Genomic DNA, 72,089 nt, shown 5'->3' with positions numbered 1-72,089 from the left:
TATCAATGTTTCTTTAATATGTATCTCAAATTTTACAAACAATAAATTGTTTATACTGAAAATCTACAAAATTAAAATATTCGTAGTGGCATCTGCCAGAATAAATAGAGATATTTTCTGCGTAAACTTGTGTGTTTACTTTTTTTTGCTCGGAATAATTCAAAAATGGTGGGCCTATTAAATCATTTTCTTAAAAAGAAATAATTTTTTTATGTTCGACCTTCTCCGGTCATCAACCGTCACCAGTTTCCAAAGACCTTCTTCTATATTGATCGATTATTGTCAACTATATTCCTGATAAAACCGCGCGTTTATTTATTCCCCCCAAACAATGTTGAAAATAGTTAAATGGAATATCTTTATATCATTAAAAATGTTCCCCGCAGGAAACCATTTTACTTGTATATATATGAGCCGTGACATGACATTTCCAACATAGTGGTCAAATGAAGTAATCGTAGAAAAGTTATATCAAAGTTGACGCCAAGTCTTTTTCTGTACGAAATCTGCTGTGGTCACAGTATTTTTTTCTGACGAAAATCTGCCCTTGTTGGGTACATACACGTATTATTTTACAATAGGTTTATCTCTTAGATTTGGTCGCTAAATTGCTAATCATTGGTCATGCAACTACATAGTTAGGTGAAGAAGCAGGCGCTTGCTTTGGTTGAAGTCTATTATGTTGATTGTTGAGGGCAGGTTGAGTTGTCATACACAAATTTACAATTCTATATCGCATTTATTTTTTTCCAATGATTGTTATTATCTTAAAATGCTTCTGGGATTGTTGTTTTATCAATTCATTTCGTAAATAAGATTGTTATATGTCTATTAAACGGACCATTAATTTTTAAGAACACGAAATTAGTTCACCACCTTACATGTGTATTTGGATAACCGTGATGAGTTATAAGCCAATTAAAACACGTCCAATTATTATTTATACTCAGGCAGAGAAAAAAGTGTGAACAAGAGTAAATCGATAACTCTTTATTTTGTTAGCCAGCAAACTTTGAATTGCAAGTATTTTTTCATATTCTTTTCCGCAGCAGAATAAAAAGTTATTCGAGGAAATTCGCTATCGTAAAAATGGCTGCCACTCTCTCTCTCGCTCGCTCTCCGCCACCCACCGCGATCTTAGCGCGGGAAATTTTAATATAAGCTAACCTCGGCGCGCCTTACCTTTGTAATAGAATTACCAAACTGTTGTCTTCTCGGTTTTTTTATCAATATTAACCCAATAATGAGTTAATATGAATAATATCTCATACTCAAATTTTTGCTATGATTAACAAGAAACACCAAGATAAACACGGTTTTAACTTCTGTAATTTTATTTTGTGATTCTGCTTCAAAGCCAGATCATTGACCGTGCAACTTTTTCTTTCATATTTTGATTTCCTTGAAATCCATTTTTTCTTCATCTTGAAGGCATGCCACTTTAAATGTGATACATTTAATTACATTCCATGAAATTGTTTAAAGATATAACAATATCTCAATGACCTGTTTGTTCCTTTTTACCATTAACAACAAAAGTAGTATGCAATCGTAACCTATATCTACATACTGAATGTATGTAACTATTTTTCTTGTTACAATAGGTTATCCTCTAGATTTTGGGTTTCGCTAAATTGCTATTCATGTCATGCAACTCACAACTAGTTACTAGTAGGTGACAGAAGGTAGGCTTGTTTTGTAGGTCAATATTATGTTTTGGCTTTTATGCGGGTGAAGTTGTTCATTATCACAAATTTACAATTTATATGCATTATTTTCCACTGAATTGTTATTATCTTAAATGCTTCTGGATTGTTGTTTATTTCAATTCATTTGTAAATCAAGATGTTATATGTCTATTAACGGAATAATTTTACATGAACACAAATTAGTTCACACCAACATGTGATATACGGTAACGTGATGTTTAAGCAATGAAAACACGTCAATATTTATTTACTCAGGCAGAGATAAAAGTGTTGCAAAGTAGTAGAATCGATAATCTTTTATGTGCCAGCCAAATCTGTTGATATCTGGCAAGATTTTTTCATATCTTTTCGGCAGACCAAAAGCTTTTCGAGGATCGTATGGTACAAATGGCTGCCCATTTTTACTCAGTAGTCAAGTGTATCCAAGATGCTCACCGCGACTTTAGCGCTGGGGAATTTTAATATAGCTATACCTCGGCGCGTATTGACCTTTCATATCTTATTGTAATAATATTTACATAACTGTGTCTGCGTTTTTTTATCAATTATATAACCAATAATTGAGGTTAATTATTGATTAGAATAATCATCATACTCAAACATCTATTGGACTATGATTTACAAATGAAAATTCTACCTTAAGTGTATTAATATAAAGGTTTTTAATTGTTCCTGTAATTTTTTATTTTGTGATCATTGCTTCAAAGAATGTTCAATTGACTCCGTGAATTTTCTTTTTCATATTTACTGATTATTAGAATCATATTCTTTTCTCATCTGAAAAGGCATTGCCAACCTTTATATATTTTGGGTGTACATTAATTACATTCCATGAAAAATGTTTTAAAATATAAAATTTCATGACTGTTTGTTCATTTTACATTACACCTTTAATTCAGCAAACATAAAGTCTTCACAAAAAGTAGTATGCAATCGTACCTATATTACATACGAATGTATGTAATATTTTTCTTGTTATTAAACGACGCGCGCTTTTATAATCAGAACTGAGCAGTTTTCAAACAGTGCGCAATGTATCAGTTGTTTGAAGCAAAACAATGTTCGTTTACTACAACTTATTTTATGATTAAATGCTATTTCACCACAATGATGATAAGTTTTTCTGCAGATGTTAAAGATTATGCGGTGTAGATAATTAAATCTTAACAAGAATTCTGACAAAACACTCGCTCAATCGTGATCTTAAGTATACCAAAGAAAAAAAATCGAGGAAAATGAGTTGAAATCTAATGCCATCTTTTCAAACGACATTTGACATATTGTCCTTGCATCTGAAAACACTTGCAGGGCTTACTTACTTAAAACAATTAAACAATAATTACATGACTGTATTCTTTTGCCAGTGTCAAGATGTTTTCTAAGTATTTTGCTTTGTTGTAACATGCCGTGGCTAATATGTAAAAGGAAGTATATACATGTATATTATAACGGACACTCAAAACAAGAGTACATGTATATAATTAAGAGACATTTGTTAAGTGAAGTGGATGTGTGCGTAAGTCGCTTGAAGTTGTTGAAATTCCGCCCTGCTTTATATAAAATTAAGGAAAAAAAATTTCCTTGAAATAACATCATTAAATGACCAAATTACCAAAGTGATGTTTGCATTAGCCGCGCAGTAGACATATGGTGATATCTCAATGGCCTAGTCAGACCTGTTTTGGCCGAGGTAAATTAGGGGGGTCCGGAGACATACTCTCCCGGATTTTTTTTACCTAGAATGTCTCTGATGTGTTTTGAAATCCTCGGAGACAAACTTTTTGTCATTCTAAATCTAATCATTATTATAACATTTTTAGTAAAATGTACATTTGAGCCGCGTCACGACAAAACCAACATAGTGTGTGTGCGACCAGCATGGATCCAGACCAGCCTGCGCATCCGCGCAGTCTGATCAGGAGCCATGCTGTTCGCTATCAGTTTCTCTACTTGTAATCGGGTTGGTTAGCGAACAGCATGGATCCTGATCAGACTGCGCGGATCTGGATCCATATGCTGGTTGCAAACGCACTAAGTTGGTTTTGTCGTGACGCGGCTCATTAATATGACAATTTTATATGTTCTTTATAAGATATGAAATATAAGGCAGTTCTTCCGGTTCCAGGCGAATCCCATTACTTTAAAATCTCATTATAGTCAAGTGACATTTGTTTATGAGTATCAAAGCTAGACCATTTAATCTAACACCCTTCATAGATGATCGAGTCCATTCTACTTAACTTATATTGGAGACTTTTTTTCAAGACCATTTTTTCTACCTAATATATTTATTTATTAACTTCTCAAATTTTAACCGAGACAACAATACTGCCTCCGTTTGCCTCAAGGTGGCAACGGCACTTTAATTGTCTAAAAATAATAAATTCGCCATAAATGATTCGAAAAAGAGATTATGTAATTGATAACTTTATCTTCAAATTTACCTATGTGTGGAATTGTTCAATATGTGCGACCTAACTATTGTATAGAGTTATTGTATATGGAATATTGGAAAAATGTTCTGATCATCGTGTTACAATGTGATCTACTTTGCATCCTTCTAAAAAGAGACATATTTTTAAATGCAAGAGTGGATGAGCTAAAGAAGAAGGAGGAAAAACATACCTTAGTGCGGTATATTTTAAGCTATTCTTCCCTAATTTAGAAAATATTCCTTTTTTTAAGCTAAAAGTCAATTTAACAAGTTTAAGTAAACGGTTCCTCCAGAATATGTTGGAATTAGACTACTTTTCGTGTGAAGAAAGGACTGTCGATCAAAGTAGTCGATTTACTGACACAGAAGGCTAGCGTTAGCAGCGTATTTCAATTATGCGGCTACAGCATAAGATATGGAACGCCAAAGCTGTTTTATATACACACTTCTATAGTGTTGGTGTCAATTTGATAAATGGTGCTGTGATTTGGATAAATGGGGCTATGGTTTCCATAAACGGTGATGTCGCTTTGACAGATAGTGATGTGGTTTCGATAATTGTCGTATATATGAAAAACACAATTCTACATATCACAATAATATCACCATTTACCAAAACGACATAACCATCTATCAAAATCACAACAAAGTTTATCAAAACGACATCACCATCTATCAAAATCACAACAACGTGTATAAAAAGAACATCACCATCTATCAAAATCACATCCGCATCTATTAAAACGATATCACCATCTATCAAAACCACAGCATCATTTATCAAAATAACAACGCCATCTATCAGAACGACATCAGCATTTATCACATATATATAGACAGCACCATCAGGGGCTTTCAAATAGAATGGTCTGGAGTCGGACCAATTTTACGAAAAAAGGATGTCTCGGTTGAGTCACGTGATTGGGTTATCTACTGGTCGTGATCTGGCATAGTACATAATCATTCAAAAATCAAATTATAAGATAATGTTTTGTCAAATCAATAAAAAAATTACTAAAATCTAACCTTGACTACATTATATTATCAGTTTTTACTATACATAGTAGCAATTTTAAAGATTTGCAATGAAATTAGGAATTTTTCATCCCCGGTGTCAAGGTAAAAATCTACTGCTCATTTTTGAAAATAGGTCCGAGTTTCATGAGTTTTTTTACATTCATGCATTGTTCAATGACAAAAATCCGAAATGATTTTACCAGAAAAAATAAATGTTACTTAATCCGCGATCATGTCTGTAAACATCATCTATAATATTTCACGATGTTATTTACAAATCATTTGATGTTTTATTTGGTGCATTTTTCAATTAATGGCGACGTTTAGCGGCAAATTTTCTGAATAAGCAATTTATTTTTTCAACAAATAGGTGTTTGAATAACATAATTTTTCTGAAATGTTTATCATTTTTTCACAAGCTTAAGTGGTTTTTTAGAATACATCATATCCGTGTTAATAAAAATTTTCATTTTTGCCTCTGTTAGTTCTAATTTTATCCGCCTTCAAATGTACACACTTACATAATTTGCGTATGGCAAACTATACGAGTCATATACCGAAGACATAGTTTATAAATTGTGTAGCGGTTTCCCAGGACCATTCTATTTGAAAGAACCCTGGCACGCAATGTATCATAACCAGCAACCATCACTAATAAATATCAAAATCACTATGACACCATAATTCATCAAAACAGCATTCATATTTCCTAAATAACTCAATCCAATCTTCCCTCAATAGAGACTGATCACAACTAAATACACAAAACTTCTTTCCATTCTTATCATATTGACGATCACCATTAACTTTTATTATGAGAACGTACACTCTACTATATATAATCATAAGCTACAGAAGGCGTCTGAATTTGTTTGCACAGGTCTCAGAATGTACGAAAGGTGAAGTTTGTGAGATTTATTAAACCAATTTGTTTTGTATTAGTGCCACCCTCTTCCAGTAAATTTGCTATAAGACTATTGCCAAACACTGATATTTTAATTCAATGTTTTATTTGATTAAAAAAAGTGTGATTAAATAAAAATATAGATATTACTACATATGGAGATATAATTTCCAAACCCTCGATTCTTAAGCGAGCGCAAAACCTCACAAACCCTATAATAATGTTGTACTCGAGTTGTTTATTTTAAGGGTAGTTTTTATCAATTCTTAACTTATTATAAGCCTGATTTTGATCAGATAAGGCACAGAGTACCCGTAATCATATAAGCTACCCACGGTTAATCAAAATTCTGAAAACCCCTGAATGGTTTTTGAGAACATTCGAGAGTAGATTATTTTCATAGCCGGGGTCGTGGGGAACGATACACACTCATTTATCGCAACAAGCCATTTCTAGAAAGTCGTCTGCTTGTTACGTAAAAAAAAAGAATGCTAATAAGTCCAATATATCTAGTGAATGCAGTGATGTTTAGCATATTTTCATACAGTTAAATGGTACGGAACACACTAATTTTAAAGGATATGGTACACGCAAATTTTCTGTCATTTTAAATAAATTCTGGAAAAAATGATATGAAAATTTGCTTTTACATGTACAATGTTTTTTTTTCTTTATTTGTTTATTGATTTATAGGAGAAAACTTGGGTCTGTTTTTTTTCTCACTGTTTTATAGATAAATATATGATTTTTTATGATTTACTCTTGCTGATGTTTACATCAATGCAGTGCTGTTTTAACAAATACTTTAAGGAGGGATACGGAGCACATTCTAACTAGTAAAACTGGAAAGTCGCCATATGACTATGACAGTTTTTGTAAGACGTGAAACCTAACAAACATTGACCTACATTACCTGAATTAAAAGTTATTGATGTTTTAAAAGCTTCATGTCGTTAAACAATATTTCAGTACCACGGTCATGTTTAATTGAAAATAAAGTTGCCGTTCTTGGAATCATTAATGTTTTTCTAGTTTTACTAATGCCCCTTTGGGTACACTAACGGGCACCCACAGTTTCAAGGGAGCAATGCCTGCCTAGCACACACGTGGAAATAATTACGCAACCATGAAATATTAAATATGCTGTAATAAATACTTATTAATAAGTTATAACTTTTAAAATGTAATTAATAAATATTATTTATTATTAATGAGTAATAAATGTTACTCCCAGGCTTCCATACTCTTTGCCTTGGTGTAAACATTACTTTTACTTGACTTTAGATTAAGGCAAAATAAATATACAATCACCAAACCCAAAGGAGCACATCCGACGATAGTGGTGTTGACACTAGCCTCATTTTTGCATTAGAATTATTGCATTCATATGTTTGTATAATAGTTGTTCTTTTTCACGTGAAGAATCACAACATTAAATTTAAAATCAAAAGAGATAAGAAATACACAGAGATAAGCATTCTTTTTTCAAAAATAGCACATATGCCTTACTTAAAAAACAGCTAAGAATAAACACTGCCATCAATAAAAGCTTCAAGTATTAACGTCACAGAAGACATGAAAACATGCAATATTTCTACAAAACAATACATTTTTGATACGTTACTGACGAAAAACTAAATCAAAGGACAGAAGACGCTGAATTTGTTTTGGTCTCAGAATGTCAGAAAGAGTTGTGAGATTATAAACCAATTTGTTTTTGTATAGTGCCACCAATGCTTTCCAGTGTTTTAACAGTAGTAAATTGGCTATAAGACTAATTGCTACACTGATATTCAATTCAATGTTTATTTGACTTGAAAATTAAAAAAAAATGAGTTGCCTCAACTGGGATTTGAACTCCAGACCTCTCGATTCCTAAGCGAGGGTGCGAACCCCTCAGGCACGGTGAAGTTATATGTTTACGGCATGATGAAAACTATATTATTCTAAATTAGGGTTTGTAACTCTTATTATTTCGACGTTAAACCTGTTGTTTAACACAGATGTAAATAATCATGGTGCTTACTATAAGCATGTATATCTATAAAGAATAAAACAATATTAGAAATCTTCGACCATTAAGAACAAAGGAAAAGTTCCAAACCATGCGATAAGTGCTGTGTGTGTTCTTTTGAGGATATTCTGTCTAACATATCAAGTTCTGTTAACAAAGAATGATTGCGAACTTTTGATTTACAGACGTGTCTGTTTCGTTCTAAAACATTTTTTCATATACATGTACAAATAAAAACCTTTATGTCTCATTTTTCCTACCAAGGCCATCGCGTGTTTTTATTTGAGTATATTTCATTTTTGAATAAGATCTGGAACATACGATACGTACATCCCAGATAAGATCTATAAAAAAGAATAGCAACATCTACATGCACGGATTTATATGTAATTAAGATCAAACAGTTGCAATCAGTTAGCTCCCACTTAGATTATCATCTGCACAATCTCGTGTATATTTCTATGGAACGCTAATTGGACATAATTTCCAGCTCATTTATCTTGTATCACCTAACAAACAGTACGGATGTCAAATACACTATATTATATTAAAGCGCAACAGATCATGAAAATGTATATAATAAAACGGCCTCGTCTTCTGTAATAAATAAATAAATAAATAAATAAATAAATAAATTTTAAATTCTTTCAGTTTTACAAGGTTTGAGTGCAAATGTGGCAGCATATTGATTGACTGTTAAAATGGTGACTGACCAACAGTTAATATAGTAAATTTTCTATGATTAAATAGAAAACTGCATAGACTGCCCGACTCTTTTTGTAAGTTGAATTCCGATGGATATTTACAGAAATTTCCTTGAGCAGCGTTTACGCGGTCGAAAGGAATTATGGCAAAAATGAAACCTTATTTTGACTTTCACTGTTCACTCACTTTATACCATCGTGGGGGAAATAAAATCACGTTTACCGAAAAATTGGAGTCGGTGACCCCCTATTTCTTCTAATCATTTAGACTGAATATGCATTTTAAAGGATGTTTAAAATAAAATTATTTCAGGAATTTTTAATAAGCGGCTTTAAAGCCGAAAAAATGTGGCTAAACTGAACGTCAAACTTTACACAAAATTGACAGTTTTCTTTCCATTTTCAAACATTTTCCGGCGTGAAATGATAAATTTTATATCAGCATAAAGACGTCAATTATATACCAATAGGATATCATCGGCATTATTGTTGAAAACTGTAGAATTTATGATATTTTGTCCACTTATGGCGTTGTGATACCCGTAAAAGTTGCCAAGGATACGCAGCGACGTCATGTTCAAAAAACGGGCTTTGGTGGTCGGTTTGACGTCATGTGTACAGAATATGGAACCGCCTCCGTGGTCGAGGGGTTAGAGTCGATGACTTCTAATCCAGTTACCTCTCTGGCGTGGGTTCGATCCCCGGGAGATGCTTTGGTAGTTTAGCGCGGAGGAAGGTAGTCTTGTACTGGTTTAACTCTCCAGGAACGATGGTTAGGAAACTACCCGCCTATATGACTGAAATACTGTTGGAAAAAGGCGTAAAATGAAACAAAAAAACAAACAAACCCTACTGTTATTCAAATACGCATTGCTGTTCCCTGGTACATCTTATAAGAATAAAAATTGCTTTTTATAGATTAATATGTTTAATTAAACTATTAAGTTATTATATTCTTGTCTTTGAAACAATGAAATATTAATGATAAACAGAAAAATACCTACATTATAATTGAGCTTATCTTCCTCACAGATTTATAATACAGTTGTTTTACTTCCCTAGCTGTTGCTTGTTTGTTTATTTATTTATTTTTGACAAAGTATTTATAACCTTTAAAGTACTTTAAATAAGCAAAAATGGATCTCTGATCGTTTAGAAAAGTAGCCAAAGATTACTAGATATTTAATTTTTCCTTAGCCCTTGTTTGTACCATTATTCGTGTATCTGAAATTAAAGTTTATCCGATATCCCATAGTGATTCAATGCAGTACTAGAGATATTTGTATGAATTTTATACTTTAATTATTGAAATAATTTTCTATTTTTTTAACTACAATGTGAGCGAGTTAATAAAAAGTTATGGATGTCTTAATATCTTTTGAACTAATGAGATGAATGAACATATACCTGTACATCGGAGAAATGGTTTTAAACAACAATTATAGAACACGTTTTTTTGACCAAATAACCATTATCCCAAATGAGTCCTGCGCCATTTGGAAAATTCAAGTGGTCTAACGGACCAGTTGCCTGTAAAATTAGGTGGTCCTTGCCAAAATCAGGTGGTCTCAGACCAATGGACCACCGCTAATGTAGAAGTCTGAATATGATAAACTTTTCACATGCCAATTTTCAAGAGACGCTACTTGAAAGTTCGCAAAGAATCGCGTTCTACCTTAAGTCAACATTTAGAGCCAACACTTCTTCTCGGAGCAGGTGAACAGTTTTCTGAGTTATTTAGAGTTCTGCTTAATACTAAGAAATACCTTTTCTTTTTATCTTAGCTATTCTTTGTTGATGCCATCATTTTTTTCTTTAATTGTAAACTCTGCCGCGGCTGCGATGGATCCACCACCGTCTCTGCGAAAGCTATGACCAGTGTAATGTATTAGAGTATATTTGGACATAGATCTTTGATAAGTACTGTGATTTCCGCATTTTAAGTTTGTTAATATATAGCAGTAAATATATTTCATTCTGAAGTTTAAATTAGTTTACCTCTCATTACATAGAAATTATTATATCTTCCTACACAATCGAATTAAAATAAATTCAGTATAGACCAACTCCCTCTATAACACCGAAACCTTGTCCAAACAATCTAAACTGTATTTTTATCATGTAAAATGCTTTTAGATATTTACAATTGTATACATGATTGTGAGAAGATTTTCTTTCATTTACAAAAAATGAACAAAAATGATCAAAAAACCAAGATACATTTATACATGTATTTAGTACATTTTTTATTATTTTAAATGAAATGAAAAAATATTATCATATGGACTTGTAACATTCATATACAAACATGTCATCAAGATACATATAATTGTGTCGGATATTCCCCTCCATTCCTTTCAGCATCAGAACAATGATATATCAATGTGACCGATTTTTTTATTGTATCAAAAATTTGATCCTATAGTTATGATGCTGGTTTAATTTCTCTTGAGTTTTTTTTTTTGTCTCGGTGTTATTGCTGCTTAAAATTGCTCTAAATTACTGCATATTGTGGTTTGTGTAATATTATTTTGCCAAGCATTTTGTCAAGTCATAATCTTCAGCCCTTTTCTTTGGATTAACCACGCCATTGTGTTGTATATTATTTATACCATTCATTTTATTAACAGTGTTATTGTTGTTCTCAATTCTTTTTTCGTCCCCGGCCGGAGTAAGTGTAATAATTATATAGAATATATGTAATATAGATTAATTATTTGAAGTCAATAATTCCATTATGCACGTTTTATAATTATTATCTAACTAATCCATATTTTAGTCCGTCTGAGCTTGTGATTATATCTTTGTTTTTTGGTATTTTTTTGTATTTCAAATGAAATGTTTTAGAACTGAATATATGAGCCGCGCCATGACAAAACCATCATAGTGCGTTTGCGACCAGCATGGATCCAGACCACCCTGCACATCCGCGCAGTCTGATCAGGATCCATGCTGTTCGCTATCAGTTTCTCTACTTGTTATAGGATTTCTAAGAGAACTGCATGGATCCTGATCAGACTGCGCGGATCAGATCAGATCCATGCTGGTCGCAAACGCATAACGTTGGTTTTGTAATGGCGCGGCTCATATTTTAATTTTTAGAATACATGAAGACAGATATTTGTCCAGTCAGTTAGAATAATATACTAGTAAATTAATTTCATGTAATACGGAGACACGTATAATGAAATTATAAAGGGGGCGTCCGAGCCCAAATGGTTAACGTTGTTGACTTCAAACCACTTTCCCCTCATTGCAGTGGGCCCGAATCTCACAAAAGGCTTTGGAATCTTTCATGTGAGGAAACTATCTCGCTAGCTTGAGGAACGTCGATGGTTCTACTCACTACTCGGGTGCCTGCTCGTATCTGAAATAATTAATACATGGAGGTGCAGCTGAAGTAGTACTCTGCCAGTAAAGCTAGAAAGGCGCCATTAGACATTTACTGTGTTGATGCGACTTAAAGCACAACTGAAACAATTAAAAAAGGAATTTTAGCGATATTTCCATTGTGAGATAATGACTTTCAAAAAATACAGGACATCGTATAAAATATTCAATATAGTCCAAGTAACAATTTCATTTTTAAAGACGGAAGAAAATCGATGTTTGATCAATTTGAAACCTATAAGTCTATATTTAAAGACGTGTTTTACATGTTTTACTTTTATTTATTTTTAAATGTTGTTGTTTTTTTTTTTTTCAATAAATTATTGAATTGACCGTCTAAATTTCCTTTTATTCAAGATAACATAGGGATCATACGATGCGCGCGCATCGTTTAAGTTCTGATCGCGCGAACACGCAAATGTCCATTAAAACAATTTCAGACGACTGGACGTTAATTCATTGTAGAATCTATTTCAAAAATACATTTACATTCTTTTTTCTTTCTCATCTGTACGAAAAATGTCTTAAAACGCACTATTAACAGAAAAAAATGCGAAACTGCGTACACACTAAAATAATCAAGATACTGCGTACACACAGAAACGTCTTGTTTCATTGATACTGCATGCGTACACTTTCTCCGAAGCAGTCTGTGGTCCATTATGGGATAAAGTTGGTATGACAAGCAAAACAAATGTGGAAAAAAATCTTTAAAATGTACATCCTATATTTAAAATGTAACTCCTAGAGAAAGGTAGGAGTTAAATAAGTTTCATACAATTTAATTGTTTATACATTTGTGTAACATCTGCGTGGTGATTTACTGTTTATGCTGATTGATGAACGTTTGACAGTCAAATTTCTATCTCATTTTCTTGTCGATTTTTGTGGCGAATTCCGCGCCCAGACATCATGAAGGACAACATCGGCAAGATGGTCCTTACAAATGTGACCTATGTAGTAAAGTGGACCACGTACACGTTAATTAAATAATGTAAATCAGTGGTTGAGGATCACTGACGTCCAAAACACTGGGTCGTGTATCTTTAAAAGCTGGGACGTTTATAAATACTATTAAGTATAGATACCTTCTGTCCCTGTAAAGTAAAGACAGACATCTGTGAAATATCAGATTATAAAATTGGTCTATCTTGCAGTCGAAATATTGAGACTAGTATCAGACTTGCAGGCCTATAACTTATATAAGTAATGATGTAAATCTACAGGTATATACGGTGGCATAGAGGTGACATTTGCAGTTTTATTTTATCTCGTGGCCACGACTTATTATCTTGAGGCCTCAAGATATTATCTCGTGGCCACGACTTATTATCTTGTGGCCTCAAGATATTATCTCGTGGCCACGAGTTATTATCTTGTGGCCACGATTAGTTATCTCGTGGCCACGACTTATTATCTTTGTGGCCTCAATATATTATCTCGTGGCCACGAGTTTATTATCTTGTGGCCACGACTTATTATCTCGTGGCCTCAAGATATTATCTCGTGGCACGAGTTATTATCTCGTGGCCACGAGTTATTATCTTGTGGCCTCAAGATATTATCTTGTGGCCTCAAGATATTATCTCGTGGCCACGAGTTATTATCTTGTGGCCACGACTTATCATCTCGTGGCACGACTTATTAATATTGAGGCACGACTTATTATCTCGTGGCCCGAGTTATTATCTTGTGGCCACGACTTATTTCAGCCAATGAAATAGGTCGTTTCATCTCGAACAAAAAGTTAATAAAAATAAGACTTATATCACACTGGCCACAGCTTTCACAAGAGCGGCGGGTCAAACGCTGCGGCGGTGAAGAAGGGAACGTTTTATAATTATTCTTCTTCTTTTTTTATGGTCAGGTGTTTCTTTCATTCTTTTTTTAAGATATACTTTGCTTAAATTTAATATTAGAAATATTGATAATTGTTACATAGTCCCTTTGTAATTAAACATAAAATAAACATGTTATGACTTCACAGATAGTAGATATGTTATGTTTAAAATTCTACACGTATAGGTGTTCACCATAAATATATATGGTGTCAGTTTTTTTAAGTAAAGATTACTTGACCTGTTATAGGGAACGCAGCTTCCTGTACATAGTTTATTGATTTCTTTATTCAAGTTAGACGCATTAAGTTGGAATATTATAGATTAAAAAAAAATGATGTGATTTTAATTTTCAAGGATGAGCACGGTATATCTAATTTAATTGAGATTTAATTAAGAAATATATGCGTTTGATGTATACTTTTAAGGTCGTTCATTGAAATAACTTGCCCACTTTCCCTGTGGATTCGAATCCCATTAAAGACTTGTATCTAGATAGTTATTATTGAAAAGATATACTACAATGTCACAATGATCAAATGACTAACTTTTGACGGGTTATCTGAATCTTTTTCTTTTTTTTCATTATAACAACTGACAATATACAAGTTTCAAAAAGACATATATATCAATTCTTTTAAGATCTCTCTTTGATTGCTACTGCTACTGCTGTGCTATTGCTGACTGACATTTTCACGTTTTATAATTTTGCTACTGCTACTTCTGTGCTACTTGCATATTTTATAATTTTGTTACTGCTACTACTCAATGCTAACTGCTAACTTCCTACCGGTGATGACCACTTATAAAAGTGAGTGTATTTTATGAAAACTGCATCTACAGAACTTGATCCTTAAACGTTAGGACCTTAAGATAAGAATACAGAGGGCCAATTAGTGATGACAAGACCTCTACTCAGTGGACGTGTTAATGTGGTCGATACAGTTTATAGTGATATACTAGCTGATTAGCCCTTACTGAAATTCAGCACGTCTCTGTAAAAATGCGTGAACTTAAGTGAATATATGGTGGTGATTGACACGCCCCTCCTGTGACTGCTATTGCCAGTGTGATATTAAATTTGTTCAAGATGAAACGACCATTTTCATTGGCTAAAATAAGTCGTGGCCACAAGATAATAACTCGTGGCCACGAGAAAATAAGTCATTGCCACAAGATAATAACTCGTGGCCACGAGATAATAAGTCGTGGCCTCAATATAATAAGTCGTGGCCACGAGATGATAAGTCGTGGCCACAAGATAATAACTCGTGGCCACGAGATAATATCTTGAGGCCACAAGATAATAACTCGTGGCCACGAGATAATAACTCGTGGCCACGAGATAATATCTTGAGGCCACGAGATAATAAGTCGTGGCCACAAGATAATAACTCGTGGCCACGAGATAATATATTGAGGCCACAAGATAATAAGTCGTGGCCACGAGATAATAAGTCGTGGCCACAAGATAATAACTCGTGGCCACGAGATAATATCTTGAGGCCACAAGATAATAAGTCGTGGCCACGAGATAATATCTTGAGGCCTCAAGATAATAAGTCGTGGCCACGAGATAAAATAAAACTGCAAATGTCACCTCTATGCCACCGTAGGTATATTCTAATAAATGCCTTAATGCTAATATGTTAAGCTAGTTGTAATCAAATCAGATACAATTTGTGGGTGTTTGCCTACTAACTGAAAACAAACTATATATACTTATGTTCAAGGTCTTTCAAATATTTGAAATACCCTGGTATGTTTCATAAAGACTCAAAAATATAACTCTGAATGGAATTTCAATTAAACAAAAGTTATACACTCATCAAATGTTAAGATAAAAATACAGTCTAACAAAATTACTGTAAGAAAGAAAAAGAAATATTTTTACCACAGATATATAAATAATATTAAGCACAAAGCTTATATTTAGCTCCATGTCTTTACTCATTTCAGGCTTACACTATTTAGTGTCTGGATACCTTCGTTCATCAAATCTCATAGTGTAAAAAAAAACACGCTGTCACCGTCAAGCGTCTGCAACAGAAGAATTTTTTAGGGTTTGGTGTTTTATGTTGCTAAACTATTTGTATGAACGATACTAGTTATTAAATTTTAATGTTAAATGTCTACAATGGCAAACAGAAATCCAGAGGATAGTTTTACTACGCCGAAAGCAAAAATACCAGGACTTCCCGATTATGGATGGCGTGTCAATCTCGATCACCAGTTTACAGAAAAATGCAAGCCTTTTCAGTCGCCGAGATTAAGTCAAATTCCGTCTTTAGTCGGCCTAGGGTTAAGGTTTGTTGTTTCAGATGTTATCTGTCATTCCACATTTCATCCAGTGTTTTGCTACTGGGGCCTGGGCTAGTTTTAGTAGTAACTAGATCTATTAAATTTATCTATACGGTAAACTTGGCTTTCAGGTTTTTTTTCCCCAAGGATTTTGGGAACATGACCTATACCCGTGAAATTGAGAACTTCAGTGACGTTTTGTTAAAATTTTGGGAAAATGCATGACTTAAATTTTGCAGTGATTAAATGAATGCAAAGAATCACAGGATGGCATCTTCAAACATTATTTAGCACCATCACAGTGATGAAGCACTTTATTTTCAAAGTTTTTACTATTTTAGACTTTGTTATTCAATATTCTTATTTTGTAACAGTATTGTCATTTGGGAATTTTTTCCTGTGGATTTGGAAAATAATATACTATTTTCAATGGGGAATATGACCGCGTATTAGAGGTGCAACGATACCTTTCGATGCATCGAAAACCAGTTTTATGAGGGCCGATTCGATTCCCGATACCAAGGCTTACAGACACTTCACCCCCCAGACACTTCACCCTAGGCCCTTTTTTGCAGACACTTCACCCCTCAGACAGTTCACCCCTCATTTTAAGAAATTTGATTGAGACACTTCACCCCTCATTTTTTTTTATTTTGTGTTTAACAATTATTTATGTAGATTATGTTAAATACATTCAATAGTGATTGAGTATGTTTATTGTTTTAACCCATTGTCTAATAAATTTTGAGTTGATTCAATTCTTGAAGTTTTGGTACTTAAGTTTGTTTTCAGTTTGATCTTTACCATATAATAATCATTGAGTTACACTCATTTGGTGATGGTTTGTGCTTTAACCTTGTGCTTAATTTACATAACTGGTGCTATTTATTTGTTTAATAAATGACATTATGAATGATCTTTGTATGAAATGCAGGATAATTGTGTCTGATAATGATGATAAATAATTTATATTTACTATATTTTATAAAGCAACCGATTCATTCATTCATATTCATTTATATCATTTTATTTATTAAGAATTTATTTATTAAGAATAAATTTAATTTTCATACAATTATACCATTTTAATTCAATTATCTAATCAATTGTGAGATAACCGTTGAATAAACAACTAATCAACATGTTGAATAAACAAGGTGACATGCAATAAACACTTAATGGATGAAAGTGCTGTGATATATCATTTGGCAATACAACCAATTAACCTAAATCAGCTTTAAACTTAGTAAAAATAAAGGTAATAAGCAAAATTTTTAATCAAATAATACTAAAAATAATAAATATAAACATATATAAGCATTTTGTTGTTGACCAACTTGTTTTATTTACTTTATAGAAAAAAATTGGATGAGGGGTGAAGTGTCTTACTGATTTTGGGGGGTGAAGTGTCTTAACCCATTACTTCATATACACGCCTTTTAACGCCTTTTTCACCCCCCCCCCCCTTTTTGTTGTCTCAAATGGTGAAAAAAATGCCTTATTTAGGCCCCCAACACTTGTTTTTGTTTGAGAAATGTTGTTAAAAAAAATGACCAGTTTTTCGGCGCGGCCCCCCAACCAAAAGATACATCAGGGGGTTGCCAGAAGGGGGATGTGCCCCCATTCTGTTTGGGGGGTTTGAAGGGGGGCGGAGTCCCCCTCATCGCCAAGAAAATTTTGGACTTGTGAGAGGCTATAAATGACCTAAGATTGATCATAAGGTAAGGTGTAACCAACGCTGAAAAGCATTTGACTCTATCTCAATCCATTGAGAAGTTGCAGCACTTTGAAATCAATTATGATGGAAAAAATCAACGCAAAATAGTGATTTTTGGCAATTTTGAGATGTCCCCTCGTTGCCATGGTAACAGAAAATTTAAGCCTGAGCATGTTGTTGCAAGGGCAATGGTCCAGTCAACATTTGTGCCAAGTTTGATTAGTGTTGAAGCAGTTTTTATAGTATTATAGCAATTTGAACTTGTAACGGGAGACTTTTCAATGAAAACAGCCATTTTTCACAAAATGCTCATGAAGTAATGGGTTAAGGGATGAAGTGTCTTCAAAATTTGAGGGGTGAAGTGTCTGGGGGGTGAGGTGTCTTGCTACCGATACCAACTGTAACATTTTCGATTCGATTCCCCACCCAAAAATAAACATGGAAAAAGTGAGAGTTTTAGTCTTTCCCTTCGCGCTTTATCACATTACATACGATTGGCCAGTTAAAACTCGGTCATCCAATCAGTGGGCGCGTAATGTTTTATTTTTTGGCAAACAAGTCAAAATGGCTACCAACATCAATGTTGATAACATGAAATTTAAAAATCGTCCTAAAAAATTAAAATCAAAGGTTTGGGAACACTTTGGGTTTCGGGAAGGCCAGGACATGGATAAAGCTACTTGCAAAATATGCTTTACGGACGTGTCATATCCAAAGTCCGGCAGTATGTCTAATTCAATGCAACATATGAAACAAAACATGATGTGGACTTGTTTGGTAAGCATGACATGCCTAGTTTAAGTTCAGCAAAAAGGTCTGTTTGTAACTTAGTTACTAGACTAAAAAGTATTGTTTGACAACACTGACATTAGGATTGAATATTCATTTTACATATTATGGGAATTATAAACAAAATATCTGAATATCAGTTCTGCAACCTTGTGAAACTTTGTTCATTATTTATATTATTTACTTTACAATTTACATACTTTGTTAAATTCCTAGTCAGCAGAAGGTATCTGTGATAGTCATATTACTGAGATTAATGATTATTTGTCTGATTAGAATTATTGTCCAAATAGACAAGAGATTTTTATTCTCATAAACACAATTATTAAGTCAAATAAGTTAATATAATAGTTATATTACAACAGAAAAGCAAAGCACTAGGTTGAAGGCCACTCACTTTTGAAGCAGACAAGCAGAATTATATACCAAAGATAAATTAGTAATCAGAAATGTATCGAATCGAAAAAAATCGAATCGGAGTGTCTAAAATCGAAATCGAATCGAACATTTGGTGTATCGTTGCAGCCCTACCGCGTATCGGCTATAAATTAAGGCAAAAAATCCATTGTTACAGGTTTGTAAACATCATTTTAGCAAGTAGTCAAAGTGTAAACGATATTGTTCATAAACTCATACAAAATAAGACATAAAAAAAAGCTTTCAAGGCTTTTAAAAGTTTCAGTTAGTAGTTTTCTAATGCACACATAATCATTACTCTAAAATCACAGTGTAGAAACCATAACTATATTGTTGCACATGGGTATTGCATCAGACGCATCACAGCAAATATTTAGTGTTCTCATTTTTGAAGGGGGCAGCTTAGCCTCTCACTATTACTAGCTCTAAATTAATAAACAGGTCAATCTGGCTAAAAACTACAGCCAGTAGAGCAGAGGAGAAACAAACAAAAAAGACTTAGCATTTCATCTTGACCTTTTTTCAGGTACACTCATCATACATTAAAATGTTACATGAAAGGGCGTCGTCCTCACATGGACTTTGTGAATCCTGTATTGCATAAACCAATATATGGTAAGAAAGTTAACATTATTTATTTTGTTTATCTTAAATTAACCAATTGATGAGTGATTGTACATAGTTCATTGTATTTTTTTCAAATCTTTGTTTAGATTTTGATTTTTTTTATGTTTCATAAATATACATAATATGAACATTGAATGGTTAATATGAAAGTACAAAGAAAACAACAAATTTTTTACCTTTACAGGATCACCTCTTGGTGGAATAGGATCTGGAACAATTGGACGTGGATATCGTGGGGAATTTTGTAGGTTTCATATGGTACCAGGAATATATGATTATCATACAGTCCAAGCTGATGCTGTAAGTCAGGAATTCATATAAAAACAACAAGTTGTAATTGTTCCATGTTTGAACTATTTCCTTTAGATATTCAGGAATGATTATAATGTAACTATAGCTGTATTGAAGTTGTATATAAAGACCAGATTTGAATTATCAAAATGCTAATTTCCAAAAGGATAATTTAAGTAATAATACTATATAATTTTGAAGAGTGACCTGGTTCTAACGGTAGAATATGGCCGGCTGTTATTGCAAATAATGCTTCTTTTTATTTTGTTAAGTATTGTTTCATTTCAAATAAAAAAAGATTGTTTAAAATTGGAGTTTTCAGTCATTAGTATCAAATGTGCTTATGTAACATGATCAGACTGAAGAATACATATCCAGCTTTATAATTGCACAGTCTAAGATTATTGATGCCAAAATAATGATTGTGTTTAAAAGTACAGTTACTCAACTTACTGCTGGACTGAAACAAATGTTTATCAATTAATTAAGAACTCTAATGATGATTGCATCCAAAAAGATTTTAGCAGAGTAAAAGTGCCAATATTTTTAACTTGTAATCTGGGAACAAGAAATTAAGATATTTATCTGGTAAAATTTAGCTACTTTCTGTTTCATGTAAATGTTAATTTATATACCCATGCACTGCATTTGTGAAATTTGATGTAATTTTATTACAACAGAGAGAGAGAGAGAGATCAAACCATTCGATGTAGGTTTTTAGCTTTATGCTAATGTTTTAACTAACAAATAAAAATTATTGAATGATAACTACAAAATTTTGTTACCACTAATATATTGAAGACAGTTTCAATTATTTCTTGTTTTGCAGTTTATTTTGTGTATACGTAAAAATGGAGAGACTGTTTACCAGAAGGTATTGACTGGTCACAGAGTTAGTAAATCATTGAAGTCTTGGCAGTGGGAATTTCCTCAAGGTCTAGGTCGAGCCACCTACCAGACACTGTACCCTCGTGCATGGACTGTGTATAATATTCCAGAATTTAAACTTAGATTGATCTGCAGACAGATTTCACCAATAATCCCTCATGATTACAAGGTAACATTTTTTTATCACATATTTAATACATTTGTTTTACCTTTCCAAACAGCAGCTTTATCAAAAATGTCCTATGTCATCAATAATACAATGCCAAACAAACATGTAAAGCAGTAAAGCAACTGTCCACAATTTATGTTGATTTCTTATGAATATTGAAAAAAAATAATATTAATCTGATTTTTATGCCCCCACAATGTGGGAGCATATAGCGTTGCACTTGTCCGTCTGTCCGTCAATACGTCAGTCCGTCCGTCAGTCCGTCCGTACGTCCCGAAATCTTGTGAACGCAACTCCTCTTAAACCGGATGGCAGATTTTGCTTAAACTTACAGGGATGAACAACCTTAATGTGTAGATGGTAGTAAAGGAAGGAATTTTTGCTGCGACCAAATTTAACAGAATTATGGCCCTTTGTTGATTTTTTCACTAGATACTATGTAGAATTTTTGTGAACGCAACTCCTCTTAAACTGGATGGCAGAATTTGCTTAAACTTACAGGGATGAACAACCTTTATGTGTAGATGGTAGTAAAGGAAGGATTTTTTGCTGCGACCAATTTTAACAGAATTATGGCCCTTTGTTGATTTTTTCACAATATACTATGTAGAAATTTTGTGAACGCAACTCCTCTTAAACCGGATGGCAGATTTTGCTTAAACTTACAGGGATGAACAACCTTCAGGTGTAGATGGTAGTAAAGGAAGAAATTTTCGCTGCGACCAAATTTTACAGATTTATGGCCCTTTGTTGATTTTTTCACTATATACTATGTAGAAATTTTGTGAATGCAACTCCTCTTAAACCGGATAGCAGATTTTGCTTAAATGTCCATGAATGAACAACCTTAATGTGTAGATGGTAATAAAGAAAGGAATTTTTGCTGCAACCAAATTTAACAGAATTATGGCCCTTTTTTGATTTTTTCATTATATACTATGTTGAAATTTTGTGAATGCAACTCCTCTTAAACCGGATGGCAGATTTTGCTTAAACTTCCAGGGATGAACAACCTTAATGTGTAGATGGTAGTAAAGGAAGGAATTTTTTGCTGCGACCAAATTTAACAGAATTATGGCCCTTTGTTGATTTTTAGTTTTCAACTTGTGGCACATGTAGTCCAAAAAATATTTGACCTAGAGTCATAAGATTGACAGAACAGTGGCGTGTGGGGGCATCCGTGTCCTATGGACACATTTCTAGTTTGAACTTATATCCAATCAACAAAAATTAAGATATAGGCTTGTTGCAGAAAATTACTAACCATGACAGTTATCTTTTTTTCAATGAAAACAAGGGTCAGTTGAAAATTGTTGAACTGGTATATTTTCTTTAACATTGTGCTACTTGTACTTTAATACAATTAAGGATTACCTCCCTTACAGGACTCCTCTTTTCCTATGACTGCATTTATATGGGAGGTAGAGAATCAGGGGACAGAAAGTTTAGATGTTAGCATCACATTCTCATTTAAGGTAAGACCTTTAGATTTTGAAGTTATGTAGTGGTTAGTTTGATATCAGATTTAACTATGCTTTACATGTAGTTAATGTGATTTATACAGTTTATAAGAACAACACCACCAACAGTTAAAACAATCTGCAATAAAATAAGATTCAGGATCGTACAAAATAACTCAGGACAACTCCAACTACGAAAAAAATCTAAGAAACAGACAAATACGGATGACAGCGAAACAATCAACATTGATGACATTACTACAAACATTCAAGCGCCTATCTCACCTCTACCATCGACACCTGTAAAAACACGTTCACCAGATGCAGTAGCCAGTACATCTTCAACATCTACAGTATGCCTGGATGAAACATTAATGTTTAGTGACACTAATGAACAAATTATTTCCGTATCATCCATCTATGGAACATTCCAAAAATAAGAAAACACGTAACTCAGAAAAACTTTGGTATCTTTATTATTTTGATTATTATATACTATATATACACAATTAACAACTTTCTGGCACTTAGCCAACTCTCATTCTATTTTTAGAAATTTTTGATAATATTTTTGGTAAGTCATGTGACTTACCATCCTATACATTTTCAATACTTCAGACCCAAAATTCTGTTAATTTTTTATCCTGATGAAGACCTCACGGTAGGTCGAAACTGGTAGATAATTAAATAATATAAACATTCCTGGTGTTGACGTGTAATTTTCTTCCTACTTTACCTTATCTTGATAGTTTATAATAAGGTCAAAAGTTGAGGTCAGATTTTGCATGCCCTGATGTATCTTATATGAACATAAAGTTGTGAACAGGTGTTGAACATTGTATGTCTGTTATCTTTTCACATTTATTGAATTATTTCCTTATTACCACACATTTTAATCATAGAATTTGTCAGATTACTTCCATTAGGGAAAATATAATGAGTTTACAATATTGATTTTAACAGCAAACATTTTTAAAATGTTATAAATAAAGATTACACAATTTGAAATTCATAGCAGGGAAAAAATCTGACATGTTTTCACTTTCAAAGTTTTAGATATATTTGTAATTTACAGTAAGATAGTCTGCTTTATTAGTTACTTAATAATTTTACTTTAAAATAAACTTTGATGTGTATGTAGAACTGAACTAGATAAAATTCTAAGTTTAATATTTTTTTGTGTGCCCTCTATTGTCCTCTATTGTAATGCTATAAAGCACAACTTAAATTAATAAGACATTATAATTATTAACCTCCTGAATTTTTCAAATGTACATGTCCATCTTTCATTTATAGTAATTATTATAATTAATTTTAAAGGCATGAAAATTTGAAGATGGTCAGCCAACAGTACAGAGCCTGTTCAGAACGACGTGCAGGTTGACCTGGCTCTATACTGTTGGCAAAGGTTTATGACAGGGTGGTCGAGTGGTAAATGCATCAGACTCCTAATCTCCGGATTGGCATGGGCTCAAAACCCATCAGGGGCAAGCCATTGCTTTCTTGAGCTAGAAGTTTTACACTCATTGATAAGTACTGGTATGTTCCAAGAACGGATAAGATGGTGTTTCAATAAGCTTTTAGCTTACAACACAATCAAACTAAAATAAATTGGTAAAAATTTAAGGCTTATCACTTTAGGTTTCAGCAGGGTAAAAGTTAATAATCTATATACAATGTAGTATACATATAGAACATTTAGATACAACATTTATTCACAGAATGGAACAGGTGGAAAAAGGGATCATGCAGGTGGATGTTGGACAGAATCATTTGAGAACAAAGAAGATGAAAGCACTACCTCAGGTGTAATGATCCATCAAACTATGTATGATATGTCATGTACATATGCTATAGCTGCAGTCAAAAAGGTAAGTCATTGTGCATATCCTCCTCCTTGATGATCTCATTCATTGTTGACATATAATGAGCATCTCTCAAAATAAATTTTGTTTTATATAAAAAAAGAAGCAAAAAAAGAACCCTACATATTTTTCAAAAATAGCGTGGTATGAAACAGTTGTACTAACCGGACAACCACCAAACCCCAAAAAAGCTTAATTTGTTCATTGGTTGAAAATCTATCAATCACTTTTTTAACAGCAATAAATGAATGTTTCTTCTATCAAAAATTTCAAGAATGCCGACTTTGAAAGTTTGGGCGTTAAGAGTGCAATACCTGACCTGATATACATGTACCATCATTTGCAGAGTAAACAATAGAATATCCAAACTTAAGCATTTACTGCTGAAATATTGTATATAATGTTAAAAATGAAAAATTAAAATACCCAAGCATTTAACTGAATTAAATCATATCATGTACATATCTGTCCGGACACATGGTACTGTAGTGTACTCAATTTAGGTAGTTTTGATACCCTCTTTGACAAGCCTTAGATATAAGTGTCAATATAGTCAGAAATAAACAAGCTAGTGTGTTAGTTAGGTGAAGAACCTAACTGTACTGTGTCAAATTTTCAGGCCTCTAGATTTGAAATTATGAAATCTGTATGAAAAAATGTTCAAAAAGTGTCCGATTCATGGTCCCCAACCAGTATGTTTTCTTATAAAATAGGTAAAAAGAATATGATAGTTTTCTCAGAAGTGAAGGTTTCTCTACTTCTCCTGGAATATTTGATGTGAGATAAGATGTAAACCATACTAATGAAAAACCTTGGCAGCCCCCTTCCTCTTTATCATTATAATGTCAAAACAAAAACAAAACAATTTTATTACTCTTTGTATTAAATAAAAATTCACTGAAAGTAAATTTCATATTTTCATATTAACAGGATGGTGTAGACGTGAGTCATTGTCTGAACTTTGACCCCCATGGTGCAGGCACTGAAGTATGGAATGAACTAAACTCTCATGGAAAACTGGATTCCAAAGAAGGTTTCACAAGTTGATTACATCTTTAAAATATTTAACCCTTCGATAATGATATAAGGTGTTTACTGTTGAAGAGTCTTGAATTTTTTGTTAAATTCCAATTAATTTCTGCTTTCTGTTTTATTGGATGCACATGTGCCAATGTTGAACTAATGAAACACAATTGCAAAATGACAGATAAGTCTGAAATATTCATTCGTACATGCTCCATTGTCATCTCTGAATCTCTTTGTTTTTAAATATTTATGTACAAGTCCAATTCTAAAAATTGAGTCTGAGATAATCTTTTCCAAGCTAAAACATATTCTATTCATAACTTATATTCTATGTATAACATCTGCGAGGTTGGTCCACCAAACTCACTGTCCTAGATAAGTAATCAGTAACTACTGATTTCTCTACAAGTGACTGACTTCATCAGTGAGAGACAAATGATCATTAGACTAAATGTCTGAGATAAGTTATCATGGGGAAAATCTCTCTCCCTTATCAAGTTAACATTTCATTTGTTTTCAAATTTTTGATGTTGAGACTTTTAATTACTATGTTCAATAACAAAGAAATTATTTGTAATCTTTGATACGTATTTCATGCATATTCACATTTTAATAGTAGAAGTCAAATTTTAGACAGTTCCTTGAGTGGTCTCTCAATACAATGTTGACTGTATTCAAATAGTGTCTTTCAAACCTTTGATTAACGTTTTTGCAAACAGCTATTTCATGAACATTTTTATATGAAAAGCATTTAGTAGACAAGAAAATATACATTTTGTTATTTTAGGAACAAGTGAGAAGACAAGGAAAGGTAAAGAGATTGGAGCAGCAGTATCATCAATGTGTACAGTAGCTGGGGGTTCAACAAACACTCTTGAATTTAGTCTCGTCTGGGACATGCCAGTTGTTATATTCAGGTCAAAGGAAGTGCAATATACAAGGTATAAATAACATTGTCATGTGCTTTTTTGTGTAGCCCTGGCAGTTATTACTTGTTTATTTCTATCTGTGTAGGTCGTTGACTTTAAACCACTTGCCCTCACCACTGTGGGTTCAAATCCTGACAGGGACTTTGAATTCTTTCATGTGAGGAAAGCTATCCAGCTAGCTTACGGAACATTGGTGGTTCTATTCAGGTTCCGATTCGTGCTTGAAGTAATGTACGGAAGACCTGAGGTCTTCCTCCACCAGTAAAGCTGGAACATTGCCATATGACCTATACTGTGTCGGTGTGATATAAAACCCAATCAAACAAACATTCAAATCTCTCTGTGTAGAGCTTAACCAGTCTGCATATTTAATCAGTCTGATCAGATTCTAGTGCACTGTTGGCTTTTCAAATTTGTTAACTTTTATATTTGAAAACACAATACTTGCAATACCCAGTTCCATTTCAAAGTAAGAACTCATTAAACAATATAAACAGGTGAACATTAAGTTGATTTCTATTTCAGTTGTTTTATATTACATCAAACAGGCATGTATTTATTTATATTGTGATATGTTTCAGGCGTTATGCACGTTGGTTTGGGAAGTCAAGAGACAAGACTCCACAAATGTCAAGCTACTGTCTACAAAATTACAAAATGTGGGAGGAGAAGATTGAAGCCTGGCAAAATCCCATATTAAATTGCAGGTATAATGATGTGGGAGTATTTTTTAGCTCAACTTTTTGAAATAGGGAGACCTTATGAACTGTACAGGTGCGTAGTTGCTGTCACAATTTGGTTAAATTTTTGCAAAGAAGATGGTATTTCCAAAATTATTTTTAGGGAATGAGTTGAAAGCATGATATGAGGCCACTGTCTAAGGCTCATAATTATAGCATGAGTTTTGACATAATTATGGTCCTTTTTAAAATCTACATTACTCAGACTCTAATTTGACTATCAAGCACTGAAAAATGTCAAACATGCTTTCCTACTGACAGCTCTGGTGAATTTCTAATTGTGTGTCCCAAATATTGAAAATTATGATTTGTGGATTTTTAAGTTTTATTATCAAGATTGTCACTGTTATGCATTGATGTCACAGTAGAATGTTGCACAAATCACATCTCATTGAGATTTCCCTTGAAATGTGAGATAACTTTTGTTTGCTTAAATTTTAGCCAATAAGATATTGAATTTAAGTCACAAATATTTTCTCATCTCAAAATAATAGTTCACATAGGGGCTCTTGAGATCTTTCTATACCAGTGAAGCTAGAAAGTCATTACAATTTTTACAGTATTTTTGTGACTTAAAACCTAAATAATATGAGCCGCGTCATGACAAAACCAACATAATGCGTTGGCCACCAGCATGGATCCAGACCAGCCAGCGCATCCGCGCAGTCTGATCAGGATCCATGCTGTTCGCTTACCGACTCTATTACAAGTAGAGAAACTGACAGCGAACAGCATGGGTCCTGATCAGACTGCACTGATGCGCAGGCTGGTCTGGATCCATGCTGGTCGCAAACCCACTATGTTGGTTTTGTCGTGATGCGGCTCATATTATCTGTATTATAGATATATTAAGTGAAATGGTAAAGACATAACAATTCATACATTTTTCTGTACAGTGAAATACCCAACTGGTACAAGTCATTTTTATTCAATGAGTTATATTATGTGGCTGATGGTGGCACTGTTTGGCTTGATGCAATGTTCGATGATGGTGAGGGGGAAGTAGAAGACAAGTCTGAAGTACATTCCATTGTGCAGGAGTTTGGAAAATTTGCCTATCTTGAAGGTTTTTGTGTTTTTCACATTGGCACACTTATTTTTCTCTCTCTTACAATGAAGATTAATGTTATGTATCTTTTATTAAGTTAACAATATAATATGTAATGATGATATTGCCATTGCAAAAGCTCTTATCCCTCCTCACTTTTGTGGAATGGGAACTAAGCAGCTTGTAACAGACAGTAATGCATAGATGAAAAGATCTAAGGCTTCATTATAACAGATCAAAGAAAGAATAAAAAGTGTTAATTTGATTCAGAGAAATGTCATTAAACAGGTCCCTTTTGTAATCATTAATGTGAATATTTGTATACATGTATTGTGTCAACTTCCATAAACAAATTGTGCTGATTTGAAAAGAAAAATTAGTTTATATTTGTGCATATCTCACATTAGATTAATTAAAAAGAGGCAAAAATATAAATATCTGAAAAAAGATGCTTATAAAAATATGTTCTTATATTCTACATGTAATTGGTACCATAAAATGAGAAAACTAAACTTTATTGTACTGATGACTTTATATTCTATATTTGTACATTTATAGGTCATGAATACCGCATGTATAACACCTATGATGTTCATTTCTATGCATCATTTGCTCTGATCATGTTATGGCCCAAGCTGCAACTCTCACTACAATATGATCTAGGTGAGTTACCTCCCTTCAATAAGTAATGTATGATAATATGAATGGATTACCATAAAGCATTTGTCTGTAAACCAAAAATTGTCTTAAAAATGTATTTTTACATGAATTATGAAATTATTTAACATACATTTGTTATACATTTGTTTAACTATACAGCCAAACTTGTATTCGGCATCTGGCCAAGTGATACACCAAAATTCGATGCTTTTTACAACAGTATCTTAAGACAAAGCATGAGAAAAAAAAATCAACATTTAATCATGATATCTTTCCTTTGGAGAAGAGGAGTCATTTATATATACATTGTATATATATATATCAATCATTCAGCTGTTATTTATAAAATAAGCATCCTATCTAAAGTACAAATACAAAGCATTTTAGATTAATGTTTCATCAGAATGATTATTTGTGATATGATTTTAGTTGAGGTAGAGGCATGTCAAAAATACCAAACACTTGCAGTACGCTTGAATATTACACAGACTGTAAGATTTGTCAAGGGATACTATAAGAATATCGATGTTATAATTTCAATTTTTAGCTTTTCAGTCATAATATAGGTCATTTCATTATCAAAATTCCAGCTGCTTACACTGTAAAGACTTGCAAGATAGCCTGGCTCAACAAATTTGCTGTTGACTTTGCATAAAATAAATTGGAATTCATGATTACAGCTAGGATGACAGGGATATAACATTTATAATTATTTTGTTTTGCAGGTAAAGCTGTAATATCAGAAGACCAGGAACGGATGAAGTTCTGTATGGGTGGTTCAGTGGGCGACCGCAAAGTTTTAAACACAGTACCTCATGATATGGGAGATCCAGGTAATATCTAGAAACATTTCAGTTATTTAAATCTAAGCTTACTAGCTGAAACAGATTCTATACTTGTGACCATTGCAGACAAAGATAAGAAGGTACTGCTTGATAGTGGTTTGCACTATTTGCTATTCCATCAGTATAACTTCTAAAATTTCTTTAAAAGTAAAGAAGGACTCTTTTAAAGTGAGGAATTATTACATTAAAAACTAAAAGATGAAAATGTTCATTTAAGATATTATATTCCAAGAAAAAGACTGGTTTGAGGTTTTATAGTTTATGGTTTAATACATAATTTGGTGAATTTTAGACTCTAATTAAAAGTTTGTTGTTTTATAGTTTATACAAATGTCTTTAAACTTTCAAGCAGTACTACAGATAACTGTAGACAGGCATATTATATATCTGTAAACTTCAGGTATAAAAAATCATCTATAATAAGGAAATATGGAGATGATTTTAAGTCTTGTATTCAAATTAAATGTCAAGGTCTAATGGGAAAGGAGAGCAAATGGCATTTGCCTCAGAGCTTTTTAAACTCAAAGTCCCATATAGGGCATCAGATGTCACAGGATGAGGAAAATATACAATCCAATGTGGGATCCTCATTATACTGTTCTGTGACTCTACAATTGATCTACCAAAAAGTATACAAAGCTTCTCCCTAATATAAAGAAACCATTCCATACTATGGCAGTCATCAAATTTAGCCCATGGCAAGTAAAAATAAGTTCGGGCCAGTGTAAATTTATAGAAAATTTAGTTAAATATATAGTAGAATAAATTCATAACTGGAATTCGGGCCAGTAAATTCAAAATCTTAAATTCAATGACTGCTATGATGTAACAATGTCTCCAAATCCTTTTTTCTTGTAATGTACTTATGGTCATAAACATTAAATAAATTTATATTTTATCATGATAATCAACAGAGGATGAACCATGGGTTAGAGTGAATTCCTACAACATACATCCAACAGTAGACTGGAAGGATTTGAATCTCAAGTTTGTTCTTCAAGTGTACAGAGATTACTTCGCCACGGATGATAAAGCCTACCTTGAGTACATGTATCCAATTATGAAGGTATGATTTAATTAAGATACCTAATTAAAATCAATGCATGGTTGAAAAAACCAATTAATAAGTTGTAATTGGATAATCTTGTGTTTAATACAAGTCATATACCTGAGATGATCTGTGGTTCTTGCTTCCTCTGATATACAGCTATTAATAGCATCATCTGTATGGCAGTTTATTATGTTAATATATGAAAAATGATTTATTTCCCTTTAATTCATATTTTACACTATATACTTAAGTTGGAAAGAATCCTACCTGTATAAATTATTAATGATTAAGTACTTGCAGTGAATAGTGATAAAATAAAATCTGCTGGTCCTGACTTAGAATGGCATACTTTGTTTGTATTAAGCTGTACAGTATGGTATGGATATACTAAAACAGATTTTTGAAAGTATGCTCGCCCATAAGGTAATTATTCCAGAGGCGAGGGTTAGACACCTAAACACACCCAGAGGAAATAATAAAAAATGTTTAATTCAATTTGTTCGTGCAATTTACAGAAAAGATATACATGTGTAAAGGATTTATGTTTGTTATGAGTACAGAATGTGGTGCTATAAATTACTCTACTTCATTTCAACCTTGGATATATTGAGTGATGTGCCTATTCACTTAAAGTATAACTTGTGGTTTACAGGTTTTGATGGAGAGATCATTACAATGGGATAAAGACAACGATGGTCTTATAGAAAATGGTGGATTTGCTGACCAAACTTTTGATGCCTGGGTTGTTCATGGAGCCAGGTATTCATTTTAATAATTCATTTTATTTTAGACACAGCTAAGTAAAGGAGGCATTCCATGGCTTTTATATGTCATCTTGTAATTTTACAGATAAGGGTAGCTATGAGTACCAGGTATGGTAATTTCTAAGAAAGTTGCATACCAAACATTCATGAGGGGTTATAGACTTCAGTGTTAAAGCCTCTTAAAAACACAAATTGTTGTCTGAATTACTGCCTGTTTGTTTATTAACTGTGGCTTGCAAATATGAATTTTGATATCCATTATTCACACTTATCTAAAAAAAAATTTCTAGTGACTGTGTTGCTGATTTAAGTCTTAAATTAACAGACTTCAACAGAAAGAAACCAAAAACAAGAAATTAAGCACATCCTAGAAGGTGTGTAGTGTAGTAGAACATATTCCATATAATGTTTTACAGATAAATCATTGAGTAGTTTTTAACATATAGAATTGTCACTTTTTACCATGTGCAAGGAATAATAATCTGTTATTTTTCCCAATGTTTATCACAAATTGTCTTTGATCTTTTGTATATATTCAATTTTCAGTGCATATTGTGGGGGTTTATGGCTTTGTGCTTTAAGAATGTTTGTGGAATCAGCAAAAATTCTAAATGAGAAAGAAGACCTGGAAAAGTACACAACTATTCTAAATAAAGCCAAAGAATCATATGAAATAAAACTGTGGAATGGTAAATTATTTTTCTTATACTGTATTTGTACTTGTATCATAGAATTTGGAGACTTTACAATTGAAAACATGTCAGAGTTAAATCGTTCACCAATACCTGCACAGTGCGTTAACTGAAGTACAGGTATTTGTTATCTACACTCTCTGTCTATCTAGAGCATGCTCATTGATTGGCTCATTTTTCCTGGGGTTTACTTAATGTGATGACAGGGAAAGAGATGACAATAGAAAAGTCATAATCAGATGGTCATACATTGGTTACTTTTTTTCTGGGATTTAATATTGTGACGACAGGGAACCTGTTATTATTTTTGCCTATGATACTAAAGATAAAGAACATCAAAACACTCGACAATCAAATTTATACTCGGGGGTCCTAACCCTCCTCTTGTACCAATCAGATAGACTCATGTTTGGATGCTCTTTCTATTACATAATGTTATTAATAATCAATAATCTGGTATTATTATAGAGTGCACTTGATTTCCTAAAGAAAAAAAAGCTTTAAAGTTGACACATGTCCTTAATCAATTTCCTTAGAAAAGTTGTTAGAAGTGATATAAAAAAATGCCTTTTAAAGTAAAGATTAAACTGCTCATGACATAAAAAAATATTTTATGTGAAATTGTCCAAGCCATACATGAGTGTTACTAATCATGATAGTTTTGTATTGACAGGTCATTACTACAACTATGACTGTAGTACATGTGGTAACCATGACAGCATTATGGCTGACCAGCTAGCTGGTAACTGGTACATGAAGGCATCCGGCATCATTGATAATACGGTAACAACACTTCTATTTTACCTATTTCTGGCATGATTATTCATAGACTGCATATGATAACTATCCTTTTCACATCAACATGACAGTCTGTTAAGGTTTAGCATTTTCATTTCATAATTTAGGTGTTCTTTTGTAACTTCACACACATCATGTGGATCATGGTTGTATTTCATTGAAAGAGACAAATAACTCTAACATGTATTTTGAATGGATTCTTCCCCTTTGCTGCCTTTTATCAGTTCTTCTTTTTAAAAATTGAATAAGTTGCCAGATGAAAATGCAACCCATTGTCCACTTCTGTTTCAAATGATTAATATTGAATTGTGAAATGTTATATTTACTATAGTAAATGAGGCTAGTAATTGAACTGAATGTAGGGTCACATAATTAAACTGGCTTTAAAGTGAAGTAAACGAAATTATCCTTTGCTTAGGTTATTTCACCTTATGTTCAGTCTATCATTTACACACTGTTACCAGATTTTTGTTGTCTTAATTGTCTGCTATTTCTGATATTTTTCAACTTAATAATGAATATTTGGTTACATTGATGTTAAACTAACATCAACAAGACACTTGATTATTTTATAATGATTCTGTGATGTTATAATAAATAAGACAATATTGACTGTGAAAATTATCTCAATTTATGATGTTTTAGGTATTCCCAGAGGATCATGTAAAGACAGCATTGAAAACTGTTTTCAAGAGCAATGTGATGGGCTTTGCGGATGGAAACATGGGAGCTATCAATGGAACACGACCAGATGGTCAGAAGGATATAACTAGCTGTCAGTCAGAGGAATTCTGGACAGGCGTTACATCAGGTCTGGCTGCACAAATGGTTCAAGAGGTACTCAACATATTTTTCTTCCCCAGATTTTGCTCCTCATTGCTGTGGGTTCAAATTAGATCTGGTTATCATTGCTGAAAATGTATCATCATATTATTATGATATCTTGGTTGTATCAGGATATATTATCATGATACTTACATTAAGGCAAAATAGATGTAAATGACAATGCTCAAGTATTTCTATGATTATAAGATGATACCAAAATTCTGTTTTATATCTTGTCGTGGTGACTAGATCTTGACTAGAACAAACTTTAAATCACTAAATGATTATCTACACATCATCTCCTCTGCCTTCTGATATATCATAAAATGATAATAATTCCCAGACTCTGGAACTACAGCAATGTTTAAACAGTTAAGTCAGATTTTAAAAGGAATATATTGCCATGTATTAATACCCCAGATGACATTTATAGTGCCACTGCGACTGGAAAGTTATAATGATAATTTTGGCTAATTGTATCTGCATTTGTTTGTTGAATATATTCTTATTTATGAATACCATTTTCAATCTACTGTCTAGAATATAGGGTTAGAGATTATAGCTCAAACTCAGATCTCAGGTATTTGATTGGTCAGAAACTTGCACTGACTTTACACTGACCAATGAAATTTGTGACTTTTGAGATGGAGCTTTGGTAAATGATATATAATCTGGAGGCCAGTTCAAATGTAAAGATAAGTCAGACAGTACTGATAGAAATGATTTTTGCATTTAAATTCTAATTTCAAGTGATTCATTAAACCTAAATCTATAAATAGCAACACATTTTGTACACCTTATTTGTCAGTGATAAATATGGCATAGACCTTGTATGCAGTTTGTTATGCTACCATAATGTCCTGAGCAAAGCTTATAAAGTCATGTGCCTCATAATCTGTGATTGGTTTGTCTCAGATTTACTTTAAGAATTGTGTGCTTTAATAAATGTCAAATTTTGGATCTGTATTCAGGGCATGTTAGACGAGGCATTTAAGACGGCATGGGGAAATTATAATGTCTGCTGGGAATGGCTTGGATTCATGTTTCAGTCCCCTGAAGCATACATGACAAGTAAACATTTCCGTTCATTGGGCTACATGCGGGCATTGGCTGTGTGGTCGATACAGTGGGCCTTGGAAAAATATCATCCTCATCTGTTTAAAAGTTGATGATCTGTGATCTTTAGATAGATAGATAGTTAACAACAAATAGGTAGAAAATATTTGGTATAGAACATTAACTTTGGATTTATAGGAAAATCATTCATCAGGGATTAACCAAAGATGTATTTCGTCTTTTTAAGTTTTTCAAGAGTTGAATGAATTTTATTTCTTAAAATTATGTTATCCTTTCATCCTTGAAATCCAACAATTGAAAGCTTTAGACTTTGGTAACTTGAAGTCCAAATTTCTTTGATCTTTTGATTTTATAATGATAATATATGTCTTTCTGTATGTTGTGAATTAATTGTTTCACAAATGTAAGACACAGTGTGATCATTTTTATTTTTTTTACTCTTCTTTCTGGCTGTTGGTTTAAATGGACATTTTAATTTTTCTATATAAGGTAACTATATAGCTAGTTAATGGAAGATCTATTGCAAAGCCCAACTTTGCCTAAAATAATGCTCATGTTGGGGCATATATTATCAGCATCTATTTTTATAAATCTGGTAAATCCCCATATTATTGTAACATAGTCACCTAAACTTACTTAAATCCCACCTAAATTATGTAACATTTTTATGGATGATATGGGTTAAGTCAAGTTACAAACTTAAGATATAAATTGTACTGTACTTCTAGCTTGAAAGTTAAAGGCACTTTATGCCTCATAAACAAATAAATTTTAATTTTTTAGAAGAGACAAACTTGAAATTTATAATATTGAAATACAGGTAACTGTTTTAGAGCATGTTAGATGTTTGTTACCTGAAAAAAGTATCTAGTGATGAATATGAAATAATTTGTGATGAAAGTAGCTAAATGTAAATAAAGTGGTATTTTGACTTCCAAAGGTTTTGAGTTATAAAAATAAAAACATACCTGACACATAATAGGTCTTAAATAATATGAACATTTGTTATTGCTATCCTGTATGTTTAGATATTTTAGCATGACTATTTTAAAAGTTGTATAATTTTGCTGTACATCTCTGTGTTGGTGTATGAGTAAAACATATCATAAAAGTTTTACACACATCTTCATTTCTCATTAACCACTGAAGGTACTCGTTTGAAATATTACACATCTTCAGGGTCACGATTGTGGGTCACTGTTTAAGACCCACAACTCTAAACATGGAACTTTACAGACTTATACCTTTCTGAACTGAGAGGGTCTTAACCTCTTACCATGCTAAATATCTTAAAATGACCTAGCCCTTCTTTTATTCTGGACAAAACTGTTAATTATTTTTTTAATCTGGAGAAAATTTTGAAATATATACTGGCTGTATAAAGAACAGTCAAGACCATGATCATACGGCACAGAGGTGCTGGCTAATCTTGGTATATACTTGTCATATGGGTAGATACAGTCGCTGCCAGCATATTTGCAGGAGGCAAGTTAATTTCAAGTTGCAGTAATTAAATTAATCATGATCTCAATTTTTTTTTTTTAGGATTAATAATTTATATTGTCCAATGAAATAATAGAGTTTATAGAAATGAACCATCGGCCAATTACATAGTTTTTTTTTATGAAAAACATGTGAAAATTGTGTCAGTTATTTTTATCTAAGATGCTTCTTTAATGTAAAGAATCGTCTGTTTTTAATTGATAGTTCAGTAATATAACTTAACTACGGAAGTTTAGTGGTTGTGCTATATTCAATCAAAATTATAATATACCTAGCATTATATATATATTTATCTATGCAGTCTATAATGATCTTTAACTATCACTCAAAATGTCAATATTGCTAAGAAACAGCATTTATTAGTAAAGCTCATTATTCAATGCTTTGTCAGAAACACATCATGTACATGTATATAAAGTGTTTTGTTAATCTCTTACTATTGATAGTCAATTACTATGAATTATCTTTCATTTTCAACTACAGTAGTCCTGCCTTTTTATACCTTTATCAATTATTAATGATAAGCTATAGTATTCACAACTACCTTTTTAAATCTTGATATGCATATTATAAATATTTAGGTCATAGAATATTAGACAAAGTTCTAACACAAGCTCTTCTTTAAAGTTTTGAAATTTTGAAAAATTTATGATGTCTAGAACTGATTCAAATGTTGTATATTTGGGTTTTTTTTGTCCCCTTTTTTCTTGCACATACATGTATACTTATTACATTTCTAGCTTGTTATATTTTCATATGATCAAACTCAGTTTGACAACATTTTAGCACAGGTATAGTTAAACATTAGGCATTTTTTTAAAATTCTAATACCTCTTTTGCTAAATTCTGTATAGCATTCTATTTTTGATATTTTGTTCACTTCTAAGGCAATTTTCTTTAATCTTATACTTCTTTTGATATGTTCTAGCATTCTGTAAATTTCTTCATTTCTTTTTTAATGTCAATCATGTATATGTAACCTGTTTTCTCTTCTGACAATGCTTTTAACTTTTTTTATTGTAAATTTGTAATTTTGAGAGGTGATCATTGAGAGAATAGAGTGAATGTTTCACTGGTATTCTTAATATATCTGCAATATTATGTTATATGTATAGTTTAATTTCTTATTATACATATGTATATGTTTATTACTTAATATATGTGATTATACAGGTGTATATGATATGTCATTTTTTGATGGGAGGGCTTTTGTCTGGGAGGGCTTTTGTTCGTTTCCCATATATAATGTTAATAAAATAAATTAGTAATGTGTATTCTTATTATATTTTTGAGACTTTTGAAATGTCTTTAAGAATATACTTTTTTTGACACATTACATTTTTAAATTTTTTGATTGTATATTAAAAGATAAAGGTAAGGAAACATGATCAGGTTTGGTTAAGATTTTCTGTGTTGAATTCTTGAAAGTAAAAAAAAAAAAATTACATGTATTTCCTTTTTGTGTTTGATAATTTTAACACTGATTTAGCAAAGAAATTGTTCAGCTATGCTTTGTGTGTGTTATGTTTTTACTGTAAGAAAAGAATATTGAAAACTTTATCACAATGAAAAAATCAGTTGCATCAAACAAACTTTGCTTAACATTATTTAATTCTTACCATTGGATTATAATTTTGCATTTCTATTTGTTTTGTTTCTTTCTAATTGTTAAACTTTGGCATACATGTATTTGTTGATTTAATGCTTTGATTAACTATTTAAAACAAACTTGGTAAAATATTATTACATGACTTTCTGAGTTATACTATTTTGGCGGATGTTGACCAAAAAAAAACCCAATTCATTAATTTATCAAACTATAATGCACACCAGAATTAAGTGTACTTTTATATTCTATATGCAGTGTACTTTTGATAAGCCAATCACCCGGAAATTGTTCAATTATTATCGTGAAGAAAGGACTTAGTTTATTATTTTCTTTATTTTTGTAAAAAAAAAATAAAGCTGAAATTTGAAAAAAAACCACATTATTTCCATGTTGAAGATTTGATGTACACTCCTCCAAATCCTTAACCTACTGAATTTCTTGATCAGTGTTCTATTTTGGAACTGTCCATTATAAGTTTTTGGGAAACAAAGATGAAGATATTAAGTTTGTCTCCCAGTAGTGAAGATCAGACTGAATGATGCACGAAAGCTGGAAAGTCTCTGTATAACCTTTATATTGTTGATATGACTAAAAATCCAACAAAAACTACAAAACATGGACATCATCTTAGCATGTGATAAATGTATTAGAAATGATCTGTTGGGTAGTACTTTTCAACATGGGTTAACTTAGATTTGGTCATATGCAATAGATGACAAGTAGAGCTTAAAAGAAGAAACAAAAAATCAGTTTTGACTTGAGAAATATTAACTGCAAATTCTTTGGTAGATTCTTGGATTAGGGATACAGGTGCTGTGTTGTTGATCATGATGAAATTATTGAACAAGAAATATATGTTACCATATAAACTAGGAGAGAATTTCAGGGTCTAGTGCAAGACTAGCTGTTTTATAAATAAAGCTTTGAATTAAAAATAGCTATAAAAATAACAGTTATTTTCTGATTTTTGTTTAGTTAGTTTAGTTGATTTTTTTTTTACAATGTGTTCATCAATTTAAATCAAAACAGTCACATTTTAAAGTATTGGTATCTGTATATGGCATTCCTTTATTTATTTTTTTCTTTATTTTTTGTTTCGTAGTTCTAATAAAGTATAGGTTTTATGTTTGTAAAGTGTTCTTTGTGTTTTTGTTGTTTTTTTATTAAGTTGAATAAGACATATTTTATTAATATATAAATTAAAATGCATTTAATCAAAGATAGTAAAGTTACTTTTATATAATCATTTATAAAGCACTAGAGATGCATCCCCCCAGATTTGCCAAAATATTTTAAGAAAATCAAACTTGAGAAAAATGTACTGAATTTTTTTTTAAAAAAAGGACTGAAGATTCAAATTATAATTTACACACTATATGCAATTGATGGCTGATTTTGCAGTATTAATCTCCGTATTTCTACTGCATGACTAATACAATAAGGGCTGTTTTTTGCATATTTTGACATCTTGTTGGTAAATTAACACAGATTTTAAGTGCCTTTTTGCAATGTGTAAATAACTTTCTCAATTCACTTCACAATATTTTACTTTCAATACTTTTTCAATTTTTTTTTGAAAATTCAAGTGAATCTTGAGGCGTGCTGCTTAAGGATGGCACTTAGATGATAAATTTTCTTAGCTAAAACAAATTAAATCTATATACCTATAGGCTATTCTAAGGTTTTTTTACTACAATTAAAATGTGAAGAGGTCAGTTACTTACTGAAATGACTTTTATTTTAATGTTTTTATGGTCTTTCCCATGAACAACCAGGAATAAATTTGTTATCATTGTAAATGGTATACATTTTTTGGAACTGGGATTCAAAGTTGGCGTCAGTTTGACGCCTTTACATCATCTTTATTATTCATCAACTGACAAAGCTACAAAAACATGTGATAAAAGTGAAACATGTGTTGACAGATTGCATTTCTTTTTGAATCTCTTCATCATCGGGCCTGGGGTTACAAATTCACATAGTTTTTTCTAGATCTTATATGAATAATTAACACATGTTGTCACCTTAGTGCAGAAATGGGTTAAGTTGTTCTAAATTTAATAAGAGTTAACCAGTTATTGCACTAAGGTGACGATGTGTGACCTGTAATATTGAGTCTGTTTTAGGAAAGTTTGGTGTTTCTTTCGAGGATATCAACCCCTTATATGATTATATACTTGTATGTAGGATAGATTGAAGCACCAATAAAACATCTTATCATACTTGCCAAACATTATTATTATATACCTTTTACTTGGGTTATAATTATTTTATTATATATTTCATGTAAATTCCTATCTTTCATTTTGTTTTTTCTTACTTGACTGTATAGACTATAGATAAGGTTTATATGCATGATGGTTTGAAGAAATTTTTGTCTCACTTACCACACGCTTAATACTGCATACTAATTTTACACCACAGATTTCATTTTCATACAAACCCCCCACCCGATCAAGAGAAAAAGAAAATAGATAAATTTATATACATACTGGAACTTTGATTTACTTTATCTTGTTTTGTTACCATAATGGTGCTTTTGTCTTTGCTTTGATACATATACACTGTTCTGATATGATTTGCACTGTTCAGTTTTCAGTTCTCTTATATATTTTGTTGTTGTTTTCTTTCTGTTTTTTTTTCTATTTTGCATTTGTATTGTTATTATTATTATTATTATATGTATTAACTATTTCATCACTGTGATAAAGAAAGACCCTTAAAGGGATGTTGAACAAAACCATTCCATGATAGACCTGGGAAATTATGTGTTCTTTTTTAATTTTTTTTTTGCTCCATGTTTAAATCATTTAAATGGCAAAACTGCATTTACTTATTATAAGTTTTCTGATTAAAATCCAGTCATTTTTTCACCAGGAGAGATACAACAGTATGGATCAGTTTTTACAATATTCCACACTTTGTATGCCACTCTTAACTTATCCTCAGTCATTATGTCCTTAAAGTATGTTGACATTTTATTCATACTACATAATAATTCCTTTAACAGAAGGCATATGATAAAAAGAAAAATTACAAGAGTGTGCAGTTATGGTGGATAATAATACTCTTGTTGATTGTAAAATATTGTATTCACAACTATTTTGTTTTTGGGAATCCAAAGTACACGATCAGTGATAGCGATTCAAACCATCAAAATAGGTTAAACCAATGTTAATAGTTATAGAAAGAATACAGTTTTTTTATTGAAATAATCTTTTTAATTGTCCTCATGATAAAGCTTGCCATGTTTGAAAATTCTTTTTTAAATTCATGTTATGCTTTGACCTGCTTATTTAAAAAGATGTATTATTCAGATATCATTTATAAACATATCAATATTATATAAATTATGCATGATTAATAATAATATAAGTGATGTACACTTTCTTTTATGATGTTTACTGCTTGACCATACTCTATAACTCTAGGCTACTTGGCCAGACTCTATAACTGTTGACTGTTTGACCTCACTCTATAACTGTTCACAGCTTGACCAAATTCTAAAACTGTATATAACTGTATGCTACTTGGCCAGACTATAACTGTTGACTACTTGGTCAGACTATAACTGTATGCTACTTGGCCAGACTATAACTGTTGACTACTTGGTCAAACTCTATAACTGTAGGATGCTTGCCCAGACTCTTTAACTGTTGTCAAGTTAACCAGACTCTATAAGTGTTGACTGCTTGGCCAGACTCTTACTGTTGGCTGCTTGGCCAGACTCTATCACTGTTGACTGCATAGCCAGACTATATAACCGTTGGCTAGACTCTATAACTGTTAACTGCTTCGCCAGACTCTATAACTGTAGGTTACTTGGCAAGACTATAACTGTTGGCTGCTTTGCCAGACTCTATAACTGTTGACTGCTTGACCAGACTATAACTGTTGGCTGCTTGACCAGACTCTATAAATGTTCAAAACTTGGCTTTATTTACTTTAATTCTTCACTATTAGCACAGACATGCACGTTTTCCTTCTCGTTTTATAACAAAATATTTTATATGGTATGCAATAAACTTATATATTTGAAAATTGGTCTCTGTTTTTACTTTCACTATAATTATCCAGTTTATGTGTGAGGGGTTGCCTTTAAGGGTTGAAACTTCAGAATTGCAGCCACCTTTTATCTCTGCGTAATCTTAAGAGGCCAATAAATGGGTTAGAATAAAGTTTTAACGGTCAACGGTTATTGCTTTAAGTTTCATCTTTCCAGTTTCGGCACCTTATGACCTAAATTATGTTGGTCCGCCGTATAACAAAATAAACACATTCTGGTAAATCAGTGATTATTATACTATACTTTGCAACAAAGTAACTGTTTATACAACAAAGTAAGTGTATATACATCAAAGCAAGTGTATATAGAAAATTGGTAAATATATAGGTCATTGAACCATTGATAAATCATTTTTAGTCATTATAAATTGTAATGAGAAATATAAGACGGCCTTTTAAGACTGTTAATAATTATTTATGTGATAGCCTTCAGTGACTCGGTTCTTTTCTGTATTTTAACCAGACTTTCACAGAATGATTGCACGTAAAGTTGGGATTTTTCAATCTTTTGCCAAATGTGTTTCCACATTGGAGTTATTTGCATGGACAGGTTGATTAAATGCAAAACTTTTTTTATTTATTATTTGAAACATCACAATGCACAAATTTATCATAAAAAAACATATACCGACTGTGAAACGGGCGTTCAGGGTTCGATTCCCAGACGGCGCAGGATCGATCCTGAAATACTTTCTACGGGGTCATTTGCACTGTATGTACAGAAATTATCAGTTCCTTGCGAAAGTGAAAGCAAATGGTACTGGTAAACTGCTTGACAGCCTGCTCAAGAACGAGCTCTGGTAAATACTATGTGGTTTACTGCCGAGATTCGGAGTGAAAACTACCAACAACACCACCACACACGTGGGCTACTATTATAGTGAAATTCTTGCCAGAGAGATGTATAGATGGACGTTGGTGGGTATTTGCTATAAAGACAGCGATTGGTTTGTTCACAAGACAGTGACTTTAACCCTTAAAGGGCAATTACATTTTATGTTGTTTCAGTGGTTCATTATCATCTCCGAGTAACGTGATTAATACATATTAATAAGTAATACAATTCCTGTACGCTGACTGAAATGAACAATAATTTGAAACGCATTAGTTTTGCAATGTTTATAATATATGTACGTTTTGATATAATTACCTCATATAACAGTACACAAAATCGCGTGATTTTGTTTATTTAATTTTTTTTATATTTCTGGCCTACACATTGTACAACATGTGTTATTTGATTGAAGTATATGCAGTTTCCTTGAAAGTGTATATCTTACATTTTGCTATCCCTTACCTGAAACATAAGTTATTAACTTAATTGTGCATCACAATTGATTCACTATTCAATATCAATAGTTTATTTTTTATAAAAGTTCACAAAATTTGCAGCCCTTTTCTTTATACATATATATAATCATCCTAATATGAACTGACATAGCAAACTGAAAAACATGAAAACAAAAATGATAATTTTCTGAACATTTTGGCTGTATATGTACATGACTATGATAGATTGCAATGATACTATGCAGTTTATTGGTAAAATTTGGCAGATAGGTGCAAGAAGAAAATATATGATTGAAACTTTACGTCCACCTCTTTTTGTCATTCCTTAAATCATGTCTTTGTTTTCATATTTTCTTTAAGAAATAACAAAACAGGAGACCATCTTCATGCAAATATCTCATCACAAAAGTTTTTGACATTTAAGAAATGCTACTTTTTGTGTCGCCTTGAAAAGGTGACATATAGGTGTTACTTTTGTCGGCGGCGTCTGTGTCGGCGTCGTTGTCGGCGTCGTTGTCGGCGTCGTCGTCGGCGTCCCCTAAAGCTTGTCCGGAGCATAACTCAGTCACTATAAGTCTGATTGACTTCAAACTTGGTATGGATGCTTCTTTCAATAACCCGAAGTGCAGTGCACAAGGACCGGTACTCTGCAGTTCTTATTTTTTGAGTTATTGCCCTTTGTTAATTTTCATACTTTAATTTTGTCCGGGCCATTTCTCTAAAACTAAAAAAGCTATGGACTTGAAACTTCATAGGATGATAGATCTCATTAAGAAGAAGTGCAGTGCACAAGAACCGGTACTCTGCACTTCCTAATTTTTGAGTTATTGCCCTTTGTTAATTTTCATACTTTATTTTTGTCCGGGCCATTTCTCCTAATGTATAAAAGCCATGGACTTGAAACTTCATAGGATAATAGGTCTCATTAAGAAGAAGTGCAGTGCACAAGAACAGGTACTCTGCATTTCTTATTTTTTGAGTTATTGCCCTTTGTTTATTTTCATACTTTAATTTTGTCCGGGCCATTTCTCCTTAAGTATAAAAGCTATGGACTTGAAACTTCATAGGATGATAGAGCTCATTAAGAAAAAGTGCAGTGCACAAGAATCGGTACTCTGCATTTCTTAATTTTTGAGTTATGGCCCTTTGTTGATTTTCATACTTAATTTTTGTCCAGGCCATTTCTCCGAAAGTATAAAAGTTATATGGACTTGAACTTCATAGGATGATAGATCTCATTAAGAAAAAGTGCAGTGCATAAGAACTGATACTCTGCATTTCTTATTTTTTGAGTTATTGCCCTTTGTTGATTTTCTTACTTTATTTTTGTCCTGGTCATTTCTCCTCAAGTATGAAAGCTATGGACTTGAAACATCATAGAATGATAGATCTTATTGATAAGAAATGCAGTGCACAGATATGCTGCTCTGCACTTATTATTTTTTTAGTTATTGCCCTTTGTTATTTTTCATATTTCATTTTTGTCCTGGCCATTTCTCCTAAACTACATTGTTCACAAGGCGACACATCCGACTCGCGGAGTTCTAGTTTAAATTAAGTTATTAAAAAAATTTATACACCTGAAATTAAACGGGTTATTCTTTCACCCATGCACCCACCCATACATTCATTCATGCTGTTTTTAATAAAACTAGTTAAGAGGAACTTTATAGACTCGAGCTAAAAACTATTTCACTGACAATCTACTCACCACTTGTCCACCTGGCCGTAATAATGTAAGAGTATATGTATTAAAGTAACGAAATGATAAAAAATAAACAAAACAATAAATAAAGTAAAAACTCCCACTCATGCCAGTGTTGTCAAACAATAATGCATGCGCATGCAGATAATAAACAAAAAGTGATAATAATCAACTGCAGTCCATGGCAAAACTGTACAATTTAACAGGCAAAAGATGAGTAATTTGTTAAAAAAAAGTAATGATAATCGACATCTGTTTGCTGGTTATGTCAGAGCAAAACAGCGAAAGTACATATCCTATAGAGAGTTTAAATCACTACATGTATGATTAATCATCATATTGTATAATACAATAAATATAAACAAATATGTGATTAAAAAACTTGTTAATGTGTATGAGATCTAAAGTACGAAGTATGAGGCAGTAATTTAGAGGAGTGACACGTGAAGTATGTGGCGTGCGATATATCTTCTGATGCGAGGGAGACAAGAAGTATACGGGAGACATGTCTTATAAGAAGTATACGGGAGAAAAGAAGTATACGGGAGACATAAGAAGTATACGGGAAACACAAGAAGTATACGGGACACATAAGAAGTATGACGGTGTGACTGAAAGTATGACAGATAAGGCAAGAAGAATTAGGAATTAGAAGAAACGAGAGAAAATGAAGTATGAAAGGTAAAAAAATGTGTATGAGGGAAGAAGCAAGAAAACCAAAAAGTATTAGGGTTTGAAAGGGCTAGTATTAAAGTAACATAGGTGAAAGGATTAGTGCGACAAGAAAGCAAGGGGTATAAGGGTTAAAATAAGATATATGGTTGAAAAGATCAGAGGCATGAGGGGTGAAATTAGTTTTACTCGAGGATCAGAAGTAAGTAGGATGATATAAAAAGTGTGAGATGGGAGGCAAGAAGTATGAGAATGATACGAGGCATATTCAGAGGTGCGACAAGATGTATGAGGGCCAAGACAAAAAAAAATGAGTTAAAGGACCAGACATATGAGGAGTAAACAAAAGTATGAGGAGTAAACAAAAAGTATGAGAGATGAGACCAAATAAATGCAAGAACCAGACATATGAGGGGTAAACAAGATGTATAAGGGGTAAGACAAGAGGTATGGGGGATGAGACAAAATAATGAGTAAAATTACAAAACTATATATGAGGAGTAACACAAAATTATGGGGGATAAGACAAGAGGTATGAGGGGATAAGACAAGAGGTATGGGGGATGAGACAAGAGGTATGGGGGATAAGACAAGAGGTATGGGGGATAAGACAAGAGGTATGGGAGATAAGACAAGAGGTATGGGGGATAAAGACAAGAGGTATGGGGAATAAGACAAGAGGTATGGGGGATAAGACAAGAGGTATGGGGGATAAGACAAGAGGTATGGGGGATAAGACAAGAGGTATCGGGGATGAGACAAGAGGTATGGGGGATGAGACAAGAGGTATGGGGGATAAGACAAGAGGTATGGGGGATAAGACAAGAGGTATGGGGGATAAGACAAGAGGTATGGGGGATGAGACAAGAGGTATGGGGAATAAGACAAGAGGTATGGGGGATAAGACAAGAGGTATGGGGGATGAGACAAGAGGTATGGGGGATGAGACAAAAAAAGAATGAAAGAACCAGACCTAAGAGGGAAAAACAAAAACCATGAGGGATGAGACCAAGATTAATGTACAAGAACCAGACCTATGAGGGGTAAACAAAATGTATGAGGGGTAAGACAAGAAGATTGAGGGACGAGGCAAAAGCAATGAGAGTGTGAGACTAGAAATTTCAGGGATGAGACCAGAAATATAATGGGTTAGAAAGAAATAAACATAAATGAGCCGTGTCATGACAAAACCAACATAATGGGTTTGCGACCAGCATGGATCCAGACCAGCCTGCGCATCCGCGCAGACTGATCAGGATCCATGCTGTTCGCTATCAGTTTCTCTACTTGCTATAGGGTTTGTAAGCGAACAGCATAGATCCTGATCAGACTGCGCGGATGCGCAGGCTGGTCTGGATCCATGCTGGTCGCAAACGCACTATGTTGGTTTTGTCGTGACGCGGCTCAAATGACGATCAATAATTTTCAATCAAATAGCCATCTCCATAAATTATCATTTGTGTATATTTTTTTTAAATTACTTATCGATTCTTATCAGCGAACACATACCCCAGTGCCCTGTATTTGTTGTGGGATACGTTATAAATAACAAAAGTTCAATGCAACAGTACGCAACATTACAGTGTATTATTGTAAATGTAAGGTAATGAATAAATGTCCTTTTGATATAATTAATCACATGCAGACCTCGTGCTCGCAGCATGCAACGGATTTATGCTACTTTTTATGAAAATTGAGTGACTGAAATAAAATGATTTAAGCTTAACTAAAGCGACAACAAATACATTCATTACAGAAAATGTTGCAAAGTATGCAAAAGAAGCCCTTACTTAGAAGGTTAAAACCTGTTATACAGGAAGCTCCAATCAAAATAAGCTTTATCATATTAAACATTATTAAATGACATCTTGCATGCAAAATTTCACGTGAAATACAAAAGTGAAAACAAATATAAACCAACATCAATATTCTAGAATATTTAAGGATTTGGCGGCCATCTTTGACGCCATTTTGGATTTCTAAGCTTCGCACCAGATTTGAGCCAAAAAATATTCATAATTCCGGAAATTACAAACCGAGACGAGCAATTTGGTATGTAAACTTGCTATTGGCTGACATAGACCACTTTGATGTCATTTTGCCCTATGAATTACATTATTATTCAGAATTGATAATACCGAATTAGTGTTACAGTTAGACAATTGTTAGAGTTGTCTACAATATCAGATAATTTCAAGTTTTCACCCTACAAAACATATGAGCCGTGCCATGACAAAACCAACGTAACGCGTGTGCGACCAGCATGGATCCAGACCATGCGCGCTGTCTGATCAGGATCCATACTGTTCGCTTACAAACCCTATAACAAGTAGAGAAACTGATAGCGAACAGCATGGATCCTGACCAGTCGCAAACGCACTATGTTGGTTATGTCATGACGCGGCTCATATTTACATTCATGATAAGGTATATGTGCAACAATTGTAGCTCTTTTGCTGTCTTATGAAATCATGTATAATTGAGCCCAGCTTGTGCCAATTTAAGAGATATGGTGAAATCAAAGTAGTGATACAGAAAAATTCATGTATTTGTTTTGGATTTGTGAGTCCGTCAGACGGTCTGTGTTCACTTTCAGAAGGGCCATTCAATACTGAGTCCAGCCTTATTGGATTTGCTTAATTCTACAGTATGCGCAAGTAGATTTTGTGTGTGTGTGTGTTTTGAAATCGATCTCGGCACCGCGATTCAATGAGGCACTTTGATTTTCTGTTATATCAGTAAAAGTTAAATGGCTTCATTATCATCTCTGAACAATATGATAAATACAATCTTATTAGTAAGTTATACAATTACAGTACGCTGACTGAAAAACAATATAATTTAGAACCCATGAAATTGCGATGGTAACAATATGTAGGCCTTCATTAAATGACCTTAAATAACAGTGCACTTCAGATTCATCGCGTGATTTTATTTTTTCATATTTCTGACCGACACACTGTGTAGCATGTGTTTAATACCTGGAAGTGCAAACATTTTCCCAGTAAAGTTCATAGCTTTATGTACTTTATAAATAATGTATTAATTGAGTTATGTATCTGTATGAATATCAATATAGTTTATTTGTTATAAATTTCACAAAACGTGCACTTCTATTCTTTGTACATAAACATCTAAATAAGAACTGGCAGATCAGACGGAAAAACCTTAATCGCAACTTTTCGATATGGACCTCGTGCTTAAGTGATAAGGACATGCCTATGTTAGACTCAAATACCGTATCCGTTCTCTGTATTCATTATATTATGTTCGAGGTCCTTATCATAAGTCTGACGGAAAAGATCGAACAATTTTAATTGCCCGGGGGCGGTAGGATCGTAGGTTTTCCATATATGTATATAGCAAAAAATTTAAGAATCTTCTTCTCTGAATTGACAAAGGCTAGTGGTTAGATATTTGGCATGAAACAATAATCCAGAACCCCTGGGTCACAATTGGCCTCGTCGCGGGGCTCATTGACTTTCTCATGTGCATAAGTAGGTCACATTTCCAGAAAAGGAGTTTTGAAACAGCAAAATCAAAAAAAATATTCTTGTCGTTCGAAGATACAAGGCACAGAGCTTTGGTATTTTGGTATATAATGATTATCACTACTAAATAATTCTACATCTAGAATTATAAAATACTTGAACTGTAATAATTTACAATAACTAACTAAAGAAAGACCTCTGAGTCTCACCCAGGCCAGTATTGTCATACAACAATGTGTAGGTAGATATTATATAAAATGTAACTGTACAGTTTTACAGGCAAAGGATGAGTAATTTGTTGAAAAAAGTAATAATGATCGACATCTGTTACTGATTACGTCAGATCGAAACAGTACATATCCTATAGAGAGTTTAAATCACTACATATATGATTAGATATCATTATCATACAAATCAATAAATTTAAAAACTTGACAATGTATATGAAATCTAAGGACTGTAATTTAGACTAGTTGTACATGATGTTTATGACAAAAAAAGATCTTCTGAGCATGAAAAACGGGGAGAAAAAACTGAAGAATTACTGATGAGGCAAAAAAGGTAGAGAACTATGAGGTGAGATAAGAAGTATGCAGGTATAAAAGACTAGAAATATGAGGGTGAGATAAGAAATATGATTGTAAAGACTAGAAATATGAGGGGGGTGGGGGTATAAAAAATATGGATGAAAAGACTAGAAATATGAGGGTGAGATAAAAAAAATGGCTGAAAAGACTAGAAATATGAGGGGTTAGATAAGAGGAACGAGGAATAAGGCAAGATGTATGAGGGGTCAGGGAAGAAGTGAGAGGATTGAGGCAGAAAGGAGATAAGAAGTATGAGTTATTGAGGCAAGAAATGTAGTGGTTGAAACAAGAAATATATGTGAAGACATCAGAGGTATTAGGGGTGAGGTAAAAGTTGTAAGTGTGGAGATAAGTGATATGAGACTGATACAAGACATATAAGGGGTGCGACAAGATTTTTCAAATGAAAGCAAACCAGAATTAGGAGAGGTAACGCAAGGATTATGAGAGGAAAATAAGAAGTATATGGGATGAGGCAAGAAAAGATTGAAATGAGTTTGACGCAGGAAATTTTAGAGTTGAGAGCAGAAATAAAAGTTGTGAGAAAGCAATTTGAGGGATTAGAGTAGAAATATGAGAAGAGAGACCATTAATTTGCGGGTTGAGACAAGGAGAGAAAAAGGTAGAGAGAAGCAGTGCGAGAGTTGAAACAAGAAGTCTAAGGGGTGAATAGCTATTATTGCATATTTTGACATCATTTTGGTATTTTACGTGCAATTTAAGTGGCGTTTGAAATGTTTAAGTTACTTTTTCTATTTACTTAACAATATTTTACTTTTAAATCCATTTTCAAAATTTTCGTAAAAATAATCATGAATCTGGAGGCATTCTGCTTCAAAAAGTAATCAGAATACAGTGTGATCCTGTCGACAGGCGGGCCTTTAAGTACTTTTATGTAAATGAGATTCGGTCATTTTTGAGTTTACTCTTGTAGTACACGTGTGTCTCCCTTCTCGGTTCACGGATTATATTGTGATTTCAACTTACATAAACACGTTAAAGAATCAGGTGCGCAACACAATATTAAATTGCTCTTGCCTGACAAATGAACTTTTCTGTGTCTCCAGTGTACTTCTATGCCAGGTAACAGGTTTAAGGGTCAGGCATAATAAACGTGAGGCGGGGTTAAGGATAGGCCTAGTGAGCTTTAAACAAGTTATAATCAATATTTTTGCATCAGAATTATCTTTATAAGCAATTGCAACACAGATGATTAATCATTACATCTACAACTTCTGTAGGATTCAATTGTTGACATGGCAGGAAAACTATTTCTTTCGAAAGCGGTGAGTTATAATTGTAATATTTATTGCAATTTTTCTTATCAATATTAGATTTCTAAAAAACATTTTTTTAAAATATCACCTGTGTTGCAAACAAAAAGTTTTCACATATTAGGAACTGTACCACGATATATGGAATTCTTCTGATAATATGTATCGTGTTTTATTGTGATGGCTGTTACGTGTTTTATTCTGATAGTTGTTACGAGTTTTATTCTAATAGTTGTTACGAGCTTTATTCTAATAGTTGTTACGAGTTTTATTCTGGTAGTTGTTACATGTTTTATTCTGATAGTTGTTACGTGTTTTATTCTGATAGTTGTTACGTGTTTTATTCTGATAGTTGTTACGTGTTTTATTCTGATAGTTGTTACGAGTTTTATTCTGATAGTTGTTACGTGTTTTATTCTGATAGTTGTTACGTGTTTTATTCTGATAGTTGTTACGTGTTTTATTCTGATAGTTGTTACGTGTTTTATTCTGATAGTTGTTACGAGTTTTATTCTGATAGTTGTTAAGTGTTTTATTTTAAAAGTTGTTACTTGTTTTATTCTGATAGTTGTTACGTGTTTTATTCGGGTATCTGTTACGCGTTTTATTCTTGTAGCTGTTACGTGTTTTATTCTGATAGTTGTTACTTGGTTTATTCTGATAGTTGTTACTTGTTTTATTTTGATAGTTGTTACGTGTTTTATTCTGATAGTTGTTACTTGTTTTATTTTGATAGTTGTTACTTGTTTTATTTTGATAGTTGTTACTTGTTTTATTTTGATAGTTGTTACGTGTTTTATTCTGATAGTTGTTACATGTTTTATTCTGGTAGCTGTTACGTGTTTTATTCTGATAGTTGTTAAGTGTTTTATTTTAAAAGTTTTTACTTGTTTTATTTTGATAGTTGTTAGGTGTTTTATTCGGGTATCTGTTACGCGTTTTATTCTGGTAGCTGTTGCGTGTTTTATTCTGGTAGCTGTTGCGTGTTTTATTCTGGTAGCTGTTGCGTGTTTTATTCTGGTAGCTGTTGCGTGTTTTATTCTGATAGTTGTTAAGTGTTTTATTTTAAAAGTTTTTACTTGTTTTATTTTGATAGTTGTTACGTGTTTTATTCGGGTATCTGTTACGCGTTTTATTCTGGTAGTTGTTACGTGTTTTATTCTGATAGTTGTTACTTGTTTTATTTTGATAGTTGTTACGTGTTTTATTCTGATAGCTGTTACGCGTTTTATTCTGGTAGTTGTTACTTGTTTTATTTTGATAGTTGTTAAGTGTTTTATTCGGGTATCTGTTACGCGTTTTATTCTGGTAGCTGTTGCGTGTTTTATTCTGATAGTTGTTACTTGTTTTATTTTGATAGTTGTTACGTGTTTTATTCTGATAGTTGTTACGAGTTTTATTCTGGTAGCTATTACGAGTTTTGTTCTGATAGTTGTTACGAGTTTTATTCTGATAGTTGTTAAGTGTTTTATTCTGATAGTTGTTACGTGTTTTTTTCTGATAGCAATTACGTGTTTTTTTTCTGATGGCTGTTACGTGTTTTATTCTGATAGTTGTTACGTGTATTATTCGGGTATCTGTTACGTATTTTATTCTGATAGTTGTTACGTGTTTTATCCTGGTAGCTGTTACGTATTTTATTCTGATAGTTGTTACGTGTTTTATCCTGGTAGCTGTTACGTGTTTTATTCTGATAGTTGTTACGTGATTTATTCGGGTATCTGTTACGTGCTTTCTTCTGATAGTTGTTACTTGTTTTTTCCTGGTATCTGTTAGGTGTTTTCTTCTGATAGATGTTACGTGTTTTATTCTGCTAGTTGTTACGATGTTCATTAAAAGAATTCTACAAGTTATTCTGATTATGTTTTACCAGAAGAGAAAACAGAAAAATAATGCTAGTTTATCTTTGATATATCTGTAAAGTCACATATCACGATAATCTCAGAATTCTTTTGTGTTCTGCCTTGTGTAGAAGCAAAGCTGGTCTTTAAAATAGCATCTCTGTTTAATACCAAACTTATTCTACCAATGTGACCAGTGCAGATCAATATCAGACGACGCATTTGTGCCGTAAGATCATGGTCTGCACTATTCGCTGTCATGAAATTGATGAATGGTTTTGTCCAGACTGATGGATGGACGGGTCCATTTAAGATATTTTAGCGTGGTGAGATTTTAAGTGTCCAACATATGGACTAGCCTGTGTTAAAATTATGGTATCTGATAACCCCTTTTTTACCTTTAAATGTTGTAGCTAGGTATTGAAGAATTTTGTTTGTTTCAGATTATGTTGATTCTGGTTTCTGCTTCGGCAAGAGCGGCTACAAATTGCTTGAAGAATGCTGAAGATGTATGAATTTATATTGATGTATTTTGAGTAACTTATAAAAAAACAAAACAAAAAAACTCACACTTATTCTTTAGTTAATCATTTCGTATTTGTATGTCATCACAGTTTCACACCGTTTGAAATGAATAGCATTTATGTGATACAATTTCATGCGTCCTAAATAAGAAACACACATCCTATCTAATTGATGTTTTTATAAATTCAACGATTGAAACATAGCCGTATTAATATCTTTAATCTCATTATCATGATCTTTTGTAAATAAAGATTAATTATTTATTTCATTGTTTATACAGGCATGACCTGCAGGTCAATTTTGTGCTGCTCCAGGCAATTCTCAAAGCCCAAGTCAGCCTAAATGCTACGATTGTAAGTCTAAATATGTTTATTATCATTTCTTTTTCTCTTTTTAACTTATATGTTTTCTTATCTTTTATTCGTCTGGAAGAAATAAAAAATAACATTCATAATGAGATACCTTAATATTTCTCCAAAGTTAATTCTGAGTTGAATACAGTAATTGTTCTTTGTTGAAATTAAGTTTAGGCAAAGATATCAAAGATATTTTTCTCATCTTTGAATATTAATCTAGAATTTGTTGCCGTAAAAGTATTTTGCTTTTATCTAATACACCTAAGTGTCAATCCTTTGTTCCATTTGTAAAGATAGTATGAAGGTGATTTTAGGTTGATTAATTTTTTAATAATCAACTGTACTCGTATTATTAATAACTGACGTTTTTATATTTCTAGGTTCGTGCAGTATCGTACCGGATCAATGTAGGTTAGCAGCAAAGAACGTAGTGACATGTGACTGTACTGGGTCGGGATATACAGGGGATTACTGTACCGTTGGTAAGTCAATGCATGTTTATATGCCTGTCTGTCATTATGTTTCAATTAATATACTATTTCACAATCACTTTCGCGTCCCGTTTCTGGAACCACTAAATAGGTGTCATATGAAGAAACATAGTCGTGACCCGATTGGGGCTCGAAAACATGATCACTGAGTTGAGAGGCAGACACCTTAACCACAAGGCCCCCGCTCCGTGAGCCATTTGATAAGTTTCACGTTGTCATTGATACGTCGTGTTGACTTGAAGAGATTAAATTGAAAATGCGATAATCTGAAAACAAAGAGGGAGAAGTTCAACATAATGCAAAAAAGGATATGGTTCTTGAAAAACAAATGTATTAAATGTATATCCTTAATGTGAAGTTGGCTTGTGTAATACTTCTTTTGTTTGCTTCAATGTGAAAAATTACAAGGGCAACAAATTCATCATTATATATGTGAGAATTATGATTCATATGTCTTTTATCAATTTAGGTCGTTTTAGGGAAACACAAATGTACTTGCTTCTAGTTTTAGTTATGCCCTATACAAGTATTAGTGTAAAAATAACAAAGGGGAAAAACTCTATAAATCACATAATAAGAAGTCATTGTTCTAGTACTTTGCGGTTTTCCTCAATGATCCATATTCCTCTGTCTATTATTAATGTGAGGAAATTGAGGTTTATGAGACACTGTGAATAAATGGATCGTCCTTTTTTGTATGTACCATAGATGTAGACGAATGTGCCAGTTCTTCTTCGAATAATTGTGATGAGAACGCTCAGTGCACAAATACCAACGGAAGCTTCACGTGTGCATGTAACACGGGATATACCGGCGATGGTGTATCATGCACGGGTGAGTAATTATTCATATTACAAGCTTTCATGGGTGTATACAAATCTGGGAAAAGGGATATCCCTTGTAAGAATTAAAAACAAGAAATTTATAGGACATTTCATAATCGGTTTGATAAGTACATTCATGGGCGAAAATGTGAAAACGTGCAACATCTCTCACGCCTCTTACACCTACTGAAACAGTATTGAATCTTAAACACTCAATTTGCTTGAAACAATAATCTCTAAAATATTTTATACCCCATGTATTGTTTCTTTACAGACTTAGAATAATAATTATTACTTGGTATTACCTCCTAAAACTGGAAGAAATCAATCTTAATTTTAGAATATAATGTTATAGATTTGTTCTTCACACTGTCAAGTTTTATTTTAGATGACAGAGTAAACTATTTCAAATATCTGCAGACTATACTGAAATCATATTTAATACCTTTGCAGATATTGACGAATGCGATAACACTCCATGTGACAGCAACGCGACATGCGAGAACACCGCTGGAAGTTTCACCTGTACGTGCAACACGGGGTACACTGGTAACGGATTGCCCGGCAACTGTGGCAGTAAGGAATATTATATACTAGTTCCTCCTTTTGTCATTGTTGTTTTCCTTACAGAAAATCTATAGCATTTATTTTTAGATTTAAACTTAACTGAGTCTTCACAATTACAGTTTGAATAGTGATTGCTATCAAAGCCAATGTCACGGAGTTAGTTTAAACATATTTTTTAGAGTTCATCAACATAGATTAGACCAGCTAGCAATTGTCTTTTAAATTAGGGATATCTTTTTTTCATAGTTATGTCGTGGTACAAAGTTATTTTATATTTATTTTTTACAGATATTGACGAATGCGTAACACTTGAGACAGCCTGTGCTGAAGGATACGGTTGCGAGGATAAAATACCAGGGTATTGTTGTAAACCTACACCTCCTTAAACCCAATATTACGCTCCGGAAAAACAGTTCAACAAACCGAATAATCGAATGATATATATTATCTGATAATGGACATGAAACCTGCCTCTTTCTTTTCCTCTCTCTCTCTCTCTCTCTCTCTCTCTCTCTCTCTCTCTCTCTCTCTCTTTATTACATGTATCTTTATGGCTGTAAATTATTAAAATGCTCGTTTTCAAGGAATTTTAATTTTAATATGGACATAATGTTATATGTATTACTGATGTCGACATGTCTTTCTCTCTCTCCTTTCCTTTCTCAGCATCAAAACAAAAATAAAGTTCAAATAAAAAAACATGGAGTTCATTATGTTATTATTGTAAAGACGTGGTGTCCGACCATCTTAAATGACCACTACTACGGAATGGTCAGCTGGAATATTAAATGTTGACATCTTAATCAAGTCACTGTCAGATATATACGTAAATTTGAGACGACTCTTTGTTCCCAACATGAGATAATCTCTGTATGAACACTAGAGTCTTTGGTAATAAAATTTATGTCAATGAGATTGTCAACATTTTGTTGCATTTCGCAATAATTTATTTTATATCGTCCAGATGTATGCTTGCCTAAAATTGTCAATTCTAATTAAAAACCCAATATGACATGTTTCGTTAATTGATAGATAAAAAAATAAAAAGAAAATCTATCTCTTTATATTAAAACACTCAGGATGACAATTGGCAGTATTTTAGCCATTGCTGTTTCAGGGAAATAAATATCCCGTAGAAAAGGAAATGGAATAGGATTACAAACATATATTTATATAACTTAACAAGCAATTATCATAGTATTGCAAGCAATCCATAAGTCCCCTACCGGTTAGAACCCCAGCAACATTCTGATTTCAATTTTACCAGTGAATGAATGACATGAATGAACTTAAATCTTTTGAGTTCTAAGTTTGTCTATTTCACAGTAATGTGTTAAGTTTCCCTGCTTAGAAGGGCAATTATGTTTATACAACCTTGTCATATTATTACGATGTGGGATTTTAAAGTAAATCCTATAAGGAATGAAGAAGTTGGAGTAAAAAATACCAATTTCTCGAAAAAAATCTAAGTTCAAGGGGGACATAATTCTGGAAATAGTCTTGCTAGAGTATTTAACCTTCTCAAAAATGTTGAGTGATAATGAGAAACATATATATGAAGTTTGAAGTAGATACATTAGGAAATAAAGAAGTTATTTTTAAAAAGACAACATTTTTTTTTTCATAAAAATTCTAAGTTCAAGGGAGGTAATACTGATAATTTTTGTGCTAGAGTTGTAAACCTTGTCACATATGATGTGGTTGATGACCAGAAACTTATATTTAAAGTTTGAAGTAAACACCTTAAGAAATAAAGAACTTATAGTGAAAAAGCTGAAAAAATTAAATCAGAAATCTTGAAATCCAGGCTATTTGTTGCCATAGCAACCAGAATTTTCAACATAGGAAGAAAAGAAAAAGATGTGCATAATCTGCAGACTGCCATCTACCCATATTTTATGTTTCATAAAAATATTTTCAGTACTTTTTGAGTTATCACTGGATCCAGTTTATGTGTTAAATTTGCCATATTTTCAGACTATTTGTTGCCATAGCAACCAGAATTTTCAACATAGGAATAAAAGAAAAAGACGTGCATAATCTCCATACTGCCATCTATCCATATATCAAGTTTCATAAAAATATTGTCAGTACTTTTTGCGTTATCGCGGGATCCAGTTTTGTGGACGGACTGACAGACAGACGGACGGACAGACAGACGGACGGAGGGTAAACCTAAAGTCCCCCCCGGTTAAACCGGTAGGGGACTAAAAATGCTTATGAGTAGAGTGAATAAACTAATTTCGTGTGTATGTCATACAAAATCATTATATCATCTAGGTAAACGAAGTTAAGTACAAATAATTTTATGTGAATATAGTATATTTAGTGTTTATCAAGTGAAATTTTATCAATAAAGAATCCAAAAGGGAGTGACAGTGATTTTAGTGTTAACACTTCTCTAACGAAAACATGACGCTGGTTTCACTGGGCATTCTGGGGTGCAATTAAGAGATTCAAAACACACACTTCTTTACAGAGATCCACTGAAGATTACATTTAAAAAATAGTGAACACAGTGACATGTCTAGGATGAGACCAACATCAGCCATTATAACTTGCTTGAAATACATTAAAATACATCTTAGATCTGAATTTAAAAGAAGAAAGCACAACGAAAGCAGAAAAAAAACAACTTTTTTTGTTGGACAGCATAAGATAAACAACTTGAACAGGCTCAATGAAACTGGGCCTGCAACATTTTCAATTTTACCGTGTTGGACTTTTCTTTACAGACTCTTTGATGAAAGACTCTAGCAAAGGGAGAGAACTAGATATGTGTAGACTACTATCTAATACGATTGTCCCCCCCTAAAAATTAAAGTTTAGTTATATAACAACAGGTGCTTTTTAAATATGGACATTCTTTACTCGGAAGATAAGGTATTACTGTATTGTGTCCATGTAATTTATAACGAAATAATCCAAGATGTGACTTTGATAAGGTAATAAAGATAAAAGTTCGGCAGTCATATGTGTAATGCAAATAAGACTTACTTATCCTAAAGGGAGCTTCTGTGGCCGTGTGTTTGGAATCGTTTTTATTTAATCCCATCGCGGCGACGTTAGTCTGAATCCATGTAAGAACGTCGAGTGCTTAATTTTCTACATGTAAAGAGGTTATAAAAGAGGCATGGGACCGTACACCGTCATAACCGTAGGACGGAAGTGTCATACATATTTTCCATTGCTGAACTGATTTTGATTGTTTTTGCACCGGGCAAATTCATTGAAAGTGATCCAAAGTGGCCAGAATAACTTGTGATTCTGTCCGAAAAAAATCAGTTTTTTCCGCTTATTTTCATCAAATGATACATTACAAAACTATCTCCACGGGACATTACAGTGTTCAGTTTATCTTCAAATACAAAACGTTTTTTTTTCTATTTTCTGGTTTGCTTTAAAAGGTTAAGACGATATTCCGCTGAAAATGTAGATTCTGTATAGTCAATGCGTTTTATTTTGATTTCAAGAGAAATAAAAGATACAATTACGTAAATCATCACCACGGGACATAACTGTGTTCAGTTTATCTTATATAGAGCATCAGTTCAATAAAAACAAACGCTTTTCTTAAGCTTTCGACGTTTAGTCTTCTTCAGAAAAAATTGACGTTTATAAAATAACAAATGACAAATGACGCAACGTCCGTTTAACTATACGCTAAACAGAACGCGGGAATAAAAACTTTGTCCAATAAATACAGAATCTTTCATGAATATAAATACAGCAATATACAATAAATTACACATATAATATGGATCTGCACATGTGATACAAAAATTCACATAATTAATAATAATAAAAAACCTTGATATGAGAAAAAACATACTACATGTATATGTATACCGGCTCAATAATGACAAAGTTATATATTGTACAAAACTTTTGCATTCATACCATTAGGAGATAATGTGTTAAGCTTATGAATCCAGTATGATTCTTGTAATAAGCGTTCCATATCATCGGTGACAATCTCTATAGGCATAAATTTAAAATCCTTAATACAATGATTGGTTTTATTAAAGTGTGTAGCGACATTGGTCGAAAATAACGGATCGGAAAAATTGTTGATATCAAACCTATGGCTATTCATGCGTTTAGACACTTTTTTTTTTTCAGTTTATCTTCTAACACAAAACTTTTTTTCTATTTTCTGGTTTGCTCGATATTCCTCTGAAAACGAAATGTAAATTCTGTATACTTTTTTTATTAGTCAATTTGCTTTATCTTGATTTCAAGAGAAATAAAAGATACCAGTACGTGAATCATTGGTCAGAAAGTTCATACATGTCCAGGAAAGTAAATCAAAATAAAACTAAGCCTAAAACCATAAAATTGGTAAAGAAATAAGAATCAATGTGATTGACTGAGTAAAAACGGGCTACCAGAGGATCAGGAAACGGGTTGATTCAACAAAAGATCAAATGTAGAAATTATTATTTCAAAGTTGTATTTTATTTTTCTAAACTAATGGCATAGTCAATATGACAGTTGCTATTCTTGAAGAAGAAAAAATAACCGTTTTCTATTTAAAGCCATGGTCATTCAAATAGAATGGTCTGGAGTCGGACCATATTACGAATAAAGATGTCTCGGTTGGATCACGTGATTAGGTTATCTTCCAACTGAATTCTTGCATAGTACATCAACATTCAAAAATCAAATTTTAAGATAATGTTTTGTTAAAACGATAAAAAAATTACTGAAAACTCATCCTGGCTACATTACATGCCAGCTTTTACTTTAAAAAGTAACAATCTTAATTATATATTTGCAATGAAATTAGGAATTTTTCGTTCCCGGTGTCAAGGTAAAAATCTACTGTTGAAAAATGTTCCAAGCTGTTTTTTTAATGTATACATTGTTCAATGACAAAAAAGAAGAAATTGGTTTTACAGAGAAAAAAGTTTTTAACCATATCATGCAAAAAGTTTATAATATTTCACGATGTTATTTACAAATATTTGATATTTAATTTGGTGCATTTTCAAAATGGCGCCGTTTATCGACAAATATTCGAAACAAGCAATCTATGTTTTTCAACAGATATGGCTTTTAAAACATTGATTTCTGATATATTTATTCTTTTTCCAAAGTTTAAAGATTTTTAAAGAACATCATGTAAGAATTTTCATTTTTGCTCTTATATTAAATGTTCGTCCTTTGCTTGAACACTTACATAATTTGCATATAGCAAACCATACCGAGTTATACCGAGACATGTTTAATTGTAGCGAGAAGGATTTACATAGTGCGTTTCCAGACACGTTCATTTATTTCGCTAAAACTACCATTTTTCCTTATTTTTCCTTATTGTATCTTAATACTTTCTAAAGAAGCACATTACGGCCATCTCGCTAGATACTTATTATATAGGCTAGATTATTTTATACTGAAAAATGATCGGTTTACATTTGACATCACTATAAATCTGTCGATAGTTTCAAATGTTCATGGTTATATAAACGCATGTTGCTTTCACTTTGCCTACTATTATTCGCAACTATTAAGAAGATTTTTGAGCTTTTATACTTTTAATATGTATACAAATTGATAGATTTTAGTGAAGAGTGATTGTTCAACTTCTACATAAGAATTCGCTTGCAGTTAGCTTCAAGCCGGCCTTGCTTTTCCTTAATATGAATCAACCCGGTGCCCTTTATATTTTCTTAAATGTCATCAAAACGCGTACAACATGAAATATCTGAAAAATAAAAAATAATGATGATTTTTTGGCACTTTTATGCGAGCGTTTACTACTACTTCGCTATATGTTGAATTTGTGTTTTGATTTCAACTGATAAAAGACCGACGTTTACAAACCTTACAAAGTTGTATATGAATTCCTTAAACATTGCAATGTTCCGTGCACGTTGAATATTCGAAGACTAACAGCTGTAAATGTGTTTATTTTTAATATAATTTCACCTCGTCAAGTTCAAAATCCATTTAAGAATCAATCAAATGCCATACATCCAAATCAGTTCTGGAACGAGGAAATATTCGAAATCAGCCCGGAGCGAAAAAGGTTTAAGCCCGTTTGGCTCAAGACAATGGCTTTTTTATCGAGTCAGCAAGCTTATGGACATTGATATGACTTTTTTGAGTTACATATTCTACATGTTACCATTGGCTCGACATTGAAAACAGTCTGGTACAACTTGTATACATTGATTTACAATTAGTGCAACAATTGCTGTATACAAAACAACGTCAACTAGGTGTAATTATTTCTTGAGAAAAAGGAGACTTTCAGCTGGCCCATTGGGTCACTGTTGTCATCAACAATTATGATGTCTGAAAATTATAAGTCAACCATCTAAAGTGGCTAAAGTGAACGGTTTTCATGCGTCATTTATTTTTACTAGTTTATTTAGTCACAGTAGAATCTGTATACTTTCTGAATGGCATGAGGTTCTTAACATTAAAAGTAATATACAGTAATGATTGTTCACTTAAAAACCCTAAACGTTTTTTTTTTTTCAACGTTTTTTTTCGGTAAAAATTTTTAAAATTTTTAAATTTTTTTTCGGGTCAATACTTCTTTGGTTGTTGATTTTTTTTCCCTAATTCGTGACTTAGTGGCTGTTTTTTATATATTTTATTTTGTATTTATAATGAATTAGGTTGAAAACACATTTATTACGCATAATTATCATAATTTGAATATACGTATTTTTGAGATTTAACGTTTGACGTAAAGTAATTTGCACGGTGTATGCTCGGCTAAAAGGGTGAATGAGAAAGTAAATAACTTAACATAACAGGAATGGTGTGCCGAAATATTTATTGGGTTTATTAAAACGGAATGAATTCGAATCTCTCAGGGGTACAGATAAAGTATTGTTTGGCAACGATTTCTTGCACAGAACAATATTTCATCGACATCTCTGGTGTAGATCGGGTGGATCGAACTAGACCCCCGTCCTATAACCGATCAGTTACAAGTACAAGCTTTTTAAACCAAATATATAAATCATATTTTCATTGATCTCAACACATTAAAATAGAAAAAAATGGAATCCACAAAGAAAGTCTAAAACGGCAAAATGGAAATTACAGGCTTTGTTCGATTGAGCCTGTTCATGGACGGAAGCAGGATTCAAAAATTATACATAATAATTTATCTATTAGCTAGTTTAAATAACAACACTTATATTCCTAACATTTAAAGACCCTGTATGCTGTGATCATGCGTGTTTGGGTTTGTTTACAAAAGAAACGAGTGGAAAACTATACTAAGTGAAATTATATATATATATGTACATAATTATGCAAATAAAACATTTTATGAACATCGAAGAATATGTAAAATATGTACTGCAAATATATGTGCATATTATATAAATCATTAAATATATACATTCATTTCTTATTGTAAAATTTGACTTAAACTTTATAGAACTGAAACAAAATTTTTTTTTCCCTTTTATTTACATTTAAAAAATTTAAATTTGTTTTAAAATTTTAAAAAAATAATGCTTTTTTTTGGGAAACCCACAATATCGATAAAACTTAATTTGAGATCATATTTTTTTGATTTAAAAAACCCTGAAAAAAAAATTTTGTTTCAGGATTCAAAATTTTTAACGGGGAAGAGAGGTTGTTGAGTTATGAAATTTGGGGCGGGTCCCTTGGAGGGGGTTTTTGGGCGGGGAAATGTGTTTTGTGGGTAGAAATGGGTTGTTTAAGTTGTGGGGATGGGGGGTTAGGGGGTTTTGGAAAATTCGAGTAGGAGAAATTTTTTTTGGGTTTCTGGGTGGGTGTGGGAAAAAGGGGGGTTTTGGAAAAACTGGTTTTAGTTTTTTGGGATGGGGAAAGGGTCGTTTGGGGGTGTTGGGTGGGAAGAGGTGCTGTGTGGAAAGGAGGGGATGTTTGAGTTGTGGGACTGGGACCGGATTGTGAGGAGGGGAGGGGGGCTCTTTGTCTTATTGCAAATACTGTTTGACTACATATATTTAAACGTCTAATAATCACCGTATAAGAAACTTGTCTTCTCATTATCAACTTACAATAAATTTATTATAAAATACCGAGTATGTTAATCACAAATGACATTTTACAAATCACATTTGTTACAAAATGGCTTTTGTTTTTATTTTTTTGGGCCCCAGACCAAAAAAAAGGAGCGAAAAATTTAGAGTCTAATTTTTTTAATTTAAAACCGAAAATAGTCCACTTTTTTGAAACGGTTAATTTTCCCTTTTTGTACCTTAAAACCCAAAAATTTAGGGAATATGCGTAAAGATGGTAAAACCCCCCGGGATAAAATTTTTAAACAAAATAACCCCAAAGGGAAGATTTCTTAAAATTGGGTTTTTTGGTATTTTCTGATCGAAAAAAACTAAATACAAAGCGGACATTCAATCTTTTGACACAGAAGTTTTTTTACAAAACCCAACAACAAGTAGTTTTTCCAAAAACAGCTTAAAAATTAAACGAAATTTTTAAAAAAAAAATATTTTATTTTGTTTTAAATTCCAAAAATTAAAAGTTTAAATTAACAATGCGTTGGTTTGAATTGTAATAAAAGCCAATAAAAATTACGCGGATTTTATGATTTTACCCAATGAAATATATTTTTAGAGTAGATTACGAAATATACCCCCGGGGTAGTGATATTAGTTTTCTCTGGGGGACTTTTTGGGGCCAAAAGGATTCAAAATTTTTTCAATTTAAAAGGTTTTACCGAACAAAAAAACCCTCGAAATTAAATAAGGTTTACCAGGAGTTATTAACAAAAACCTGGGTTACAACCCGAATGAAAATGGATTCAAAATTTAGAATGATTGATTTTTTCCCCGATTCTGTGTATAACTTTCCTGGACAGAAAAGGGGTCGCGTAATGGGGTTCAGTAACCCCATCGGGTGTTTTTTTTTGAAATTTTTTTTAAAAGTTTTTTTTTAAAAATACCTGTTTTTACGGTGTGTGGGCTGGTTTAAAAGAATAAAAAATATTTTTGGATAACAGTTTGGAGAATTTGATTTTAAAAAAATTTAAATAATAAAATAATTTATCAGGAAAAATGCATAAGAAAAAAGTACGATTTAGATTGCAAAGATCAGAAATACCAAAAAACTTAAAACCTTTGATTTTTTATAAATAATGTTATATAAGTTGGTTTTTACATTGTTTTAAACCTTAAAATTTTTTAAAGCCTCCAATTTGAAAAATAGGTTTTTTCAGGCCCAAAATTTAAAATTCCCTGGTGGGTTTTTCGGGGGGACATTGGAAGGAAGTCTGGAGCAAATCCCAGAAAAGGAATCATTTTTTTAATTGTTAAATCAAAATAAACCCGGATTGAATAATGTTTGCAATAGTCTTTCCCCACTTTATAAATTAAAACGCTGGAAACTTGGTGGCACTAAACATATAATTCACAACTCCTTTCTTACTTTCTAGCCCAAAACAAATTCAGCGCCTTCTGTGCTTTGATTATTTTTTTGTTTTTTCCTATTGCAAAAACCCGGTCCTTTACTCCAACAAATCGTTTTTCACAGTCACATGAAAACCCTGCATTTTCTAAATGAACACGCGGGTATAATTTTTTGTGTGTAAATACCTGAATGGGCAATGCCTTATTTGAACTTCAGTCTGATAAGACTGTTAGACATGGTGTAAAACTAATTATATATTCAGTAAAAATAATAAAATAATCCTTTAACGTAATTCATCTTGACAAAAATATTTACATTTATTTTATATCATTTATTATGCTAATTTAACTTTATTTGAGCTAAAAATGTTTGATTGTACGCCACGTTTTCGACGTTTACTAGGAGTTTACATAGTTTTGAATGCGTTCACAAGTGTGCTATCGCAGTTTGGAAGAGGAGGTATGCTACACTGATTTAGATAATTTCTTTATTTAAAATATCTGAATTTAGTTATAGCTCTTTATTGTACATTAAAAATGTCTTTTTTTTTCTTCATAAAATTACACTAAATTTAGCAGAAAGTATACATTTCCAATATCCATGTGCCGCGGATTCTAGATCTTCATCTGTATTTCTACAGATATTAATATCGAGGGTTCAAAGGTAAAAGGTAATAACTGCCATTTTCAAGATTTCGAGAAAAACGCAAAAAACATATTTTTTTAATACAACTTTATTTTCCGTAATATTTTTTAAAAAACAATTTTGATTCTCCATATTTTTAACATTAATTAAATTTTGTTTAGTTGACATTCCTTGGTGCTGATAAAACACTTAAATTATAGTTTTTTAAAGTTCAAAGATCAAAAAATATCATTTTACAGAAGTAAAAGGTAATAATGTACTTAGACCCTTCAAGACTACAAGTTAGGGAAAAAGGTAAAAAATGCCTTACGCCCCTTTTATTTCAAAGGGTTTAGCAATAAAAGTTAAGATAAACCGTGGTAAAAAGGTTATAAGTGCAGTTATATAGCTTGTTCTTGAAAAATTTAGATGTTTGCAGAAAATTGTTACGTTGCAAATTTATCAATTAGTCGTTACTTTGAAGACCTTCCCCTAAAAATTAATTAAACAAATGCAATTTCCCCCCTCGTACCCCAAAATTTAAACCCCTTTTCTTCCCATAGAAATATAAATATGTCCGCGCAAAAAGTTCTCAAAAAAAAATAATACTAAAAGTTTAAACCGAAAAATAGCACTAAAAATCAAGTTTCAAAATTTAATTTTTATGATGTTCTTGGATATAAATAACTGAAGTCAAACAGACCCCAGACTCGCAATTTAAAGGATATTAGTGACCCCTACCCCATAGTTAAGTAATAAAGACTACTGTTTCATGTCAAAAAAATTTGGGAAAAAATTTCTTTATTTAAAAATTTCCATCATTTTTAAATCCAAAAAACAGAAGGGGGGGAATAAAATTTTCTTTATGTTTCCCTGCATGGCAATGTCATGAAATGTTTCGCACCCCTTCGGAATTGTTCCCAGAGGAAACAAGTGACATCAAATCAGCTTTTGCAGCAGATATTGGAAGCTTCTCTGTATAAGCCTTCGGGACCCTTAAGAGACTTTTTTTTGCTTCTTTTCTTCTTCTGCATTAACCAAAACTCCCCTTTGAACCAAAACAAAAAAACCGTCCAAAATATCTTTTTTGTCTTTATCTATCTCCTCTTTTAGTCATATAAAAACGTCACATTTTTAGCACAAAAAAAAACTACATAAGATGTTATTTTAAATGGGGGAAAAAAAAAGAATAAAACCTTTTAATTTGGGTTCTAAAAAAATTAAAAGAGGATAAAACAAAAAAATGGTTGTTCGGATGGAGAAGGTTTATCCGGTTCATGCAAAGTAAATCTTGCTTGCTAAAGTGCCAGAAAATTTTAGCTCCCCGGTAACCCTTACCCCCCCAAAATAACCCATGTATTTTATATTTTTAGCCAATTAACACTTTCACCATCAATATCGATTTTCATTGAGCCAAAGTTTTTTTCTTTGTACAACTTGTAATCTGTTTGTCATTGTATTTTATTAGAACGCAATTTTGGGTTGCTTGGGCCGTGCTTATGTTTAAAACTGTTTTCCCCACTGCGATGGAACATGAATATTGAAAGGCTTTTTGCAGGTTGATAATGCATGTATAATTTGCATTCCTTTGAACCCATTTCAAAAAATGGGGGTTTTTTAATTGATGTGAGGTTATTTTGGGACACAGTGAACTAAGCAACTTGAAACAAACTGTTTTGCAATTCCCCCACATGATTACTTTTAATGTCATTTTAAAATACCGATGTCTTACTTGCAACAGGGGTTACATACAAGTCCCCAAAAAGCCCCTATTTTGACGACCCCTGGTTTCCTCATGTGTTCATCCACAGAAAACAAGTCCTTTAAACCATTTCCCAGTTCATAAAAGACAAATTGCAAAAAACACAGTTTTGTAAAAAAATACCGAGTGGGTTTAAAATACCCGGGGATATAAATGCCACACAGAAATTTTTGGATTTTCTTTGTGCTTTTTTTATCGGCTGTTTTTTGATCTTGCACTGTTTTTTTTTTTTTGGTCCTTGGTGTACTTGAATTTGCTTTTGTTGCCTCATTAGCTACTTCTATTCTCAAAGTGCTCCATTCAGATAAATTTGATCTTTCTTAGGACGGAAGAAAAAATTACATTCTGTACTAAAAATATTCTGTACACACCTCTGAAAACTTTTTCTATTTTGCCCTTTGCTTTTTCTACATACATGAGAAATATTCTTTTATTTTTAAATTTGCGTTAGATTTTGTTGGGGTCTTCGTGTTTAGTGTGATTCAACGTGGAAAAAGCTTTCGTTGTGTTTCTTTACAAATGATCTGTGTATTCCGGGGTTTTTTTTTCCAGGCACAGCTTTCCCTTCTTGTCTTTCCAATATAACCTGCATTTGTGCTTAACTGCGTTGCAACTGTTTGGAACCGACACGATAGTTTTTTAGAAAAAAATTTCTGGAAAAAAAGTATCCCTCGGAAGTTTAATCACAAAAAAATTAAAAAAAATTGCAAACTGGGTTTTATTGAGTCTGTACAGAGAATAATGAATAATGCAACTCCCTCACGCCTTCTTTTCTACCTGTGTAAAAAAGAATCGAAATAGGGCTTTGTTTTGTTTTCCTTTTAGATCATTTCGTTCTTTATGGCAACATGGAAACAAATGTTGCCCCTTGACCCATTGACCCGTATGTACTGAAAAATTTTTTTGTCTTCATATTCGTTATTTCTCGCGCATTTTATAAAAAAAAAAATTTTGGGAAAAGAATAACAGATAGTGCCCGTGAAAATGGGATGAATGCAGCCCTTTTGTGGGGAAAAGGTGATAAATCTTATAAACCTTTTTCCATACAGATTTTACAAACATGTGGAACAACAAGTAAACAAAATTAAAATCCTTAGAACCTTTTTTCCCCATAAAAATTTTTAGAAAAGAAGTTATTTTCAAAAAATTTTTTTTTTTGTTTTTAAGGAGAATATTTATATAATATTTTCGTCAACTAAAAAGGAAAAATAAGTAATTATAAAAAACTAAAAAGTCAATTTCGGAAAAGTGGCCCGTTATAACCTTTTCCTTTGAACCCTCGATATAATCTTTTCAAATAAAAATTTCAAAATTTCTAAAAATTATTGAAAAAAATTACAAACTAAGTTAAATGAACAAATATTTAAACTGAAATACAGAAAATCACGAATATAGACGTTTTACTTTTGAATTTAAATTGATCAGCCTTTTCTGCACCGTCAACTTAGGTAGCTCAATTTTTTGCATTCCCTAAACTTTTCAAAGGGATTTTTCCAAATTCAAAGCATGACGAATCAATTAAAAATCACCGGAAATATGTGTTTAAATAAATCACGATTCTTGTAAGTACTATAATTGTCAATCGCAATCCTTTTTGCGTTGGAATGCTTACTACCGTAGTGCTGTAGGTCACGTGATCGGATCAAAGCTAAGAGATAGGAATGACTTTTATCTTTATAGCGGTATGATAAGATGATCGGATCATTATAATAAGAGTGGTTAATTATAATCTTTTTTCATGTTAATGTCAAAAAATTGGAATGTACTTATTTTAATTTAATATTAGTTAATATTAAAAATATCAGATTTTTATTTTGTGTGTGTTTGGGGGGGGGGGGGGGCATAGTTAGTAAACGAAACCAAATTACGGAAGATTCATTTTGAGAGAATGTCATATAATGCTCTGACAATAATTATTATCTTCAGGCATACGTGTCTACCATTTAAATTGTAAAAAAATAATGAAATACGGATTATTTGTTATCAAGTTCACGGTACCACTAGATTTTTTATTGGTAATGGTAATGCCAGTTTTAATGTGATTTTCATATGATTTTGTTAAGCGTGGTATATAATCAATAAGACTTAAGTTACATGCATCTACCACACACCGTATATGGTGTCTAACGATAACATACTCAAAATTTATCTCTAATTGTTTCTAGCTTGTACTAAATAAAACAACATTTAATGGAGTGATAAAGTTATTTATGGTATTTTAATATTGATGTATATTAACCATGTGATGTGTCAACATTTAAGTACGTCGTTAGGTAATTGGCTTTAAACAGGGCTAAGTCTTAAGGAATTGAGAATATTTGTTCCTAACAAAATAATACGTTAAGTTCTTAAAATGTACATGCCAATTGTTTCCTTTACAGGAGTTGTAGACAGACATGTTATAGAAGATATCATAGGTGGCGTTGCCGGACAATTGCCTCATTTTACTCTACGTCCAATAGGAATTCGCCCATTTGGAATCAGGCCTAGGCGTATTATACCTTTCCCACGTGTTATTCCGACACCCCCGGATGTTCATATTCTAGACGGCTCACATGGACCACATGGTAGTGGGGAACACGGTGGTAGACCTGGGGGCACACATGTAGATTTACCTCAACAACATGGAAATACTAAGCCATTTCCTGTAATACACAGGGAGGGCGGCGGAGGCCATGGTAGTGGAGGACAAGGTGGTGGTACGCACGTAGATTTACCTAATCAACATGGCAATACAAAACCGTTTCCCGTTATACACAGGGAGGGTGGCGGAGGACATGGTAGTGGAGGACAAGGTGGTGGCACGCACGTAGATTTACCTAATCAACATGGCAATACAAAACCGTTTCCCGTTATACACAGGGAGGGTGGCGGAGGACATGGTAGTGGAGGACAAGGTGGTGGCACGCACGTAGATTTACCTAATCAGCATGGCAACAGAAATCCATTCCCTGTTATACATAGGGAGGGTGGCGGAGGGCATGGAAGCGGAGGGCAAGGTGGTGGCACGCACGTAGATCGACCCGGTCAACATGGCAATACTGAGCCATTTCCTGTTATACATAGGGAGGGTGGCGGAGGACACGGAACTGGAGGGCAAGGTGGTGGCACGCACGTAGATCGACCCGGTCAACATGGCAATACTGAGCCATTCCCTGTTATACATAGGGAGGATGGCGGAGGACACGGAACTGGAGGGCAAGGTGGTGGTACGCACGTAGATTTACCCAATCAGTATGGCAACAGAAATCCATTCCCTGTTATACATAGGGAGGGTGGCGGAGGACACGGGAGCGGAGGACAAGGTGGTGGTACGCACGTAGATCGACCCGGTCAACATGGCAATATTGAGCCATTCCCTGTTATACATAGGGAGGGTGGCGGAGGACACGGGAGCGGAGGACAAGGTGGGGGTACGCATGTCGACTTACCTCAACAGCATGGCAATATTGAGCCGTTTCCCGTTATACACAGAGACGGTGGGATACACGGCGGACGACATGTAACACTTGCACGCTCTCGGGGCTTTCCTGTTATAGGGCCAATAGGAGATCCTTTTAACAGACGACATGGAAGGAGACGTTTGTCACCTGAGGAACGAAGGCATAGGCGAATTATGCGCAGACGACGCTTTCATGGAATAGACCCTCGCGCAGATATTAGAGGACATCCTGGAGGTCTGACTGGAATTCTTGCAGGGGCAGTTAGAGCCCTTGTCGGTTAAGTACCAAGATACACATTAATACATTGTAAGCACGAAGGGGTCATGAAAAGTGACCAGGCAAAGTGACAAAAAATAACTTGAAGCGTCAGGTTATCGGTATATATAATCAACGAGAAGTAAAGGTCAAGACTGACGAACGGTGTTTTGCAATCCCAGATTTCTTGTTACGATGAGAATTTTCATTCATTTTTTTTCATTTTTACTTTTTTTGTTACGTATTTATATACATGTACTGTTTGTTTTGTGTTTCATATTACTCCAAATAAAATCAAAGGGCTGCAGCTCTATGGTATTTTCTGATTTTTGCAATCTAAATCATACTGACTATCTGTATGTACTTTCCTGAATAAGTTTATTTTTATATACTATAATTCATCTTACACAGCGACAGCGTTTTGATTTTCTTCTATAACAGTTTGAGATTGATACATATGGAATTTTGCATGAAAAAAAAATAGAATTGCCTCGACTAGGATTTTGAACCATAGGCCTCTCACACCCTCAACGAGATCGCTTACCTCTGCACCACGGCGAAGTTATACATATGTACCTTGAATAAAAACGAAATACATTATGTAATTCTAAATTGAGAATTTCCATTTCGTGTTTGTAATCCTTATTAATTTCGAGGTATTTTGTTCACGATAAACCTGTTGTTTAACACTGATGAAAATAATATAGCGAAAAATCTTCTCGCCAAAACAGTCCGACATGTATATATTCCACTACTCGACAGTCAGATTTATTTGTGTACTACGCTCTGGAGTATTCGGTAATCGACATAGCTAAAAATAGCATTTTCATTGATT

At 32.8% G+C, this 72,089-nt stretch overlaps 3 protein-coding genes across 3 annotated transcripts; all 3 read left to right on the top strand.

Annotated features, from left to right (window-relative positions):
• Positions 1 to 16,020: 16,020 nt before the first annotated feature.
• Positions 16,021 to 38,475, top strand: LOC132725698 (non-lysosomal glucosylceramidase-like). Its single transcript, XM_060710879.1, has 18 exons — positions 16,021 to 16,317; positions 19,761 to 19,849; positions 20,046 to 20,161; positions 20,982 to 21,209; positions 22,595 to 22,684; positions 24,391 to 24,540; positions 25,465 to 25,567; positions 26,348 to 26,501; positions 27,071 to 27,196; positions 28,126 to 28,295; positions 28,836 to 28,940; positions 29,663 to 29,770; positions 30,697 to 30,848; positions 31,486 to 31,592; positions 32,144 to 32,286; positions 32,963 to 33,072; positions 33,733 to 33,924; positions 34,884 to 38,475. Exons 1-18 carry the CDS (start codon positions 16,139 to 16,141, stop codon positions 35,079 to 35,081), a joined length of 2,520 nt encoding a protein of 839 aa, XP_060566862.1. The 5' UTR covers positions 16,021 to 16,138; the 3' UTR covers positions 35,082 to 38,475.
• Positions 38,476 to 53,782: 15,307 nt separating this feature from the next.
• On the top strand, positions 53,783 to 56,175 carry LOC132725699 (nidogen-1-like). Its single transcript, XM_060710880.1, has 5 exons — positions 53,783 to 53,792; positions 54,288 to 54,389; positions 55,107 to 55,232; positions 55,676 to 55,798; positions 56,078 to 56,175. The coding sequence occupies exons 1-5, from the start codon at positions 53,783 to 53,785 to the stop codon at positions 56,173 to 56,175; spliced, it is 459 nt and encodes a 152-aa protein (XP_060566863.1).
• Positions 56,176 to 65,497: 9,322 nt separating this feature from the next.
• Positions 65,498 to 71,562, top strand: LOC132725701 (uncharacterized). The gene is made up of 2 exons (XM_060710882.1): positions 65,498 to 65,629; positions 69,938 to 71,562. The coding sequence occupies exons 1-2, from the start codon at positions 65,536 to 65,538 to the stop codon at positions 71,278 to 71,280; spliced, it is 1,437 nt and encodes a 478-aa protein (XP_060566865.1). The 5' UTR covers positions 65,498 to 65,535; the 3' UTR covers positions 71,281 to 71,562.
• The last annotated feature ends 527 nt before the right edge of the window (positions 71,563 to 72,089 follow it).

Source organism: Ruditapes philippinarum, unplaced genomic scaffold (assembly GCF_026571515.1).
Source record: "Ruditapes philippinarum isolate M1 unplaced genomic scaffold, ASM2657151v2 ctg1373_1_1_1_1, whole genome shotgun sequence".
Taxonomy (NCBI): Eukaryota; Metazoa; Mollusca; class Bivalvia; order Venerida; family Veneridae; genus Ruditapes; species Ruditapes philippinarum.
The sequence above is the reverse complement of the archived record's forward strand: the minus strand, read 5'-3'. Positions and strand labels throughout refer to the sequence as shown.

What these genes read in the sequence shown, in the direction of transcription:
- LOC132725701 (XM_060710882.1), top strand. Translation starts at nt 65,536, where the DNA reads ATGTTTGATTGTACGCCACGTTTTCGACGTTTACTAGGAGTTTACATA. An exon ending in ATCGCAGTTTGGAAGAGGAG is followed by an intron (nt 65,630 to 69,937) that starts GTATGCTACACT and finishes TTTCCTTTACAG; the next exon opens with GAGTTGTAGACAGACATGTT.
- LOC132725699 (XM_060710880.1), top strand. An exon ending in CGATGGTGTATCATGCACGG is followed by an intron (nt 55,233 to 55,675) that starts GTGAGTAATTAT and finishes ATACCTTTGCAG; the next exon opens with ATATTGACGAATGCGATAAC. An exon ending in ATTGCCCGGCAACTGTGGCA is followed by an intron (nt 55,799 to 56,077) that starts GTAAGGAATATT and finishes TATTTTTTACAG; the next exon opens with ATATTGACGAATGCGTAACA.
- LOC132725698 (XM_060710879.1), top strand. Translation starts at nt 16,139, where the DNA reads ATGTCTACAATGGCAAACAGAAATCCAGAGGATAGTTTTACTACGCCG. An exon ending in AAAACTGGATTCCAAAGAAG is followed by an intron (nt 25,568 to 26,347) that starts GTTTCACAAGTT and finishes TTGTTATTTTAG; the next exon opens with GAACAAGTGAGAAGACAAGG. An exon ending in CTCACTACAATATGATCTAG is followed by an intron (nt 28,941 to 29,662) that starts GTGAGTTACCTC and finishes TTTGTTTTGCAG; the next exon opens with GTAAAGCTGTAATATCAGAA.